Raw genomic sequence first — 60,948 nt, 5'->3', positions numbered from 1 at the left:
TTTTTCTGTCTTTATTGCTATAAGTTTCTTTAGGGTAGAAAAGAAAAACCCTGTATATTTCTGTATACTTAATAGCACCTCAGACATAGTTTTCAAACTATAATTGAATTAAATTGAAAAATTCTGGGTTTTATTTGAATTCTAGTCTTTAAACAATGCATAGTTTTAAATAATGGTGTGACGGAAATCTAAAAAAGTATGTTCCTGGGTAAATTAGCAAGATGAGGAAACAATCAAACACTAAGTTACAAATCAAGGTAGAATCACAAAACGATGTATTTACTATACAGATAGAAAGCTTATTTCTAATAGCATGTTAGTGTACCAGTTACATCCACATTGGCTATGCAATACGGGCTGATCAAAGTATAGAACAGATTGCCTTGGAATGGAATGTAGAACTGTGGAGAACAAGGGATTAAAAAAGCAATAGAACTTAAAATATACAGAAGCAGCGCTTTAAGATCTCACTGATGTATAATCTGAACCACTGCCACATTCTTATTCATGTGCTGATGAAGTGTTTATAACTACAAGGCTTTCTACAAATTTAAGTAAACACTTCTCTGTAGGAATTCACAAGCTAACGTAATAAAAAATACCTAGAATTGGAATCACAATTTATATGTAAGAGTATTTATAAGACAGGAGGCTTATAAACAGTTTTTTACCTAAAGTAGTATGCCAGTCATATCTTGCCATTTATACTTCTATGGGTTCTGAAATTAGGTTTCCTGTTGCAAGTTATTGTAATTCTTACAATTTTTTTTTCAACCAGGGAACATAAAACTTATCAACTTTGAAACAATCATCAAGAGGATTGAAGTTTTTGAGTACTGCTCTTAATAAACATATAATAATAAATATAATAATAATAATAAACATTTTGTAAGTCATTTTCTTCTTTAGAATTATGATGTCCACAAAAATCAGAACTGACTGAAAAATCAATTATTCGCAAAGCAGAGGAAAAAGAATAACATTTACAAAATTTATCATGTGTGAGTCAGAACTGTATGATTACTTTTACTTACAATAAATAGAATAGTTAAAATGTATAATTTTTAAGTAATTGTATTCGCAATATTGGGGGAAAAAACCCCACAGGGCACCTGAAAACTTTTTTTTTTTCCTGCATTCTTAAAGTGAAGATTAATAATCACCTGGATAATAATTTCTACACACTTTTTCCTGAAATATTCAGATTATTAAGTACCAATGCCGCCTTCTCCCCAAACGCACTTCATGAGAGAAGAGGAAATTTTAAACGTCACTGGGAATGATTAATAACATTTAAAAAAGTTTTTCCAGACACAAGAGAGATTTGGTCTGGTGTTTACAGAACTATATGAGACGCTCGAGAGGAACTGTGGAGAAGTCGCTTCTGAGGAAAACATAGAATTTTAGAATTCAAAAAATAAAGTTGTTCCCGTTCACAAATTTTAAAAAGATTCTGACTTTTCTCTTAGAATTCTACCAGAGGGTAGAAAAAGTATAGACAAACTACAATCGTAGGCAACTGTAAAGGGCGCTAAAAATAGACAACGTAACGGCCCCAGACTCTCAGTGCTCTGAGGTAGACGACCCGGGTGTACCACAGCGGGTAGGATGGGGCGTGGCCTATGCCTGAGCAGTAGGGGCGTGACTGGGGCGTGGCCGCTGCCGGCTGACCCTGAGGTTGGGGCTGAGGCCAGATCTCAGGGGGCGTGTCAGGGGCGTGACCGAGGCAGGCTAGCGGTGTGGGTGGGGCGGAGCCGCCTCGCGCCGGTTTAAGAGACTGGAGCCAGCCGGATTCTCCGACAGATTCGCTCGGTTTGCAGTCATGTCGCTCGCGCGCTGCGCTCGGTGGCTTGCCGAGCTCAGTGAGCTTTCCTCCGCTTCACCTCCTCCTAACGACCCTGATTCTCCACCTCCCAGTAAGCGGCTCCGTCTTGAGGAGCCCGGCGGTGTCCCTGAGGCGGGGTGGAGGCTGCCTTTGGTGCCTCACTTGTCTGAGGTGGAGAAAGTCTGGGAGTTGTCGCCCAGACCCTTCAAGGCGCTCCTTGTTCCGTATGAGGAGATTTTTGAAAACTCCACAGACTCGTGTGTGGAGAAATCAGTCAGTGGGAAGAAAACATGTAATCTGGGATGCCAAAATAAGAAGTTTGAGACGAATAGTTATTTGTGGTCTCTCCCCTCACAAAATTTTGATTCTGGTTTGAGGGCTTCCAGAAGGTCTTGTGAACCAGCACTGTGTGACAGAGAGGTTTTCGGTGTGCATTGCAGCGGTAGACCTGAAGCAGAGGCTGGTCAGCTGCCCAACGCCTTCTTACACGATGTACGTGGAGTTAAAAACGAGGACGGAAAAGAATATTTAGTCCAGGGGAGAGACAATGGTCAGAAAGACAATGATCACATAAAACAGACAAAAAATCAATTTTTAGATGTTACCTGTTACAAGGAAACCAAACCAACATTTCATGATATTAAGAACAGAGGTAAAGCTGACAGTGCTGTGCCATCAGATGAAAAAGAAAATAGCATTTCAGCATCTACACCAAAAATATCAAAATCTCAAAACCAGCCCAGCATGGAAATTGCTAAACCCAGCTATTTCAGAGATAGCTGCACAATGAGTATCCCTGAGTTTCCAGCTGGTTTAAACAGCAAAATGTCCCCTGTCTATTTAAAGGAAATAGCAAAGAACAAGAACGACAAAAATGAGGCATATGTTAGGGATTTCACAAACATTTACTGGTCCCAAAACAGACCTGATGTAAAGAAGCAAAAGTTACAGGATGATAAAATTGTGGATGCAGAAAATATTTTTTCTGAATGTTGTGAAAACCACCAGTCACTCAGCAACCGAAGTATTTGTGTGAGAAAAAAAGACTTGATCAGTTTACACGACTATAACCACTGTAGTGTCAAGTCTGATGTAAGAGTCACTGCAAAGAATTTCACTATTAAACTAGAGCATGCAAATTGGGAAGAAGCAGAAACATGCTTGGACAGTTACATATGTACCAGATTGGAAAAACCGCAGAGCAGGGACTGTAATATTAGACATATTTTGAGAAAAAGTGGGGAAAATTGTTGGATTATGGGTAATTCTGAAACTGAATGTGAAAATATGAAAAAATCTGAAGAAAAATTGAATTTGCAACAATTATTAGAAATAGGTCTTTTAAGCAAGGAAGATCGCAATATGAAAGCCATGAATGCACATGAAGGGCAATCAAAGCCTCTCATGGTGGGAACACTGGGTAGTCAAAAAGCTTCAATAAAATTTTTTTGGTTAAAAAGTAAAGGAGAAAATGGTAATATGCTAGAGTTGAGCTATTATACTACACAAAACGACTTTCATTTTAGCAATACTTTTGAAAGTTTCATCACAGAAATTTTTTATTTCTATAGAAGTATTTCAGGAAATCAAAAAGATAATAGAATTTTAACCTGGTATGAAATTTTGAAGTGTAAAAAGCAAATTGATACTCAAAATCTAATAACTGAGAATATGACTGTCAATAGAAAAAATGATATTTTAAGCATAAATTTACAAACCAGTGCTTCAGACCCTCAAAATGTTATATTGAAAACCAGCATAGCTTTACTTCTTAATCACTTTGACTGTTTAACCCGAATTGAAAATGATTCTAAATTAGAAGAGGAATGCATTTCCAAGTGGATAATATATATGAATTATCCAAAAAATGTTACAGTGGAAGGTCATACTGTATATCCAGTCAGGATTTTAACTTTTTCAAGACTATTAGAAGATAATATGGAACCTATGTCAGAGAAAAGAAGACTATTTAAAACTGAAAAAGTTTTTGAAGAGTCTGAGGAAAAACTTATCAATTCCTTTAGTATGACAACTAAAAATACACATTTTCCAATTTTTGAAACATATGAAGAAATTCCTCTTTTAATGGACTTTGATGACATGGATGAAATTTTTTTGACAAAAGAAATTAGTTACAAGAATATGAGTTGTCCTGAACAACTCATGAATGTGGAAAATTGGGTTCACTGTAGTCCTAAAACTGTTAAAACACATGTTAAGTCTGGTTCTCAACTCATACAGAACAACCAGAAACATATTAATAAAAACATTTATGGAATGAATGCACAGAATCAAGATTTAGACACTGCAGGAAAACAAAAGCATAGTAAGATCAGTAGATACGATTTTAAATGCGTACTTGAAGATTTTTTCAATATTAGGCAACAGGCTACACTGGCAAGCCAAGACACAAAATACAGTGAACAAACCAATCCCACAACTATAACTCAGGTGCTAAGTTTTGGGAACTTGCTAAGTGAAACTGAAGGAAAAAAACATGACTTAATTTTGAAGGAGGAAGTAAAAGTCACAGCACAAAGTTTAACAGACAGTTGCCAAGTGCATGAAGATATTAAGATAGAAAAGGAAGAGAAGAATAGTTTTTATTCAATGGATGGCATGTTTGCTGTGCTACCAGTTTCAGTGATGAGTAAGAAAGTTGATGTGGAAGAAACTAAATATGTTAATCAAAATAATGTAGCTGACAGAAATGAATATGAGAGTATTTTGCAAAAAAGTGAGTTAGCTAATTCAAAGCATTTTTATCCAAAGAATGATGCTACAGAATGTGTTAATCATCTATTTGAAACTCATTTGAGTGTAGGGAACAATGAAAGTTTTCAGGACTTAACTGCCAAGTGTTTGTCAACAGAAACTCTGACAATAGCAAACAATTTTGAGATGAAGAGTAAATTTGATTTAGTACTTAAAGAACTTCATATGTTCCATGAAATTAGTAAGGAAAATGAAATTCTAAGCCCTGTGGAAACCAACAGTGGCCAAGAAAATTACTTTGGAAAAAATAATGATGTTGAGAAGGTAAAAATGGAGATTAAAAAAGGTTTGAAAATGGGTACAGAAAACAAAATAAGTTCATCTCCTTTGCTCTGTGATACTATAGCAGGACCTAATATGCATAAAAAACACCAAAATTTATTTAAATGGAAACCGGTACCCAAAAATGGAGAACAGGAAGTTCCTAATAAATTTTGCTGTCAAAGAGCATCAGAAGAATTACTCTATTCTACTTCCAAGGAAGGTATGAAATTAGTTTTAATATTTTTTTTATGAAATTAAAAAAAAAAATACTGCTTTTTTTCCTCTGTAGGCCAAATATATAATTTTGGGAAAAAAGAAGATAAAATGTTAAGACAATGCTTACTGATGCATAGTATTTTTCTATAAAAGGCTGTTCAAACATTAAATAATATATTGCAGTTGAAGGTAACAAGTGATGAAATTTTTAAAAAGAGCTTTGAAAAGTCCTGCTTTATTTATCTATATATTAGGAGTCAATGGGAGGAAATATTTCTGAAAAAGCAAATTGTTTAGAGTATTAACATTTTATATAAAAGTTACTTTTTGCTATAACATATTGATCTTTATTTTCAGATTGTGAAAAATGTTCATCTAAAAGACCGGCTTTTTTCTCTGATGAATTTAAGGAGGGAGAATTTAATTACTTACTGAAGCGAGGTAAGATTTTTTTTTTTGGTTATTTTCTGTAATACTTTCTAAGGTTGTTATTGCATTCTTATATTTTTAACATAAGGAAAATATACTCAGCTTGTTAAAAATAAATAGAGAAATTGAATACTTTTGAAAACATTAATAATTTACTGATGCAAATTATAATAGTTAAAAATTGGCTAAAAATTAAAATGCCATTTAGAATGTTACTGGGAAATGTATTCTATAAAACTGTTGAAATATTTGTGGAGATGCATTGCAATAACTATGTGATAAGATAGCTGTTATGTATGTCCTATATACATCTACTGTATATAACATTAATTGACAAAACCAGAAAAAGCACTTATTTAAGTTGGATTTACATTGATGAGATGTTACTCCCAATTATAAATTTTCTTACCAGTGTTCTCTATCCTTTAAATGCTATGGGGCTCTTTATATGGACATTTTATGTAGTAATTTTGAAAAAAATTAGCATCATTTAGGTATAACATGGTTTAAGACTATGGCATTTAAACTTTTCATTACTATAAAAAATCAAACTAAAGAAAAGTTAAACAACTAACCTTATATTTTGCCTAAGGGGTCTATGATATCAGAATAAAACACTAAGTCTAACACCTAGTGTAACTTGTGGTACCAATGAGGGTCAGATGGGGGTGGGATTGAATTTAGGGAACTATTTTCTAAATGACTACTTTTTTGTTTGGTCAGAAATTGCTGGTATTACACAATAAGACTGAATCTAGAAAGAATAATGATGTAGGTGAAATATATTTACCAAAATACCTTCAGTCATGCATCCTTTCTCAAAGCCTTTCTCCTGGCTCCTTATCAGTAGAATGCTGTCCCTGGTACTTTTATTCAGTCACTTCAGAACTGCATAATTTCCTCTTTCCTTAGCTTACAATGAAATACTTGAACAATTAATCCAAGTCCTTGGAAGATCAAAAGCGCATGGGTAATTTCTTCTCCCCTGAATAAAGGGAATAATTGAAGGAACAATACTCTATGAGACAATAAGCAGGGTGGTAGAATGAGCTGAAAAAGAATAAGGGTTGTTTCTTCTAGGACAGGAAGAAAGGAAGAAACTGGGTTTAGGAACATATTTTGTGATAGAATAGAGGAAGGTTAAGGAGCACAAACCCATATTGTTATCATGATGATAATTGTGATAATGAAATGGATATTTGAGGCAGATTAAAGTGTGTGCCCAAACTGGAAAAGAAATGTTACATTTGTTGGAAATATCTGAACCCATAAAACTCTATTGTGCCTTCACAAGGAAAAGTGCCTCCTCCGCATGAACTATGAAAAATAGTATGTTAGGTCAGCCAGAATTGTTTAATACTATGTTAGGAGAGTCGTCTTGAATTCAATTTCAAAGTACATAAAAATGGAATGATCTTCCTGAGGCTTGTTAAAATCCATGTAAAGGAAAAGTTGGGAGATGCTGGAAAGTGGGGATAAGAATGGACTAACTCTGCCTAGACAGAGTGGGTGCCCGCTTATGCAGTGTGATTTTTTAAAGGTATTGGAAAACTCCTGATTGTGTTGAAATGTTTATGATACCTACCCACTTGTCATCATGATGCCTCCAATTAGTGTCTCCTACAAATATCTCCAGTGCATCCTATCTCCCTCTATTTCTCTCTCCCTTCTCTGATGTGGAAAAGGCAAGAACATAGTTTGAAATTATTTTGAGTGTGCTGTATGCCAGCCAGCTAGTGTGCCAGGAGCGTTATATATCACTGAGCACAAATACTTGTCTAACTTTAATGTATATATGTGCCAGCCAAAGAATGTCGCTAGTAATCTGACTCTACAAGGACTGAGTTGCTAGCCACTGACTTTCTGACATTTAACATACCCTGAAAAGCATTCAGTGCAGAGATCAGCATTCTGTGCTCTGGGAAAACTGGCAGAACAGGCCTTCAGATGGTTAGATATTTTCAGGAGAAAAATTGTGTGAACCCAATTTCTTGCATCTCCCCACATTTTGAAAACACTAAAATAATTAACTAAGATACCTGTTCTTCCTGACTAGCGGTAACCTTCTATTGAGGTGTGTGTTTGATTGCATGTTCTCCTCCAAAATCACATATATGCTGACCTTCTTCCTTACCTCTTCAGAGCAGTTCCTCAGAGCTATCTGAGAGGCTGTATCTTGGGCTGTGGTTCTCAGTAAGTCCTCAAATAAAACTTACAGCCTTCACACTGTGCATTTTTATTTCAGTTGACATACAGATCATCTGGGTGTCTTGTTAAATGATTCTGATTTCGTTGTGCAGTAGGCTCTAAGATTCTGCATTCATAACAAGTTTCTAGCAAATGGAGATGCTGCTTGTCCTTTGAATTGAGCTGCAACTTTGAGCTGCAAGGATTTAGAAAATATTTGAATTAGTATTATTTCTAAAAGACCACTGATAAGCTTTACGACTTTTTTTCTTTACATTGATTTCTAAAATGAACAATTTCTGGTATTATGATTGAATGTTTAGAATTATTAACCAATACAAAGCAGTAAATTAATATAGCAATAATAAAAGGGATCATAATTTATTTAATGAAAAGATGGAAAATCCAAGGAGACAAAGAAGCATATCCTTAAAACCACAATTTAATGACTGTTTAAGGTCAAGTGCCTTGCAAAAGGCCTGCTGTTAATATAAAGTGGTTCAGTGATTTCCCACCCTTTGCAAAATTATCAGAAGTATCTGTCATATTAGAATATGAAAGAGGAAAGCTATACTTTGAAAAAGTAATCAAATAGACTAATCATGGCTTTGTTCTGAAATAATAACTTCATGGTGAAGAAGTATACTTAGCATAAACTGCTGAAATTATCTAATTTATAGCCAATTCTCTAATTATCAAATTTATTAGTATATGATTCAACAATTTTAGTTTAGACAATCCCTTTTTATGTAAAAAAATTAAAAAATCTAGCAAGATATTTTTCCTCTTATTTTTATAATTTAATTTATAATTTTAATGTTGAATAAAGTATCATAAACTGACTTGTAGCTATTTTTATGTTTTTCCCCTATTTACATGTAGCTAAATTTTGTATTTTATTGCATTATTTTTTATAAAGATATACAGACTCAGTTTGATTCAAGTTAGTAGAAATCATGCTGTTTACCTTTTATCGTATTTAATGTTATGTTGATTACACTGATTTTAGTATAATATGCTATTGTATTAAGGTCTTACTAATTTATTAAAGCTTGATACATTTTTAGCTTTACATATATACCCTACCTACTGTTTTTTTTTTAAAGTACTTAGTTAGAGGTATTGTTGTATGTCATCAAGAGTAGTTGATCCTAGCTGTTTGATTAGTTAACAGATACACCTCCAGGAAATGTTTTGAACTTTTTAGAAAATGTTGATGTGATGTGAGATAGAAACTTCAAACTCAAAGCCCTCCATTGATAGATAACAGATCAAATACATTTATGCTCTATTAGTGGTAATAATCTATTAGAAGCCAATGCAGTCATTAACAATACAGCTTAGTAACATCTAATAGAAACAAAAACATAATCTTTATAGTCACTACATCAAGTTAACTTTAAAACCTGTGTAGTTTTTGTTATTGTTGTTGTTGTTGTTATTAAGTCAGACTGCCTGACTGGAATGCTGATTTTATTTAGCTGCTATTTTATGTTGAGCAAGTTGCTGAGTTTTCCACATTTCAAAAATAGAGATAGGATTAAGTAAACTAATGCATTCAAAGCACTTAGCTCAATGACTCAGTAAATGTTGCTAGGATCATGATTAGGAGTTAGTAAAAAATTTTAAGCATAGAAACTATGAGTGATTTTTACTTCCTTATATACTTTTATCATCTTATATTTTTAGGTAGTAATTTTTCATATGGAATTTCAAGAGTACTACCTCTTAAGACATGCAGTCGACCAATCAGAATTGGTTTGTCAAGAAAAGCTAAGCTTAAACAACTTCATCCCTATCTGAAATAAATATGTTACGAGAACTTAAAAGAAGATACTGGACTTTAATATTTCAAAACATTTCAATCTGTAAATTGTTTGTTTCTTTCTTTGGATAAATGCTTTCTTCCAGCTTGAGAGTTTTGGGCTTTCTTTATTATAAAATATGGGGAGGGTTTTGTGTGTGTGTGTGTGTGTATATGTATGTGTAAATTACTTAATTACCTTTAAATGTTATGAAATATTTCATTAGTATTTTCATATCATATTAACAATGTACACATTAAAGGCTTTTCATAATCTTATAAAACATGTCACGTTATTATTTTTCATGATATATGTATATAAAGCTTTTGTGGAGAATATTGATAGTGTTTATAGTTTTCTCTAAAGGATCTGTGACTCATAAGAAGGTGATGAACCACTGTTCTCATACACTCTCCCTATTTTTCAAGTGAAAAAAATAGGATAGGTAAATTTTTCAAGATCATTTAGTATCAGGATTAGGATAGAGGCACTGTCCTCTGTAGCAGTTTTTTTTTTTTTTTTTTCATTTTTCTTTACATTCACTTTCTAATTTTTGTTTCCCTCTCTAGAGTCTATCTTTGGCCCCAGAGCAGAATTGTGATCATGTAGTTAATACCTACTATTAATTTATTCACTCTTAAAAATATTTTGACATTTCTGTTACTGTGTTAGGCTCAATAATAGAATACATAAGAAGACATGTATGAGGCCTTGCTGTGTGGAGCTTACTTTCCATGCTTGAGGTTGGTAGAGAAATATAAGATACACATAATTTAAAGGTAACCATCACTAGAGAAATACATTTCAAAACACTTGTCAGAGAAATAACAATAAAGTGGGCTACTTAGCAAAAAAGTAAGAAAAGAAGGAAGCATTAAGAAAACATGAATGTGAGATGTGAGAAAGCATCATACAATGACAGAAGGAAGACTAACATATCAATTCACAAAATAAGTGTGACTTGATTAAATTATCCCATTACAAGCCAGGGTTCTCAGACACGCTAAAAACCATTTCAGATTCAACTCTATTAATTTCCTTCCCCTATCGTGTACTTTCCAACTTCCATATCCTGCTCCAATTTCTTGTTTTCCCCTACAGAACTCATCACCTTTTCACACACTATTTAATTTTTACCTTGTTAGAATGCAAGACTCTTGAAGGCAGGTTTCTTTCTCCTCCCCCGACTAATATATCCCCAGTGCCTAGAATAGTACCTACCCCTTGTAAGTACCCATACAATTTTATTTGAGTGTATGAGTGAATAAATTTCTATACCTGCTCATAATAGCTATTTCTTTTTGAATTCTTTATAGCTTTATGACCTTGGGCAAATTCTCATTTCTAAAAAGAGGATAATATTATCTGCAGCATCATTATGATGATTAAATGAGCTAATACATGTGATGTATTTATAATAGCTCTGATAGAAACTAATCAATAATGAATAACAGTTTACTGATACATAGTAACTATTCAATAATTAATAAGTATTTAGAATGTTTGACTTTTCCTGGAGTTTTTTTCTGTATCCCGAATTAGATTATCTTCAAGAGTATGTCTATTCCTTTGAGTCTCATGAAGATACTCCTTCAGCTTTTTTCTGCAAGGGTCCTCATCTTCCTCTTCCTTCTTTTTATTATTATTGTAAGTCTCATGTTGTATTTTTTTTATCTTCATACAAAGTAGACCTCATCACAATCAAGGTTTGCCTTCACAAACCTTGATCCTTTTCCCTATTTTTCTGTTGCTATGTATCAATATTAAATTCTGTTCTCATATCATTTTCTCTAGAGCAAATTCTTGTGCTTCCAATCTTATTCCTAATTTTAGGAGGCTTTCCAGTCTTATTCCTAATTTTAGGAGGCTTTTATATATGCCTTTAATCTTTCTCTAATAAATGGTATATAAACTTAAAACCACTACTGGTTCTTTCACACTCTTAACTGACTATGGGATAAGTTTAAACTCCTGGCACATACTATACTGCTATAGTGGTTTTCCATACTATTGCCCCATTACTACTTTGATCTGTAGAGCTTTTCTCATAAAAAATATTTGATGAGGATTACAGATCCCCAAATGGGAAACTTGCTTGTACTAGTGTCATTATTCAAGCACCCTTCCCCTCCAGTACCTCCTACTAAAACACACATATGCACACAAAAACAGACATCACCTTCCCCTTTCTGCCTAGTTCTATGAGTTCTTATCTCTGGAACTAGAAGGTTGGAGAATAGGAGGAATGTTACATTTTGGCTCTTTTGTTTTTGTCTTCATAGCCGGATTCGGGAGTGATGGTAGAAGACATTTTAAATTGAAATCCACCCTCCCTCCACCTTGTTTTTGTTTTTTTTAAATCTTTGTTCATAAAATGGAAAAGATTAGAAGAAAAATGTTCAAAGGATGAAAAGCCACGTCAAAAATACTTGCTTTTATTCAACCTTAGAATACATCTGTGTTATTTTAAAGTAACAAGCTTTTAGATGCATTAACAGTGAGCATGAGAAGAGAAGCAGAGCCTTCCATTTAATCAACTTGAAAAACTTATGTTAATAGTCAGTACCTTAAGTATACAAACTTCTGAGTTAATATTATCCTTTTAACTTTATTTAGTTAAGCGAAACAAAAAACAAAATATGTAATAAAGTTGATCTTTAGTTCCATCTAAATGGCTACATAGAAGTATTTATAGAGTCAGCCACCAGTTTGGGAAATTTTTCTAATTACACACACATTACATATATTTGCATAGACATACAATAGTTTGTGAAGGAATTTATACTACTAAAAATTATCTTTTGGGCTAAGGGGACTAGGATATAAAGGTATCAGAATAATTTCAAATTATATTTTTTCCACTTAGTTGTAAAATATATCATTTGAAACTATCCTTCAGACATTCCTATTTCATGTTTTTGTTGTTGTTTTTGTTTTTTTAAGCACAGGCTCGTGCTATAACAGCAAATTCAGAGGAAGTAGCCATTGAACTATTTAACCTATCCAGGCTATGGGAAAAAGAATAAATTTATGATCTAAAAGTCTCTGTAATTATAATGGTTTCTGTAATTTAATAAATTTTGTAGTTTGGAGTACATATAATTAAAAAAAGAAAAAAAGAAGTCTTGAGATCTCTTCCCTGAACTTGATTCATAGCACATCACAACTCTGCTCAAAACTTTCTAAAGACTTTCAGTTTCACTCAGATAAAAAGCTGAAATTCTTACTTCAATGTATAAAGGTATATGATGATTTGACCCTCTCAATTCCCTAAACTCTTCTCTACTACTTGCTCCTTGTTCATTCTATTGAAATCCCACTGGCCTTGTTTGTTGGATACATTAGGAACATTCCTTGCTCAGGGCTTTTTCATTTGCTTTCCTTTCCTGCAATGCTTATTCCCAAAATATCTGCCCTGCACACCTTTCCATAGAACTGTATACTCAGATGTCACTTTCTCAGTGTGGCTTTTTCTCTCTGTTAGTGTTCTGATGCCCCTTCCAAGCTTTTATCTTTTCTTCCTTAATACTTTGCTATCAACATACTATGCATTTTACTTATTTATCTTGTTTATTGTCTGCCTTTCCCACTAGATTTCAAACTCTCAGAGAAGGAGCGGCAAAAGTTTTTTCTGTTTTATTTATTACTCTCTTCCAAGTGCATAGGAATGGTGCTTGACATAATAAGTATTCAATAAATGTTAGCTGAATGCAAGAATCAACAGTATGAACAAGAGTAGATATGTCTTAAATGTATCATGTTGATTAAACTTTTCTCTTGAGCAGATAGTTCTGTGCCTCCTGGAATTTAAAGGTCTCTTCCCTTTTCTTTGCTATTCTTTGTTGCATTTTCTCCTTGTGCCAAAGATGTCAAAACAAAGCTTGAATCTTGATCACTTATTATGGATCTTTCTTCAGAAATTCAGTTGCTTAACTTGTCAGGATTTTAAATGACTTTCTCTCTTTTTATGAAAAGAAAAATAAGGTAAAACAAAGTAAAAGCATGTATGATTTTTAAATAATTTCAAAAACTAAATAATAAAAATAATTCTCAAAATTTAATGTCCTATCTCTTATCCTATTTAAAAATCCTTATAAAGTCAGTAAATAAATTAAAATTTTTGATTACTTATTTCCTTTTTGTTAGTCAAAAAACAGCTATTAGAGTAAATTTTTATTTATTTTTGCCTTTTTACTTTTATGTTTATCTTTAAATAATCTTTAAAATTTTATTTAGTTATTTAGTTTTGAAAAGTTAATATCCAGGCATGGCACAGGATGCAAAGGATAAAGAAAAAAAAAGAAAGAGTGAATATAAGTCTCTCACTTCCTTTTTAACATTCAGCAATCCAATTTTCCTTGATGGAGGAAACAACTGTTAACAGTTCTTTGCCCGTATATATTTCTATAAAACAATAATATTTTATTATTAATAAGCATATAAAGTATTCTCAGTTGTTGCCTATTTTATAGCTATTCTTTTTAATAGAATGTTTAATAAAGTCAATAATTTATGTATTTCAACATGTTAAAAATTTGAGATTAAAGGGAGAAAAAATATTAATACTAAAGAAACTGAAACTTGAAAAGTTAGATTGGTTTAGTGAATCTGAAATTTTGACTACAACTACATTAACTTTTAAAGCAACTTTAGAAATTCTGATTTTATCTTTCAAAAATATTCTTAATACCACTTTAACATAATATTCATTATTTTAATAAATATGATTTTATTGACATACTTAATTACATAATCCATGTCTCCTTCTTCTTAAAAGATCTTTGTGATTGATTCTGCTGCCTGACAAATTGTCACTTCAATTTCTTTCCTTTATTTCACTGCCCTACATACAGTAGCTCTAATTCCTACTCATTTATTTTGTAATCTTCCATCTATATATACACATATTCCTTCTCTTCTCTCCTCAGAGTCTTTATTATCTCTTTTTGTCCTGCCCTACCTCCTTTTACTAGAAAGAACACTGTTAAGAGTCACTGAAGGCTTTGGCCATTTTTCAGTTTGCATGTTTTTTATTTCTTTGCATTGCTTAGCTGCCTTGCATCTTGGAAACCATCACTTTGTGATAATACAGGACCTCTTATTTTTCTGACCATACTGTTTCTTTTGCTTTCTGATCTTAGATATAAGCAAACTCCAAAGTTTAGTCCATGGACTTCTGCTCTTTACTTCTGTATTGATTCCTTAGAAATCTCACCAATTTGATGGGGTCATCTATCATACTAAATCTGTGGTTTTGGCATCAAATTATATGTTTCTCAAATTCTAATGTCAATTGTTTAACAGTAATAAAAAATTAATATTCATTAAATGCATACTATGAGCTATTCTAAGTTCTTTACATATATTAAATAATTTAATCTTTAAATAACCTCATAGTCAGATGCTATTTCTATCTCTATTTTACATTGTGAGTTTAAATAACTTCTCTAAGGTCACAAAGTATTAATTGGGAGAATTAGAATTCAAACCCAGGCAGTCTGCCTCAGGGCCCAAACTCCTACCTGCTATCTTATACTGCTCTAATTTCCACATTGCTACAGGTCAATAACTTCAATTCATTATACCTAAAATCCTGCCAGTCATCATTCACTCTTCTACCTGACATTTATTCCATACTATCAGATCTGTTGCTTCCTTCTTCTAAGGAGTTTGCTGACCTATTCATCATTTTCCATTCTTTTTATAATGTGACTTGACCTAATATAACTTTCCAGGTGATCACCCAACAATTTCCCTACAGTTAAAAGATTCTGTTAGTGCTTCACTTTCTTCAACTAATATTTTTCCATTTTACTCATAATCTTTCCTCTCACAAGGTCTTCTCCTTTCTTGCCTGTTTAAATCATATCTATCCTTATGCCATAAACTCTATAATGCTTTTGCCAACTACTTGAACATTTTATGATTACTATGTCCCATGAATAACAATAGTGCTTTCTTAAACAACAATTTACTGTATAGCACAGGGAACTATATTCAATATCTTATAATAACTTATAATGGAAAATAATTTTAAAAAGAATGTATACATGTATATAAAATCAAATCACTTTGCTGTACACCTGAAACTAACACAATATTGTAAATCAACTATACTTCAATAAAAAATAGTGCTTTCTTTTAAAATTCCCTATAGAACATTTATTACACCTGTCCATACTATTTGTCTCTTCACCTATCTAAGCTTGTGCATTTGCATAATTTTCAAAACATTTTTAGTCTCTAAAGCCCTTTATCAGTACTCAAAAATATTTATTGATTATATGCTGAATACTAATATAACATTTATTTCATGATTTCTTATGCTTGGCTTTATATTTTTTATTGATAAATCTACTATGTTTATTGCTTTTTTCAGTTTGCAGAAGAGAATATAGCTGAATTCAGTGGGAGTTTTTGGCATTTATGTCTTTGGCTCTTTCTTGCTTACCCTGTCTCCTTCAGTATTTAGTGCAGCTTCAACACAGAGTCCAATTTTTTCCTTATAAGGCTTGTATAAATGCTTTTTAAGATGACTAACATCTACTTAAATTGATTTACACACTTATTTTTTTATTCTTAATAACATTGATTTTCAACAAAACTTTACAAAATCTTCTATGTACTTTTATCTATAGGCAAAAATGAATGTCTTATAAAATTTTTTTTTCTGTGTCTTTTCAAGTTTGCTTCACAATACCTTACTAATCTACTACTATACTAAATCTGCACTTAGAAAGATTATCCTCATCATTACTGTCATCGTCATTATCAGCCATCAAGTGCCTTTGTGAGCAGGACAACTTGCTATAGGACATACAGACTTAGTGTCAATAACTAAAGTTATTTGATTATTATTACAGGCCACTTATTTGCAATGGGCAAAAACAAAGGGTTCTTTTATAGCCTGCTGAGTGGATCAGAGTCTTCCAGCTGGCACTTCATTTTCTAATTGCTTTAGTAGCATGTTGCTCAAAAATTTTATGTATTTTCACAAAATTTGTTTACACATCTCAAATCTCTTCCTTTTTTTGAGTATGACAAACTACAAATTTATTGATAGAAAATTTTAATTTGCACATTGCAGAGTAGTACAGAAATTAGCCCAATGTGTAATTTTGTGTATATACAAATTTATATCTCTAAAATAGAAAATTCATATTTATTTTTTAACCTTTTATTTAATAATTAAAACTTTTTTGACAGGAAATAAATTTCTTGAAGTATTTAGAATGTCACAAAGTTGAAGTTGATCTAGAAATATTTTTGAAGGTGCTGTATACAAAGAAAGAGCAGTTTGGAGGTGATTACAGAGAAATAAAGTATAATAGCACCCAAAATTTATAAATATACAATGTCATAAAGTTCTGTAGAGCTGAAAATGTGTTTATCTGAAGAGATACAAACTCTTGTGCTAGATTAAAACTCCTGTTAAGAAATGAGAGAGCAAAGTTTTACAAACCATTAACATTTTTATAATACTAACTTCAAAAATTAATAGACCTTATTTCTTAAAATAGTCTTAGATTTACAGAAAAATTCAATTGAAAGTGCTGAGTTTCCATATACTACTATCCACTCTTCCTCCCCAGTTCCCCTATAATTAATATCTCGTATTGCTGTGGTACAAATGTTACAATTGTTGAACCAAAACGGATACGCTATTATTAACTGAAGTTTATAGTTTATTTTACAGTTCACTCTTTGTGATATACAGTCCTATGAGTTTTGTCAAATGCATAATGCCTTGTATCCACCATTACAATACCATACTGAATAGTTTCACTGCCCCCCAAACCTTCTCTGCTTCACCTATTCATCCCTCGTCACTCCCTGCTACCCCCACAGCTTCTGACACACAATCATCTTTTTACTGTATTTATAGTTTTGTCTTTTCCATAATATCATATAGTGGAGTCATATATTATGTATTTGCAGATTGGCTTCTTTCACTTAGCAATATGCATTTAAGGCTCTTGTAATCTTAACTTTTCTAAGCAAAGAATCTTCTAGGAGACAGCTTAAGTCTCAAATGTTTTAGGCTTTCACCTTCTATTTTCTTTTAGGGAAAAGGGCAGTAATTATAGTTCATTTTAAACTGTGGCTGTGTCCACCTATCAACTTCTGAAAGTTTTTCTCATAGATTTTCTTTATGGGGAGTCTTTAAAGGAACTACTCTGTCAACACTGGCAAAAGCTTCTCTTTGAACAGAGACATTTCAAAGCATTTTTAAGCCATGATAAAATAACTCCAAAGGAGGTTTTATCTTCTATTTTGTTAGCAAGAGCTGCTCTTCGGAGCCAAAATTCACCAGAGACTAAATGGTCAACATTAAGATGGGGCTATAAAAGTCTATGCTAGGCTTGGAAAGTTTCTACTAAGTGGAAATCAAAAACACTAATCAATATAAGGGAATATTTTAATGTGTTACTCTTGTGCTGTCTTGTATAATGAATGACCTGTGATGTGCTGCATGAACAATGGAATACTGTTAGTAATCCCAATTCTGTGACTATATGACTATTAACAACCATCAAGTATGTATTTAGACCCAGTAAATGTCTAGCTGTTTGCCAGTTACTGTGTGGAATATTGATGTATATATCATGGTTCCAGATTTAAAGAATATACAGATTTAGCTGACAAAATCGAAGAGGCAAAACCCATTAAATAACTAAATGAATAGTTAGATTTGAGATTTCATTCTGACTCTCTCTGCATGAACTTGAATATGTCATGTAGCCTCCTTTGGCTTTCAGATGTTTCTTCATTTGGCGTATTGTAATTACTAAAATAACTCCTGATATTCCGAGTTGTTCTGCAAATGAAACCCCCTGTGGGAAATAAAAGGAGAAATATCAAGAGGGAAAGACATTAAATGTAAATAACAAAGAATGTGTAGTATTTTTAGGTAGTTTAGCAACTTTTATTTGCTATTAAAGGATGATGGAAAGGAAAAAATAAAGATTAGGGTAGTGATTATCAATATCTTTCATGTATCTCAAATAAGAAGTATATGATCTGTTTCCTAACACATTCATTTGTTTATGCTCTCAACAAACATTTATTGAGGGCGTATCATGAGTCTAGAACTGAATAAATGACTTCATTTCTATAAATCCTCTCGTTTATAAAATTCAGATCATATTACTCATCATTCTTTCTATAAAGCAGCCATCCTTTTAAGGGAAACTACCCGTGGAACGGTTTGAGCCTGTTTAACTTGTAAGGTACTCTTTCTTAAATTCATTTCAATTCTGTATCATAAGAATAATTGCTTAGATTTTTTGAAGTCTGTTATGAAGACAATACTATGGAAGTAACCTGTCTTCCACACCTGGAAAAAAAAAGAGGTTTTAGCAGCTCTAATGTTTGTGATTATGGGGCTAGGGGAGGGGAGGGGGGGTTATTTGATTGATTTTCATGGATTAACAGATATAATAAACATGAAATGTTTAGCATAGCTCCTGATACATAGTAAGTATGTAATTACTAATTGCTATTATTACTGATATTTTAGAAAGGAGTTTTCTCATTCCTTATGTTATAAATAAAAAAGATTACTAATAGGGTCTCCTGCCCTAAGGATCCCACTTTTGAAGCATAGGCTGAGGAATATTTACCTTTATGCTTTGAAGTCTGTTACATGTTTTGAATATTTACTTTTCAATACACTTTCTTTATTAAGATACAATTCAACCACTATACATGTTTGGCCAATTTACTTTAACATGTAAAATGTTCTGTGCCAGGTTCTAATGAAGTCCTTTTACTATAAAACAAATTATTTCAAAGGATATGGCAGTTTTTTTATTGCAGTAAAATATAATAATACAAATTTACCATTTTAATTATTTTGGGGTATACATTTCAGTGGCATTAAATACATTCATATTGCTGTATATAGCACTTTCGAACTTCACTTTATTTAAAAATGTATTTTGCTTGGTTTTCCTTTTTTATCACAAGAGTGATAGCATAATTTCATAACAAAAGAAGGGGAAAAACACTCACTTTTGCAACTCTTTCTTGTTTTTGACTCAGACTGATTTTATGGTAGAATTCTTAGCTATGGCTAACATATTCCTATGTGTCTTTTAACTGCTTAGGAATTTGCTGGAACTTGGATATAAAGTTCCTTTGTGTAACAGCTTTTTCTTATAAAGACAGTATATTAAGGGAAAAAGTTTTAAATTGAGATAAAATTGTGAAAGTAACTGAGATTATACTTGAAATTTACAAAATACTTAATAATCTTTAGGCATAGAAAAATACTACATACTGGTAAATTTGAAAGACAGCATGAAATATTGTTAGATTAAAATAGATAAAACACATTATCCAGTTGAGTAAACATTCCTTGAGGATCTGATATATACAAAGCACTCGGCAAGTACTGTGGGATTTACAAAGATATGAAGTTTTAATCTAATTGAAGGGAAAAACATATTGATAACACAGAACAGAGTGAATAATCATGGTGTAGAGGTGCAGAAATTTGAAAGATTGATTCTAGTTGGAGAGTGAGAATTTATATGAGACATAGAATTTAAGCTAAGCCTTAAGACTTTTAATAACTATAGATTAGGGTAGGGCAGGGGAAGATTCTATTTAGAATAGCATGAAGATGAGCAATTTAGTTTAGCTGGAGATTTGTAAATTTGCCACTGATAAGGTTTTCATTTTATTATTTTTATATAAAATCATTGGGATTATGGATTAAAAAGAAAATATATAGAAGGACTTAATTCTCTTCTTATAGTGAAAAATTATTTCTTATTTTATATTTTGAAGTTTCTTTCAATTTTAAGAATTTGCCTTGTGTTCAATAAATTGGAAGATTAAAAGAGGTTTTCTGGGATAGGAAACATGATATTCTGGGATTTAGAGCAAATTAATTTTTAGTACTTTACACATTATAGCTCCAACTGAATATAATGAATGCTCTCATTTTCTAGTGATGCATATAGCTTTGGAGAAATTCTTTTTCTAAACAGAATTGCAGAATTGTAGCTAGTGAGTTTATTGTTACTATCCTTATATGTATTTGTATAGTTTTTTAGAGGCCTATAGTGCTTTCTATATTTTGCATCATTAAATCCTCTTATCAATATATTATCATCCCCATTCCAGATAATGAAACTAATATTTAGTTTAAGTGGCTTTTTCAAGTAAAGAGATTGTAAAACTGTATCCTAACACAGTACCTGATGCATGCATAGTAAATGCTGTCAAACTGAAATGAAGGCTAATGCTATTTCTATGAACTTCATAACTGCTGTCTGCTTTTATATTGCTTTTCTTCTTTCCCTCCTTTCCTTTTTCACTGAGTGCTATTGTATTCAAGACATCAGGCTAACTCCTTAATATGCAATGAATATCAAAATTGATTGCTCTTATGAGACTGACAACCTGGTTGGGGAGCTATAGAAGTCATACATTAAAAAGTTAAATACAAATAAAGTTAATTCTCCTATTTCTTATATCTTACAGACAAGAAGTAGAAAGGAAGAAATAAAAAAATAGTTATGTATCTAATCATAGTGCATAGTATCTTAACCTTTTAAATGTTAAAAAACATTTCTTCATATTCACAATCTATTTATGAAACTGTATTTTGAATTTTCATAACTTAGAGCGTTGGCTTAAAAAATATTTTAATGGAAAAGTTAAATTTAATTTCCTCAATTAAAAATATTTATTTTTTTATTAAACATTAGAGGCATGGCATGACACTGAGTTATATTAAGATTTATGGGCTCTTTATGAACAAAACAAACAACAAAAAAGAAGGAAAAAAAGTTCAGATCTTAAGATAGCACAAGTAATTCTAGCCACAGGAGGACCTTATGGATGAACTTTAACGGTTGTGGTACAATTGGTTAGGTCATTTTTCCTATGTAGCTTCTCTCTTCTGAGCATTTCCTATTTTTCAGTGCCATGTAAGATTTCTCAGGGCACATAATGGACTCACTATAGTAGTTTATTGCCCCTTGCTTAATTTCTTATGACCTTTAAAGTTAATCTTTCTCCCACTTATCAGCTTTCCTCTTGAACCCTAGAACTGTAACATTGACCTTTATATCTTATGCTGCAGTTTTTGTGATTTAAATTTGATCAAGTCACTTCCCAACCCCCAACCCCACCCCTTCTTCTCATCTTCAGTTTAAACTGCTTTGGTGCTATCTCATTTTTCCCAGGGACTGAAGTCTTAAACATGGTCTTAAATGTGTATTCTCATCTTTATTTACTTCTCTGGTCTTCATTTTGCTCTCCTACTGTTTTCTTCCTCTCAGCAGAGATTGCACAGGCTCCTCCTTTTGCTTGGAACTCTGTCCCCCCACCTTCCCTTCTTCACTTATTTAATTCCTACTCATCTCTTCCATTCTCATCATGTCTTGGGCAAATGTTCCCTGACTTCTGAACGAGTAAAATCTTCCTATTTTAATTCTTATGTTACCAAGTATAATTCCTTCCTAAAAGTATAATTTTATATTTATTTTTGTGATTATTTTACTGGTGTCCATCAGCCCACCTATCTCACCTATGAAATGGAGATAATATCTACTTACAGGGTTTTTGTGCAGCAAAAATTAAGTAACACTATAAACAGAGTGAAACTAAATAGGTGGTAGTTATACATATTACTATTAAATAATATTAGAACTGGAAGGTATTTGAGAGCATGTTGGCCACTGTTTCAAATGCACTTGGCTTTGCTTTTACTTTGGTCACTGCGCGGGTGACCACTTCTGTGCAGGATTTGACAGCCTTGCCTTCAGTGTAACCTGAGAGCACTTCATTTCAGGCTTCTCTTCACACCTCTCTCTTCCTGACCAGGGCTTCTTCAACAGCTCTGCGCAGACACGTGGGACCCTGCTTCACACTCATGCAAGTGTAAACCCAAAATGTGAGGCCTTTAGCACCCTCAGGGCCACCCTTGATTGATGAGGCACTGAGCTGATGAATAAATGTTTCCTTCCCCTTTTTGTTCTCTTTGTGGTTGCTCTGGGACTCCTCATTTCATGAGGCTTCCCCAAGATTCTGAGCACCAGTCACCCAAAGCAGTGACCAATTAGACACCATCCAGATCCTTCCAGGCTTTTTCTCCTCTATTTCACCCCTTTTGCTCTCTGAGATCATTTCCCAAATAAACTGCTTTCATAGTGGCTTTTTTTCTAGACTCTATTTTCAGGAAACCGTATTGGTGACACTTCTCATCTAAGAGATAGGGAAATGGAGGCCCAGAAAGGTGAGGTAACTTGCCAAAATTTGTACAGTTAGTGCTAAAGTCAACATTAGAAACAATACATCTTGATACTTTTACAGTGTTCTTGCCACTGTGCCATAATGTCTCTCCACATTATAGTTTGGCTCAGCTTATCAATGCTATTTATATGCTAACTGTTTTGGTTATTATTAGGGACTGTTAAAATATGACGGGGAGGCATATGCTAATAAAATGCATGGGTTTCTAGAATGCCAGCAAAAAACTGTTTATACCATGGTTTGAAAAATTATTTAAAGATTTTTAGGTGTTCAACCATCTGGAATGTCTACAAAAATATAAAACTATATCTCAATTTTACATTATACTTAAATATACTTATACCTATAATTGTACTTCTATAAGGTTTGAATAACAAGAAGTATTATTAAAAACTTTCACCAAATTTCTATGTAATTATATATTTCACAAAAGCTGTGGATCATTTTAAGACATGAAAAAACCATTGACTTTGGCAAAAATGAAATCACACAACAGTGCTCAAAGCTGTTGATTAAATGTGTTATTTAAAAAAGGATTTAGAGATAGTTCTTGAAGAATCTATAATAAATCTGACAAGTTAAGAGAAGGCAAAAATATATTGTTACTTTATGTGGTATTTACCTTGGCCTGTCTGTAGCATTACATTTTCCAGAAGTTGGAAAGAGCATGGTGTTCTTCTTCGCAGACAGATCTTCTGTCATAACCTAATTCGCAGTTGCTCTTAACGAAGTGTAAACTTATGCCAAGTGAGAGTTGATGCATTGATCCATGTTAATATTTGTAAAAATGCATGTGAATGCAGTGAGTGAGTCATCCTCGAGTTTGGATTACCGTGCTTAAAAACAAAAGTATCAGCAGGGTTTCTGCCTTTGTGAGCTCAGAAAAGCATTAAGCTTCAGCTTCTCTACCTCAGGAAGCACTGGATTAATACCTGTCATGCTGGATCAGGACTTATTTTCTGTCAAAGTGGTGGTTCTGTTCTAAGGAGAGAAGAGAAATGGAGATGGTATTGGAGACAGACATTAGGATAACCAGTTCTGAGGCATAGAGACTGGACTGCTGTGTTAGAAAGCATTTACATTTTCCACCCAAATAACCCAAGTAGGAGCAATTAATTGTATAGTTTTTGTTTGTTTTACTTTTACAGACTCAGGACGTAGGAAGTTAAATGATGTTAGTTTGAAAACTTGCCTCAGAATGGAGATTTTCCTGGTGGTGCTGGCCCATCCATTATCTCCAGGCTATTTACCTTGTCCTGAAGGCCCACTTAATATGTGACAAGAGCTTGTCTGTCATCCTAAGTAACCGGGACTTTATCTTAAGAATACTGGCTAGACAGTGGCAGTTTTAAAGCAGGGGAATGACTTCAGATATTTATATTACCAGTGATCAGGAGTTTCCAGGTGCTGGAAAGACAGTTTTGATGCTATTGCTATAATATAACTAAGAAATGATGAAAAACTTTACTTAGAAAGTAAATTCTTTTCAGCATTGTTGGCTTTTCCTCAGACAGTTATTGTTCTTTTAACTTTTATTGGCATTTATTCATTCATTCACTCATTCATATATTTATGGAGCATCAAACATATGCTACATTCTTACATAGCAAGAGGAAAGAAAAATAAGGATCACACAAAGACTGACCTGAGTATAGCGACTTGATTCCTGCCTAAAGGAAGATATAATCTACTGGAGGCAGTCTAAACTTTCTTTTATATTTATAGTTTCATACTGAAAAATAAGCACTATAAATAAAGAGCTAAGAGATGTGAATTCTACTTTTGCCACTAAATTTCTGAATCACCTTAGATAAATCACTTCTCTGGTTGTCAGTCTCCTAATTTGTAAAAATAAAGCCCTTGCAACTTCAAAATGCTAGGAGCTGCTCAACATCATTAATTACTAGAGAAATGAATGCAAATCCAAACCACAAAGAAATGTTATTTTACACCCACTAGAATGGTTATAATAAATAAGACAAGCAATAACAAATGTTAGTGAAGATGTGGAAAATGTGAATCCTCCTACCTTGCTGGTAGCAATGTAAAATGGTGCAGTCACATGGAAAATAGTTTGGCAGCTTCTTGAAAAGTTAAATATAAAATTATCATATGATCCAGCAATCCCACTCTAGATACTCACCCAAGAGAAACAAAAACATATGTCCACACAAAGACTTGTGAGTGAATGTCCATCACGTGAATGGGTAGACAAAATGTGATAGGTCTATATAAGAGAATGCTATTCAGAAGTAAAAAGGAATGAATTACTGGCATGTGAATGAACCTCAAAAACATTATTCAAAGTGAAAGCATCCAGACATAAGATTCTACATATTGTATGTTTCCATTTATATGACATGTCCAGAAAAGGCACATTTATAGAGGCAGAAGGTGGATTAGCAGTTACTTGGGCCTATGGGTAGGATGTGAGTTTAAATGGGCATGAAGGATCTTACTGGAGGGTGAAAATAGTCTAAAACGGACTTAATGACCATTCAGTAAACTTATTAAGAATCATTGAATTGTAAACTCAAAATGGATGAATTTTACGATTTGTAAAATATCCCTCAGTAAGGTGGTGTGAAATATGTTAAGAGCAATAGGAAATGGCCTCTGATTTCTTTGATAGTCATGCAGACAAGAGACAAGGCATAGCCAGAGTCAGCATATTTTCTGAATGTGATTTCTATATTCTTGCATAGAACCATTGCTGGAATTTTTACAATAATTTCGGTACTTCTCATAATGTGATTTGATCTGCTTTGCCTCAGACTTTAATATTCCACATCCATCAAGTCTTTGCCCAGGGGCACCATGTCTTCTTTCATTTTCCCAGAAGGATGAAGGAGATTTGGGATATAAGAGTTGGCCTGGCTTATTTTATGGAGATGGCTCTTCCCTGAGCATGAGCATCACTCCATTTAACCAAAGCTGCCTGCTTGAATAGCTAAGCAAATGTATACATAGAGATCTAGTACCTGCAAAGCCACCCAGGAATTGGTGCAAATTGTTTTTATATGTTATTCTCTTTAAACTGATTAATAAGTTTTATAGATATGCTTTCATTTTGATTCTGCTTCCCAGCCATTTTTTTTTCTCTTATACTGCCTTTCAGAGTAGATGAGATTCTGCACATGGCGCATACATAGTAAGTGTACAGTAGATACTTAAAGAAAAAAAAATAAAACACCACCATACCAAATAATAAAGAGTGGGCCTACAGGAAGTACACTATTACAAACTGGAAAGAGAAAGACAGGGAGCAATGCCTTCAAGAACCTGATGGGAAATAATGTACTACTTAGAATCCTATAATAAGCCAAGCTTTTAATCAAATATAAATTTACAATAAAAATAATTTCAGTATCAAATTTGCAGGAAATTTACCTTTCATGCATTTTTATTAGAAAGCTACTGGAGTATAGATACTAAATTTTTAAAAGGATCATAGGATAGAGAAAATCACGGGTCTATCATGGAATTTTCAAGAAGAGATCAGGATAATGGGAAAAGAAAGACCAAAGAGGATGAGTCTGTCACAGGCCTGGAGAGCAACCAGTCCAGAGCAGAGCAGGGGGGCTCTGGAGAGAGACTGTCAGGAAGAAAAGGAACTGATATGTTTTGAAATCCTTGAACATTTGAAAATTGTACAGTAAGTACATGACACATCTAAAGGGACGTTTGGATATAATGAATGAAAATATTCAGAAAATTAATCAAGAGAAGAACTGGCAATTATTAAATCCGTGTGGAAAGGGAACCATACACAAATAAAGGGATAAAATATTGGTACACTATTTAGCTTGATAACTAATAAGTATAAAGTAATAGTAATTTAAGGACTGACTACTAAATTAGCCAGAATTAAGTTACAATTTTACCAGAAAGAGGGAGGGAGGGAAACAGATGTAGGAGTAGCAGTTCTAAGTATGTTAAATATTGATCTACCATAATTGAAAATGAATAGTTAATTTCTAAATTGATAAATCAAGGAAGAGCAGTATAAGCACTTTATTCAGAAATATGGATGAAAACCTAACAAAAACAGTTGAAATAACTGGAAGTGTTTACTGCTGGAACCAGGGAGTGTTGAGGAGGAGGGAAAGGAACTTAGTCTGTCCTCACTGCTGTAACAGAATTCCGTAGACGGGGTGGTTATTGTTATTACTTGTGTCTTTCAAGGCTTTTTTCCCTTCAGTAGTCCTCATTTGACTAATCATCCCACTTCTTCCTGTGAGAAGAAGTGAAATGTGGAAACGTACATGTAGTTGCATGCTTTGGCATGAGGATTTACATTCATCCATGTGATAAATAACAATAACTGCCTTTGAGATTTTATTGTTATTCTTTATTATTCCATAAAAATTTTAGCTTTGAGGTAAAAATATTTCATGGTTTGAGAATTTGTTTTTTTTTCTTTTTCCAGAATCATCTTAACTGAGCATGTAATCTTTTAAAATTGTTTGCTAAAGCAGGCTCAAGGGGGGGTAGGCACAGTTATTCAAAAATGTATATATAAAAGGCCAGACTAGTGTTTAATCTTGTAAGATCTACAAATTGAAAACTTTGCTTGAGCAAAGCCAAGGGGGGATTATCTAGATGGTGTATCCGATAGTTAATGTAAGCACCTGTGCATTTATTTCTCAAATATTCAGACCATTTGATCATCTTTTGGAATGCTTTCAATTCCAGCTTAAAAAACATTTTAATACCTGTTCTTTAATATCTATTTCTGAGTATGCATGGAAAACATCTTTTCCAAAAAGTGCCTTTTGTGGAACTTTGTGGGAAAGTCAGTTTGATAGAAGTATTTGGTATGGTCATGTGCACAGGTTAGATAATTCAACTATTTTGGTCTGAGAATCTGGATGGGCAGTGGGGCAGGAGTGGGCATTAGTGAGGAGACAACTTTGGTTAGATAGGTTGAGATCGTGAAACCTAATGTTCAGTGTAGGCTCCCTATACCTTTGCTGGCTGTGCAAAAATGCTGAGGAAGATCACCTAGCACATTGGAGCTGACTTCTTTAATACTCAAAATTAAAAATTTAGAAAGTGTTGCTTAAAATGTGCTAAACTGAGCATTTGTGTGAATTGATAGAAGAGTCCAATATTCATGCATTCATTTTATTTTCATAAAGAATTTGTTTTAAAGGAACCAGAGATACTAATTTCTTATTTTGGTTTCCCGTGAATGGTCAGGAGAGTAAACCAAATATGTTGTGAGTACCCTGTGTATTTAGTACTCTTCTATGCTCAGCAGCAGATAAATTTAAGGTCCTTTCCTCTTTTCCTCATTTGGAAAGATAAAACATAAATATGGAAATACAGTAATAATACAAGGCAGCAAATGATGTGCCAATTGACTGCTAGAGATAAAAACATATTCAAGAGAGGGTTCAGAAACCATAGACCTGCAGAACTGCAAAGATTATAGATAAGAAGACTGAACATTCTAGTACTCTGCTTGGACAGACACACATGTATGCTCAAATCAGTAATACGAAATAGATTGTGAAAAGATTTCTATAAGGTGAGATGTGAGAAAGGCTCCTGGGTAGAGAGAAAGCAGTAAATGAAACTTCAGATTGGGAAAACCTGGAGTGTGTTTAGAGAATTATGGTGGTCTAATATTAGTCATTTGCAATTGCCTTTGATGGAGAGATGGAAGGCAAAGTTGGAAAGATAGATTAGGAGCATGGGGAACATAAGTGACAAATTGTGATAAGAACTATATGTTCCCGACTCACAGTAGTTATCTTGTAAATACTTTTTGAATAAATACATTCTCTATTAGGTGGTATAAAATGGACTTAGTGCCTACATCGATCTGAGTTTTTCTTTTGAGCGAAGAGAGTTGTCAGGTATTTCTCAGCTCACCACTGATGCATAAGCAAGCCTGCAGGAAAGAGAATGGATGGAATTTATAATTCATCAGTGGCTGTTTATGCCAAGGACAGTAAAAACTGGGGAGCTTTCAAAGTGGTACATGTTAACTCCTTTGGTAAATTTTTTTCTTAAATTTTGAAATGTTTATATTATATTACATTATAAATCAGGAAATGAGGTAATTTGGAAATGGAGGAAAAAAATCAGTGAATATTGAAATTAAAAACATCTGGGGAAATAGAAGAAGAGAGAGAGGTTTTGGTCAAAAGTTAGCTGGAATAAATTGAAAGTGAAGAATTAAGAGTGAAATGGGAATTAGTGAGTTATTGGTTGGGCAAGAAAGTGCATATCACCTGTATAGAAAAAGAAAATACTTTTGAGTAAGACAGACTTTGGATTTTGAGTCTTGGTCATCCAATGATTTAGGCAAGACACTTAACCTTACTGCACTTCAGTTATATTTAGGTCATAAGGACGTTGGGTATAATGAGACATTGAATATATCTGGCACTGTGCCTATTACGTTGTAGCTCTCAATAAATAATGGTAACCTTTCAGCATTTTTCCGCTTTCTCTGCCCCTTCCCCATAACAGCATAACTGCTTAGCTTCTGCATTAATATTCAGTTAGTAAAATGCAGAAAATTTCTATTCACAAAGTCAGAGAGAATTTACTTGCTAGATATCTATCCTGGTGCCTGGATGTCTTTTCATATTTGATCTGAGTAAAGACCAAATTCCATCTGGAATTTATAAAACATCTTTCACTTATAATTTTCAAACAGATTTTTCTGCATGTGTCTGCTGGACGGGTTTTAAAGCTGTAAGGAGGAATAAAATGGTGTAAAAGAATTCTGGGGTGGTATGTAGATTTCCCCATTGCAACAAATAGCTTTTTTCTAATTATTGAAATCACCAAAGTTTATAATCAAAGTTACCAAATGGACTTTCCCTAAAGAAGGAACAGTATGATTTTTATTAATATACTCAGTTTTCCTACTGTTACTAGCAGAATAAACCCCAAAGTCTTAGTGCAACAATTATGCCCCTCCCACTGATTGGGACTTCTGTTCCATCTTTATCATATATATTTTTCCAACTTTATTATTTATAAACTGTTTTTCATATTTTCATCTTAATCTCACAAATGGGCATTACCCAACTATTAAGTAATGTGAGGAGTGATTCAAACTTTGTTTCTGTAATTCAAAATTCTTGTTCTCTTTCCACAACAGAATGCTCTTTACTAGATGTACTTTTTCTAATATATACTATGTATCTCCCTGTATCTATGCTTTTATTCACAATATTTCCTTTGCCTCAAGCACCTTTTATTTGCCTGTTATTCTTTTTATATTTAATGACTCAAATGATACCTTTTACATGAAGCCTTCCCTGATGCTTACAGTTGGAATTTTAGCTCCTTTCCCTATCCTTCCAAAGTATTATGGACCTTTATTATAGCACAGTATCTCTGTTCCATTGGAGTTAATTATATGGTAGAGATAGTAATTCATTCCTCTAAATACCTATTTTCTTTCATTCATTTCTCTAAATATCCATTTTCTTTAATAATATATAGAACTCCCAATTTTTAGCTGGGTACATGACTGCCTAAAATAAAGTAATATTCTCAGCCTCTCTTATCGATAGAGATGCTCACATGACTAAATTGTGGTTATTGGGATACCGATGGGAGTGTCATGTCAGGTGCACTAGAGGGGTCTTTGAAGGGATGTGCTTGTCCTTTTTCATCTCTTCCTTCTGGCTGCAAATGCACTTGTTCCCTGTGGAACTTAGATAGCCCTAGTGGGCCATGAATTAGGAGCTGTATGCTGAGAAATAAAGAGGAACAAGAGAGAATCTCAGGTGCATAATGACTTTGAATCTTACCAGTTCTAGACTACTACTAGATTTCTTTTATGTATGAGAGAAACTTTACTTATTTAATCCCCTGTGATTTTAGGGTTTCTATTATTTAAAGCTGAATATGATTCTCCTTGCTGTAATTGTTATTGTTCCTACACGGCCTCCCTTCTGTACCCTAATCTGCCTTCTCTTCCTCTTATCATGATCAAGAACTGCTTGAGGTTAGAAACTATATTTCACTCATTTTTCACATTTGAATAAACATATGTCAGAGGGTTAGACATTCATTCATTCAACAAATACATTATTATATGTCAGGTACTGTGTTTGGTAGGAACAATTCAAACATAGCTCTTGTCCTGATAGAGCTCAAAATCTAACAGGGAAGACAGGATCTGAATAGCAATGTTAACAGTGAATCTCAACATTTGACTTACATTATATTTACCTGAGAGATTTTAAAAACTGCTGAGATTCATATCTTCCCTATCCCCTAACTATTAAACCAGAATCTCAGGGGGTGGGATCTAGGCATGCATGTTTTAGGAGCTTCCCAGATGATTTAAATGTGCATTGAAGATTGAGAGTCATTGAATTAAACCAACAGGAAGGCATAGCAATGACTTTAACCTAGTTATTAATAACTACCATGTGAGAACTATAATAGTTTCCCACCACTACTCTGACAAATTACCACAACAGGGTGGCTTGAAACAGAAAAAAAATTCACTTACAGTTCTAGAAGCCAAGCTTCTGATATAAATGTGTAGGGAGGGCTACACCCCCTCTGGAGGTTCTAGGGTAAAACCCTTTTTTTGCTTCTTCTAGCTCTAGTGGCCAAAGGAATTCCTTGGTATCCTTGGTTTGTGGCAACCCCAATTTCTGCCTCCATCTTCACATCTGTTTATCAATGTCCTCTTTCTCTTATAAGAACACTTGCCATTGGACTTAGAAAGCCACTTTGATACGTAGTTTTAAAATCCAATTGAATTGATCTCTTCATCTCAGGATTCTTAACATAAATCTGCAAAGACCTTTTTTCCAAATAAGGTAACCTTCACAGATTACAGAAATCAGGGCATGGGCATGTCTTTTTTGGGGACCGCCATTCAACCCACTGCAGGAACTTACTGTGTATCAGGCACCAAAATAGCTTTCTTGTATTTATTCTTCCTAATGCTAGATCCATGAGGTAACATCCAAATGTTACAGATGTCAAAATACAGACTATGTAACTATGTCCTTTTGATAGAAGACAACTATTTTGATATTGCTCTTGGGTCTAACTTTTGGCTTTAAGAATTATATCTCCTATTAAAAAATCAGTAGTGTTATTCATGGAAGTGTAATGTAGCCTGCTGAGCAAAGATAAGCCTAAAAAAACTTTTTGTTGGCATAGAGATACTACCACACAAAGTGGAAAGTCTTGATGCATTTTTCTTTGGTGGGGGGTCATTGGCAATGTTGCAGATGGTTATGCAATTAATTTGCTTTTACTTACTGACATATCCTAGGTATTCCTCTTTTGATTAAACATAGAGAAATGTGTTTCTTTTCAACTCATGACTATTTTTACTGCTGAAAAAGCAAATGAAAAGATGATCACTGCTTAGTGTTTCCCATTATTGAGAGAATAAAAGAATGTTCCTGTAGTTTCACAGTGCCTGGTCCCTTCAATATTTAAAACAGGCCGAAAAACATCTGTTTTTATGGTTCAATTAGTCTCATTATGATTTCTTTCCAGCAACAAAAACTGTTTACTTCACATTATATGCACCCAAATGTGTGCATACTTGTAGATGTGGTATGTTCTCATTTTACATTCTAAATTTTAATTTCTAATGATAATAGTTGATATTTCAGAAAGGACATGAGTTTTTGAATCAGGCAGGTCTTATGTATAGTTTAATCCCAGTCCAAGTAGTGTCTAAAGTGGGGAAGGTAATATCTACCTTGTAGGAATGGCATGAGAAGCAAGTGGGACAATATGCTCTCAAGAAACTCCACTGGGTATTATTAAAAAAAAAAAACCAAAAAAACACTAGTTCCTAAGCATTCATAATAATGACAAAGATCTATGAAACTTTAACCCAAGCATCACAGGTAAAACACCTAGAAAAGTGCTATTTTATTAAGTTCACAAATTCAATTCCTTTGAAAATCTTTATCTCTTAGAAAATTGCACATATTTATCTGTACACAGTAGATGATGGGGCTTATTATTTCAGAGAAAGATCAGAATGGGTGGAAACTAATTAAGAAAGAGTCAGGTCTTTAACATAAACAGCTGCACATACTCAACAGCATACAAAAGAATGAAAATAAAAGCTCAGTACCTAATTAGAACTCATGGTATCTAATTATGCTTTGAACAGAGCATAATTAAAACACGCATACATATAGTAAGCTTTTTTCTTAAAGTGAAATGTTTTTCAAATAGAAAGTAAATAAAAACTTCTTGGGCTGTTTTATAAAAGAGACTGTACCAAGTCTAAAACTTCGAAGTAATTAAGGTACAATTCAATTGGATTTTAAAACTACATATTAAAAGATATACAAGATATGTCTTTTTTATTTAAAAAGACCATGTGAAGCTAAGACCTTCCTCTGGATCCGTTTATAAGAACAGACACTTTGGCTGTATGTTTTACAGTGAATCCTCCACTGATTTGGTGACAATGCCGCCTAGAGACTGGAGGCCTCTTTCTGTCTATAGTTGGGTTGTATTTGCTTCAGTGAAAATTTACCTAGGTGACCCATAATGTCCTAGGAGAGGACTGGTTTTAATGAGAATGTGAAATACTTTTTAAGTTCTTATTTCGCCATCTCTTTTTTTTATGCCCTCTGAGCACGCTTTTCTTTTCCTCAAGTACTTGGTACTCTGCTGCCATTCCAGCCCTTCTGGTCACTATGAGATGGTTTACTAAGCCAGAGGGTTTTAACTCAGTTCCTCTGATTGCTTCAGGTGTCCCTTCGAGGGACAAGGAAGTTGCTGACAGGGATGCACTCCTAGTTCATCAACCTGCTCCAGTGAGAACAGCTCAGTCATTGTCTGCTTTACTTCCTGTGCCTCCCTGTAAGATTTTCTCTGAAAAGATTTTAGTTTTTAGTTGTTAAAGAGAAAGTTTGTAAGGTATATTAATAAGACTTTGACTTCCATTGTAAAAATTTTTCGACACAGAAAAGTTGAAAGAATAATACAGTGAACACCTACATGCCTTCCTTCAAGTTTCGACAGTTAACATTTTAGCCTCTTTGCAGAATCATTTCAGAGAAAGTTGCTAAACAGTTTAGCATATGTCTTATAAAAAAAGGGACATCCTCTCACACAGGCAAAATAATATTATTGCACGTAGAAAATTCACAATTCTCATATATTATCTAATGCTTAGTACATATTTAAAATCTTTCCAGCTATTCACGAATGGCTATAATAACTGGCCTTTTTGAACCTGGAATCTATCAAATGTCATGTCAAGTTTTGAATTATGACCCCTTAGTATGAAATACCAGCACCCTCCCAATTTTATTTTTTGTGACATCAAATTATTGAAGAGACCAGATCAGTTGCCTAGTTGAATGACTTTATTTTGGGTTTGTCTGTTTTCATGATGTCCTTTAATTTTTTGGTCCATCACCTGAATTTTCTTTAACAGTAGATCAGGTCTAAAAGCTTAATTAGATTCAATTGATTATTTTTGGCAAAGAGTTCTTCACAGTATATTGTATCACATCAGGACCTATCAAATGACACTATGTATCATGCTAAATTTGATTACTTGGTAGAGGCAGTAATCATAAGATCTTTCTATTTTAAAAGGACATTTTCCATTTTGCAATTAGCAGATAATCTGAAGGGAGAAACTTCAGTACGATGGTGAATATCTTGCTCCCCCTCTACCTTCCATCTATATGGTTTTAGTATCCATTGGTAATCCTTGACTGAACTATTTCTTTTAATGGTATTTTAAAACTATCATTCCTTCTACATTTATTATACATTATTCTTCTGTAAAAAAGAGTTTTCATTCGTCATCTCGCAGTGAACTGTAGTTCATCTTTAAAAAGCAGGGTGAATACTTCCCCTCCAGTCACCAGTTTTGAGAGTAAGGAGTTGGAATAATAGTTACCTCCAGTGGAAGCAAGTGAGTTTCTTTCTATCCACTTTGCCTCCCTGCCTACCTGTGTTCTTCCCTTCTTTCCTCTCCTTTCTTTCTTATTTTCTTTTTGAGTATCATACCGCTCTCATGAATTTTTATTTATTCAATGTATTGTAACAACTACAGTTACTGATTTTGATGCCCAAGTTATCCTAAATGTGGGGAATGGGAGCATGTTGACACCGGCTCTTATGCCAAATTGTTACATTTCTTTTAGTCTTTGAGTACTTTCTTGCTTTCTGGCACTAGGTGGCCCATGTTCAACTTGTACTTTCCCTGGCCCAGGCCTGGAGTCAGCCATTTCTCCAGGAAGAACTGAGCCCCTCCTAGCTTTTAGAAACTATCTATAGATGGTGTTATACAGTTGTATTTTTATGTATCTGGAGCAGGACAGGCTTCATGGGTATGTGGTCAATGTAGTACATAAGAGCCATGTTCAGAAGAGCCCTGTGCTTCTGTGGTTGCTATCTTGAAATTCTTAATAATTCTGTCTTTGAATTTGTGTTTTGTAAGCGAAGTCTGATGGGACAACTGAGTATGCACTGAGGTTTGGAGCCTTGATTCATGCTGGGTCTCACTTTCTGCTGCCTCTCAAATAAGTGCTTAAGTGCCCACTCCAGTGCCCCTGTTGTTTTGGCCATAGAGCCTCCCTCTCAGTGCCCTTTTATTAGACCTGTGGTGCCCTCTGAACGCAGCAGGTGCCTTGGTGTGCTTGTCCTGCAGCCTCTTGGGACAGGGCATAGTGAGTGTTCTCCCTGCCCTGGCTGGGAGCACCATGATACATCTGTTAAGCTGCCAGCTTGAAGCCTTATCTTCGTAGGGACAAGCCTATCATTCACCCCTAATCCAGACATCTAGCTTGTCCTGGTGTAAATGATGAAAGACCCTCAGGGGTTTACTGGAAGCCAAAGGCTTGAGCTGGATCGATTGCACCCCTCCCTCTTCCCATATATTCCTGATAGCACTTATTCTGGGTAACTTCTATAATCTTTGGCTTCTGACATATAATTTACATACTTATTAAGTTTATGCTTTAATGTCTGTCTTCCGCTGACCCCACGAGAATATAAACTCCATGAGAGCAGGAATTTTCATCTGTCATTTCACCGATGTATCCCCAGTGCCTAAAGCTGTGACTGATACGTAGCGAGGGCTTAATGAACATTTATTGAATGAATAAACCAATGAATGAGTAAGTGGGGAAAATAGTTTCCTAGATTAAAAAATTTATTTATGTTTGAAAGTAGTGAGAGACAAGCGAAGTAGAAGAGATAAAATCTCAAATTAGGAGAGCCTTAAATGCTAAAGAAAAGAATTTGAAGCTTGTGGGTGCCATGAAGACAAAATTTTGTTATCAGCTCCATGAACACAATGGGTTTACATTTATCAAATTATTGTCTGCTTATTTTATTAAAGTGAATACTTTTCTGAGACTCCAGGTGATGTGAATTTTTGTTTTAATCATAAGATACACTGAAAATACTATTTTGCTATACTGGACTGTTGGAATAGTAGAAAACTCTCTAGAAAAGAAGTTTTGTTTTGATTCTGTAGATGTTTGTACACCCATTTATAAATGGGTATTATGCATTTTGAAGTAACAAATACTTAAAGCCAAAATACTAAGTCCTGTCATCATTTAGAATGTATTCTGCTTTCAGCAAATGTTTTCATGTCCCAGTAGGCCTCTTTCAATTCTGATTTGGCAAGTAGAAATTGCCAAAATGTTTCAATAAAACTTTACCACATGTAGCAATTTATATTTTTATACATTTTCTCAGTGAAGATTGTTTTCTATTGTATTTGCTTGCAGAAGGCTGTTAGTTTTATTGTGTGATAAAAACCAGTCAACAAGCAAATGCAAATACATGGGAACATTTGGAGAATTATAATTATTTGTCTTTAACCCCACAAAACTCTTTTTTTCCATCTGGGAAACTGTTAATATCCTTCTTTTAATTTAGCCATATCTAGACGATCATCCACATTAGTAAATTACAAAGATTTTTTTGGCTGATTTTACATAGAACACAGATGTCAGAGTCATACATGTTTTAAAATAACCAATTCTGATATTTTATGAGATTTCTAAAGCGATTATAACCAGAATGAATAGAGAAGAAAGACCCATTTAAAATACCAGCGGTTGATTCATATTTCAAGTTCAAGATGGCAGACTGAGCACACATGTTTTTTTCCTCTAAGGCCCTGTTTTGCAAAATCTCACAAAAAGCATAAAACCAACATAATATGAACAGAACACTGGCTCCTTGACTTAGTCACGATGCTGGTCCTATTCAGATCTCTCCTAAGACCTACCACCCTTCTAAGATTCTTTAGTCCTCTTGAAATTGTGTGTATGTGTTTGAGGGCATGTGTGTTCTACAATACTACTGAAAATCAAGAAAGCATTCCATATCCATATGGATATCTGCATCTCATATTCCAGATATTTTGCATAATTTTTGATTTATAGAAAGCAGGCGGGATCAGACTGACAAAGGCAATTATATAACCTAAAACAGACATAGACTAGGATAGAAGAAACCAGTTGCAAAGGTGAGAATGGTTTTTAACCAGAGGAATCCTGAAGAAACACTTAACTTAGAATCAAGTATAAATCAAGAAGGCCCTTAAGGCAATACCAGGGCCATTGATTGAATGATTCCTTATAGAGGAGAATCTTCTTTATTCAAAGCAGCCAGGGGCTAGAGTTTACTCCAAGTAAAAATCTTGAGAACTTCTCTTTTAATAATGAGCAGGATAGAGGACTCTTAGTATGTTAGGGCCAAGAATAAAACAGTGGAATCTAACAATAGATCCAGTCCTATATAATTGTGTTTGTTTAGTTTATATACTATGAAATCAGAATCATCTTTGAAATTGATTTTTTCAATTCTATAACTTTAGGAATAAAGTTCAGCCTACTAGTTTTATTTCTCAACATTGATTTTGTGTAGGAAATAGTACAAGATTATCCTTGATAAGTGTTTTCCAAAGACCTAGTTGTGCTTGAAATAAGTAACTTGAAAAATACATTTGGGAAACTTCTTTTGGACACCCTGGAATAGAAAACTTGTATTAATACTGATAGCCAAACAATAATGTTATGAAGACAGTTTTAGTTTTAATCCCATTAAGCTGCATGACTTCAGGTGGTTTTCCTTCTTACACTGCATTAAATGAGGCAAATAAGCATATTTTATATCAATAAATTTCATGATCTATCAATAAGATATAACAGACACAAACTTTTATTCATCAGGCAACATAAAATTGAAATATAAAACATTATTAAATGTACAATGAAAAGGAGACCCAGATAGGTCTAATATATATGGTTATAGAGCATCTGAACAAAAATTATTAAACTTGTTTAAATAAATATACACAGATGATATATATTCTTTCAGATACCTATGGAGCAGGTACAAAGTTGAACATATGTTAAGTTTCGAAAATATCTTAATATATTTCAAAAAGTAGAAATTGTTTAGGCCAAATTATTTAGTCCCAATGTAGTAAAACTGAAAAGGGCAACCAAAGAATTAGAAAGTCAAATAGGTAAAAGAAAGCAAAAACAACAATATTTTTTATAACTCTCAGTTAAAAGAAGAGACCTAATTGAATTGACAAACTATTTAGGAATAAATTACATTTTAGAGCAAGCTATAGAAAATGAAGCCAAAGGTGGTACAAAAGGGAAAGCTTATGTTAGAATACTATATTAAAATAATAAAGAATGACATTAATAATATTGATCAATATGATAAACCAAGTCTAATAAAGATAAGAAGAGCCTTCAAAAACAAAACAAACAAAAACTATTACTATGAAGAGACCCACTCACTTTTCTCCCCATAATAAAAAAAAAAATTTACAAACTTCCGGCAAGTCCCACTCCCTTTTCCCTCTCTGTATTCACATGTACACATCCAAGGAAGAAACCACTTGACCTGATTTCTATCACCATAGGTTAGTTTTGGTTATTCTAGAATTTTATATAAATGTAATAATACAGCGTATACTTTTTGTGTCTAGGTTTTCACTCAGCATAATACTTCGGAGAGTCATCTGTTGTGTATATCAATTATCTATTCTTTTCTGTTGCTGAGTGGCATTGCATTGTATGCATATACCAAAGTTTGTTTATCTGTGAACTAGATGATGTCTTTAATTAATAAAGATACTATGAACATTTTTGTACAGGGGGGCATATATTTCATTTTCCTTAAATAAATACCTAGAAGTCATAGAGTAGATTTATGTTAAACTTTTTGAGAAGCTGCAAAACAGTTTCCCAAAGAAGTTGTACTATCTTACGTTCCTACTAGCAATGTTTGCCAATTCCAGTTGTTCCACATCCTTTCCAACAGTTGTTTTCCCTTTAGCCATTCTTGAAGATATAGTGATAGCTCACTGTAGTTTTAATTTGCATTATCTGGTGACTGATGATTTTCAAGCCCTTTGTCATGTGCTTGTTGGTACTTTGTAGACCTTTTTTTTGTGAAGTGCCTAAAAACGTTTTGCATTTGTAATGATGGCAGATTTGGAAGAGAAAGCAGAATGTAAATTAATTTTAAAAAGCTCACCTTAAAGAACTCTCATTAATACTGACCTTACTGTCTGTCAGGCAGTTAGGTGCTTTGTCCATATTCATTCTTTTAAATTCCCTATGAAGTAAATATTATCATTTCCATGACTAAGTAAATTGATTATAGTTATATACCTAGAAACTTTAAAACAAACAAACAAAAATTAACATCAGCTTACCTTAATAAACTTGTGTCCTACTTAAGCAAATCAAATATAAGAAATATTCACTAGCACTATATGTTTATATATATCTAAAAGAATTTAAGCTATTTAGAGTATTTTTATTTTCTGATTTAATTTATCTAGATTATTATTAGTTATAATGTTTTCTATAATTAATACAAATCACAAGATTGTATTGTGTATAATAAATTTTTTTTGAAGTATTTGTTACCTATTCTGCTGCTGTAGAAACAATATTTCTGATTGAAAGTTCTATTTGAAACTTTATTACCAATTTATTACCAATAAAGTTTTAAATATTTTAATATCACCAATAATATGAAAACAATTCTCTTATTATAAAAACATATACAATTTATTGTAAAAAACATAAAAACGATGAAGCAGAAGGAAATAAAACATTATTATTTAGGAAAAATGGATTTTAAATGTATCAAAAGTCAGGGGCAACATTAAATACAAAGTGAACAAGAATAAATAAAAAGGAAAAACATGGCTCTGAGTTCTTTAGAAACCTTTTAAAACCATATACCCCACACTTTCCACAAAAAAATTCTTCCATGACTAAGTCTATCTTTACTCTTTCCAAAACTCTACCAAACCCTCAATGTTAGTCATCCTTTCTAGTTGAAATATCTCATCCTGCGCAGGTTATGGGATTGAGGATGTATTTGGGAAGCAATTCATGAACCAACATTGACATGATTATCACCCCAAGTCCATAGTTTACATTAGGGTTTCTTCCTAGCGTTGTATGTTCTGTGGGTTCAACTGATGTACAATGATATGAACCCACCATTACTGAAACATACAGAGGGGTTTCACTGCCCTAAAAATCCCTTGTGCTCTACCTGTTTATCCTTTCCTCCTCTCCAAGTTCTGGCAACCACCGATCTTTTTGCTGTTTCCATAGTTTTTCAATGTATACTTTTTGCATAGTATTCCAATTATCAATCGTTGTAATACAAACCATTACAAATTTAATGACTTTTAACAAAAGAGTTATTATCTCTAACTTTACTATGGTTTGACAGCTCAGGTGAGCCATTCTTGCTTGGAGTCTCACAGGGCCACAGTGAGGTAGCAGCTGGTAATGCAGCTGTCTAAAGATACAGCGAGGCTAGTAGTTCAAGATATATTCTTCACTCACACGTCTAGTGCCTCAGCTGGGATGCTGGGAACAGCTAGGGGCTGGCCAGTCATCTCACTCTGTAAATGTGGCCTCTCCACATGGATAGCTCAGGCTTCCTCACTGCATAGTAGGGGAGTTGGACTTCTTACTTGGCAGCTGGCTTCCCCCTGACGGAGCACACAGTGAGGGAGGATGAAGAAGCTGCCATTTCTGTTAAAGGCGGGGTCCAAAACTCGTGCAGTATTGTATCTACTGTATTCTATTGGTCAAAATAGCCACAGGCTCAGTCCAGATTTAAGGGATAAGTAGACCCTCGCTCTTGGTAGGGGAGCGGCAAGGAACTTATGGCGTTTAATCCACCACAGATGAATAGAAAAGTGGACAACATAGCATTTGAGTTATATAGAATGAGAGATCAGTAATTATGACAGACAAAAATAGGATTAGGAAGGGACATTTAAAACAGAAGAAATGGTGAAATTATACACAGAGAAGGAAAGTCCAGAATATTCTCCTGGGGTGTAGTAAGTAGAAAGTGACTTGGTGAAACATAAAATTAGACGTACAGGTTACAGCTAGATAATGGAGGTTTCCCCCTGAGTCAGCAGGCAGTAACTATAACAGAATGCACCGCTTAACCATTCAGCTTTGTTACATCTTGGTGAGAGAAGAGCTTACCACTTGTGCCACAATACATAGTGTTATAAGTAATTTTTCTATTAACCTATCTACCACAGCACGGGATAATTTGGACAGGGTAGTAGAAAACACTGACACCTTGAAGTTTTTTCTTATCCTTGCCTCGTTACCCCCAAACAAAAATAACGCCTCCCTCCTCTATGTTCCTACAGTACTTTCTTCAATTACAGCACTACCTCCAGTCACAGCACATTGTATCATTTCTGTCTGTGTCTGTTTTTTCAGCTTCCAGACACACTCCACAAGGGCCTTTCCTAATTTGTGTCTTGTCCTATTGAATGGATGATTTGACTCAATAAGGTCAAATTAACATCTGAAAACACAATTGCATTTCTTATCAGTTGGCTGGAAAATTGAGTCATTCTTCTCCCTGATTACTTGAAATATGGATTTGGTTTAGCTAATCATCTTTTTCTTTCTCATTGTAGTTAACAGAAAGAAGAAATTAAAATAACAATTAATCACTTTTTTATTTTTCTAAAATTTTTCTTCTAATTGAAGATTGAAGTTGCTTTCCAATTCTGCCTCATGATACACCTATATTTGCTCCTTCAAAATGTCATTTTATGAAAGCATCAATAATGCTGCATGGATAGCAGAATTTATTTTAAGGTAATATGCTTATAGAAATGTTATGCTTAGTTAAAACTGAGGGCAGGAGAACTAATATTAATTTTGAGTATAGTGCAATGTAAAATTAGATAATAGGAAGAAAAGATATATATGAAAAAAACTATTAAAACATTTGTCCTTTATACTATTTGAAATAAGAAAAGCAAAGTAAAATGATAGCTATTATGAGTGATCTAGAAAAAAGCTCATTATGAGTAACACAGCAAAGGATTCCTCTTCCATTTGACTGTGTCTATTTCTGTAACATTTTAGAGTTTTTCCCTCTACCCCTAGAACTGAGTCATTAATAACTAGATAAAATCTCAAATGGAATTAATTGTATTCCTTCAGAAGCAGCTGCTGGGTCACACACCCAGAAATTAGTACTTGGCAGCTTAATATCTTACTCTTTTTCTCCTATACGGGTGATTCTGACATTCTTACTTAACCCCATTGCTCTCTAATTTGCTCATCTGTAAACCAGGAGATTCCCATGAGGGACTGGTTTTGCAAATAGGTACGGGGAATTCAAGTTAAAGTGAAAGAGAAGTTCAAGGTATACTCTGTTTTTCAGTCAACCTCCAGGTTTCACGATGCTAAGTATGTTTTCCCTAAATATATTATTTGCTAAACATTATTACTTCCCTTCGGCATTTTAAAAATTATATGGTCTCAGGACTTTTCCCTTTGTTACTGTAATTCAGAATGCCCCAGGATACACTAGATTTTATTGAAATGAGACAAGAAGTCTTGAACTTTTTGAATAAAGAATTCAGCATTTTCATTGTATTATTGTGATGTTTATTGGTAAGGGGAGAATAAAGGGAATTCCTGAAAGTGCTCCTCTGGCTTAAAAAGGAATCCTCACAACTATTTATACTTTCAGGAAACAAGGATGTCAATTTGAATATTATTACCAGGGCAAATGATAATCGAAACACTGACAATCAGAATCACAAACTTGGAGGGCTAACAGGTTATATTTCTCAGGGCAGAGCAATAACTTCTAAAGTCCAGGTGTCCCCAAGGACTCACAACTAACACTTCCAAGAACAGTTTTAATAACCTAACACAGAATGGATTACACTTTTTCACATATATTTGATGGGAGTACCAGATCGATACTTTTATAGATCTTCTCCATGGACCGTTTTATCAGAACTAGCTGAATGTGGCAGAATAATATTATTTCTGCACCTGTAGGGAGAGAGAAACATTTTATCTCTCATATACTTTTGAGATTTCTTTCACCAGCATTTAGGAGCACATGCAATTTCAGATGTTAGCACTGTAGTATCACTGTGATATCATTACTTAGCACCAAGAAGGGAAAGAAAGAGCTGGCTTAAGAAAAGTACAACTGAAAATACAGAAAAGGAAAAGGCACAGAAAGTTTTTACAAAGGGAACCCGGGGATAATGTATTGCATTTACAGTTTTCCTCTTTGTTGACTGTAATCAACACTTCATCTTAAATTTGCATCTGTGTCGGCTCCCTTAAACATTGCAGTTCAGTACTTAGCACACCAGTGGGAACATTTTGATGCATCCTTTTAAGTCTACATTGCTTAACATTCCATAAGCATTACTTCTACATGTAAATTAACACATATATATTTTGTATTTCTTAACTCCCTGCAAGGCTACCAGCTGATATAAATAGGTTCTAATCCTCAATGTTGTATGACTCGCCAACTTCCTTTGGTATGGGGCTTGATAAATCATGGATGTACTTTAAACGGACAGGAATGTAGTTAGGGGGTTCTCTTACAAGGAGTGAAAATAACCCCCCTTTGATGCCTAAGGTGAAACTCCAAGTCACTCTCTCAGTGGAGACCAGGTTTAGAGAAGTAGTCCTGGCATTACTGCTTGGTTTTAAAATGTTGATTGGGCTCTTGATCTCTCCAACAGAGCAGGTAACTCCACATAGTATGCATGAGATCCTGGATTCAATTCCCAGTACCTCCATTTAAAAAAAAAAAAAAGATAAAAGTTCCTGAAAATAAAAAAGGCCACAGCTCTAGCCGTATAATTAGTCAGAGGAGATAACGTTTTCTAACAATCAATCAGAAGCAGATTCCTCTCCGAAGCTAATGAAGCCTAAGCGTTAGGATCTCTTAACTTCACCCTGTGTGAAACAGAAATATCTTAAAATATTTCAGCTCCTCCAGAGGTAAGCAGTCCTTGTTGTTTCTACAATAGCTCATAGTTGTGAGATACGACCGATGCACAATAAGGGCCAGTGTGAATGTTAATAGAGCTTTGAGAGGTAAGGGACACACTCTGGTGAAGGTAAATTATTCTGCCAGCTGGGACACCTGCATGAAAGGCAGAGGAACTTTTACAAATTCATTTACTGTATCATTTACTAACTCATAGCCAGAGACCAATTTTATTTTCTCAAACTACTTGTTTTCCTTCCTTATTACACAAAATATATAAAATTAATTTTAATATAACTTGAATTATACACATATATGCAATATAGTCATATTAAATATTGTATTTAAAGAATATCGTTTAATGTTTAACAAAATTACTCCATCAAGTACCTTATAAGAAAACAGTTATCATGCCTTGATTTTGCCAACTTAACTTGAATATTATGAAGAGTTGACTTGCCTGTACGTTGAAAAGAATACACATAGGGATTGGGTGGTGGATCTTTGTTCTTTTGCTCATGTTTACTTTTTAGTTCCTTTGCCCTTGTATTCTTTTAGCTTATTTCCACTTTTTAAATTTTCTTTCTGATACCCATTTTTCTTTTAAATTATTGCACACAGATACAGAAATTACATTATGGGACTAACTGCAAAATTATTGTTAAGTAATCAAATAAAACATTGCATGGTTAGTGTTGAAAATATGAATTGCTTTACATTATCTTTTAACTGCCAATTCTGTCAACATGTTTGTTTATCTTTATCCATGTGTTGGCAATGTAGCTGTTTTTCTGTCATAATAAATGTCAGGATTGTTATTTTTCATATTTGTTATATTTAATATCTGCTTATATCCATTTTAAATGCTAGATTTTTAGAATCCTCATAAAAGAAAAATATGATTATTAAAACCTCATGCCCTAAATTATTAATCTTAAAATTAATTTAAATTCACCTAATGGTTAATAATAAATTAGTAGAGGTGGAAACATTTTCCCCTCTTTCTTTCTAGGCTTTTTGCCTGGTCTAATAATTAAATTGGCATAAGACAGATTAAAGAGAAATTCAATTTCATTTGTATGAAAGTTCTGAAGATACAAAACTGACGTATAAGTTGAGAAATTTAAGCTTATATACCATCTTGAGCTAAAGATAGTGGCCTGGGGCTTCAAAGGGGAGAAGGGTAATCACAGGAAAATAAGAAGTGCAAATATTTGGTAATTAGAAGTTTGCCCTGCCATGCAGATTGGTTTTTCAGGTAAAAAAGTTATCCCTGGTAATAGTTCTATTTCTGGTACAGGTCCCCTATCTAAATTCTTTTAGGTAGTTAAGGGAGAGGTAAAAGTATTTCCTCCGTTGGCTTGGTCTTGATTGTCTTCAGCTCAAAATAATCAACATTCCAAAGTGGCGTATTTTGGGATGGCACATTCTACTCCCCTTCAAAATCATTAAAATACATTTTAGAAAATCAGAGGAAAAAATCCTAGGAGATGTATCATTGAGAGTATATCCCCCAAACACAATATGCATGTATCTTTGTTTCATTATTAATTTAAACATTATGGCAAATATTTCATTTTCCAGGTGTTAGTATTTATTGATGCACCATTAGGATATGGCGTTTATTCCTTATGAATAATTACATTTTCAGTCAATTAGGGTAATAGGATTAGTAGATGAATAGAAGATCATGGATTCTCATATCTGAAAGATATCTCAAATATTATCTAGGGTTCAGTTCTCTAATTTCAAGATTAAGAGATTGAAGTCCACATTAATTTATGTAAAGCCATCATTAGGACAAATTAATGACAGAGCCAAGATTGGAAAGTTCAAATCTTGGGACATCTGATCAATGTCATGCTGGGGGTTAGAAATCAGAAAGCTCTCCAAATGGAAGATGGGATGCAGCCCGTGTATTTCAACTCAGGGCTCAGGATGTTGGGGTCCAAGAGTACAGCCCACTCTGCCTACTACCATACACTGGAGAAAGATTTAAGAAATTTCCAAGAAGGCACTTTAAGGAAGGAGGGTCTGCTTGCCTGGATTTAAAGACAGTATTGTCCCAGGACACTTGGAGAGTTAGCTATGTAAGCAAATAATTACACTGTTAATCAAAGCTTGTACCAAATGAGACAGGGGCTTAAAGAAGGGAGCGGCTTGCTTTGTCAGGTAAGGGAGTAGGAAGGCTTCGTGGGAGTTGTGTAATTTGAGGAGGGTCTTCAGAGGTAAACAGGGCTTTTTTAGGCTTTTCAATGAAAAGGACCAAATGTGCAAAATTCTGCTTATAGAAATGAAATTTGTCTTAGTCCTTTCAGACTGTTATAACCAAATACCATAGACTGAGTGGTTTATAAACAACAGCCATTTATTTCCTGACATTTCTGCAGGCTGGGAAGTCCAGGATCAAGGTGCCAGCAGGTTCAGTGTCTGGTGAAGTACCCTCTTTCTCATTCATAGATGGTCATCTTCTCACTGTGTTCTCATATGATGGAAGGGGCAAGAAAGCTCTCTGAGGTCTTTTTGTAAGGATACAAATTCCACTCGTGAGGGCTCTGCCCTCAAGACATAATAACCTCCCAAAGTCCCCATCTCCAAACACCATTCCACTGGGGACTAGATTTCAACATATACATTTTGGGCGACACAAATATTCAGTCTATAGCAGACTTAGATTGTGAGAAACAGTGCAAGCTAAATGTGTCAGGAACGTGGATTGAGTCAGGGGTTGATAAATAAAGGCAGAAGGATGGATGGTGAAGAGCTTCATATGCCAAGTTGGAAGTGATGGATGACTTTGGGCCTAGAGATGTGAGAGTCTATAATAGAAATCATAAACATTAAGGGTGCATATGGTGCAGTGAGCTTAGAGCAGTGATAAGAGTCCAGAACAAGAAGGATCTTGTTTCTTATTCTAAAGCAATGATTATAAAACTAAATGTATTTAAAGATCACCTCAAATGTGGAGAAAACAGAACTTTGTATTTTGGTTGAGTTAGAAATACCAGAGTCAACTCTATTTGACAATTAGTCCACTGGATTATGTCTTTTTTTTTCTGTCTGGAAAAGGAGAGAAAAACTAGTGAGATAATTGACAAAGTAAGTAACCAGTGTACTTCATAAATTAACAGTACTTTCTATAGTAAATATGCCTTATGGTTTACGCAAGCCTCTAAAACATATTTACAAATTTTTGATGATGATACAAGCCTTGGAGTTAAAGGGTTACCTACCAGATGGGTAAATACAGGCTTTGTATAAACACAATTTGATATCAATGAAATCATCTTTTATTTTGACAATCAGTAAAATCCAACAGAAAATATCTATAACCTATGTTAAACGTGCTTGAATTTAATCTAACTCTAAATATTTGTCTCAACTAAAGCATCTTTTTATTTAGATCATTGGATCTTAAATATTCTGTGTCAGAGAGCTTTCTTATCAATAGAGAGTAAAGCAACTTTCAGCACAGTACCTGAATTAACAAAGCATTAATAGCTCCAAGGAGATGATTCTTTTCTGGGCAAATTTCTGATCTGTTACTCATTTTTAATCAAAACTGAGTAAGGAGAGAGATACATACTTTTAAATGCAATATAAATTCTAAAGCATAACAATAGCACAGCACCTTTGATATTATGTTTATAATAAAAATATATTTTTGGTTTTTGGCCCCATTTCTGGCACACAGCTCCTAAAACCCTTGGAATTTTCTAAATGATAAAGGAAATAAAGGTGTCTTATTGGGTTAATGAGATAAATTTTGTATGAAACCTAATGATGAGGACTGGTTGCCAGGAGAGTCAACCATGTGATTAGAAGGTTGGAATTTGTAGTCCTAACTCCAGACCTCCAAGGAGAGGAGAGAGGCTGCAGGGTGAATTGCTTTCCACTGGCCAATGATTTGATTCATCAAGCCTGTGTAATGAAGCCTCCATAAAAATCCAGAGGGTTGGGTTCAGAGAGCTTTTGGGTTGGTTAACTTGTGGAGATGCAGGGTGAATGAATTGCCTGAAAAGGTCAAGGAAGCTCTGGGCCATTTCCCCATATATTTCCATATGCATCTCTTAAATCTGGCTCTTCTTGAATTATATCATTTTTTTTTTTTTTGCTATATATTTCTGAGTTTGCTTTATTATTTTTTTCAAATTTCCCTTTTCCCTGAGACTTGGGTCTGACTTTATAAGACCTTTGTGATTGAGTTTTCTACTCTGTTTCACCTCTTTGGATCCATGTTTTTCCTTTTCTTTCCTAGATTTGATGGATTTCCTTTAATTTTTTACATATTAATATATTTCTTTGTCTAATACTTTTAGGAATTTTTTTCAGTCATGTTTTATAGGAGTTCTCATTCATAATATTGTGAGATACCAGAATCTTCCAAAACTTATATAATTTTTAATGCTTTGTCTTCTCTCCAGGAGACTTATTCTTTCTGAGTAAAAGGTTAAACTGTAGATTACTAAACTCAGACCCAAGGATTCTGATTATGTAGGCCTGGGCTGGGACTAAGGATGTGCATTTTTTTCCCCCATAAGGACCTTAGAAGATTCTGAAACAGTTGTTCTGAGGATCACACTTTGTGAGACATTGTACTAAGTTTTTTTTTTTTAAATATCATATAGGCAATATGGAACTAACAAATGTAATCAGAGAGGGATATAAACTAACTAGTTTTAAGATTACTCAGGTATTACTATAGAGAGAATGGACTAAAGTGATTGAAACAGATGATTAGAAGACGAGTAAAGAAGCTGTTGAAATAGTCCTAATAAAACAGAGCGAGAGAGTGTGTGTGTGGCCACTGGATATTTCTGAGGTAAAATCAAGATGATGCAGTGAGGGAGTGGATATTGAAAATGAGGGAAAAGAAAGAGGAGTCAGTGATGACTCTGAGGGTCAGTCTTTTTGTATTTTAAAAGATGTCTGATTTCAGGGAGATGAATTCCTTTTAGGGCTCAGCTTCTCTATATTTAGAATTTTATGTTTTCTTTGGAAAATTGTACTTGAATATGCAATGAAAATCACCCATGACATTTTACAGAAGAATATGAAACACACACACATATAATAGGAAGATACTCTATGCCCTATTGCCCTATGTATATGCTAAGCTTGATATTTAGAAGGTAAATGTTATGCAACATCATTATAAGTGTTTTTTCTCCTTTTGGCATTTGGGAGAACCACAACAGAGCTTTTTTTTAAGGGTCAAATTAGAAAAGCAACACAAAACCAAATGTCATAAGGGATCAAAAGCTTCTCAGAAAATCTGTGACTATGGTTCATAGGGTAAAATCAGGATGATTCTTTGACAGTTTCCAAAATAGCTTAATGAAAGTTCCAAATACACTTGAGAAATAAGTAGCGAAACACAGGACAGTGGCTGCTACACGTTTGATCTAAACTGTATTTGGAGGGGTGTTCAAAGGCAATGGTACTTACCTAGACTATCAACTGGCCACCCTGTTATAGATAAGTCTTCTGATGCAGTGGTAAATTATGGCAGGTAGAAACAATATAAGCTAGCCTTCGCGTCACACTCATGGTCTTCCTGGCTCTGAAAGCACATTGTAAGCATAACTTTAGAAGTCTTAATGGCACACACACTCAGTGCATTGCTCTCCTCTTCACCTTCTCTTCCCTGGAATGTAAGCTTTCACATAAGCTTTACAGATCATTAGCTCACAAGTCCTAGGAGAGATAAATCCTTTATGAGAGAGTTTTATATGCCACCACGTTATGGAGCATGTAACTCTGATTTTCATAGGAATTCATATTAAGTCAGATTCAGGAACTTTAATGAAAAAGTATGAAACACAAAATTTTCAGCCTACCTTTTAAAGGAAAAAGAGAATTTTAGCTGCTCAACAAATGAATGTCATTCTTAAATTTTCAAAATAGGTTCTTTTTTTGCAGAGTCAGCAATAAAAATACTTTTAAAATCTTCCTTAAATGTTTAGCAAGTTTATTTATAGATTTTTTTCATTCTGGGAAAGACCCATAATTCTCTCTGATATGCTTTCTTTTACTTTGCTAACTCAGAAGACTCCTCAAATACTGAAGATCTAATGAAGTTCTTTAACAATGGCAATGTCATAATAGATTAAGTTGCTGTAAGAAGAGAATCTCACTTAGCAATGATTTTATAGTGGGTGTGAATTTCTAACGGGGGGAGTTCAGGATTGCATGGTGTTGCATGGGGCTTTGGAGAGAGGCTTGGGTGTTACTACTTGTGGGGCTGCATAACCTTTCTATGTCTCAGTTTGCTCATCTTTAAAATGGAGGATAAAATACCTCATGAGGTTCTCTTGAAAATTAAAGGAGATGGTATAGGTAAAGTTCTTAGTGAACAGTACACTTTCAATAATATATAGCTGTTATACATTGAGTACTTTTCACAGTCCATTTGCTAAGCTTGTCAGAAAAATAAGTTTATTCTAGTCTCTATGGGTGATCCTGTTCAAAGTCAATGTTGCATGGTTTTTAAGATCAAGATGTTAGTCACTCCATTGCTGTTTACTGTTACCTGCCTTCCTCTACAGAACCAGTGGATTTAGAGTCAGAGGTCCCTTTCTAGCATCTCATGGTTACTGGTCATCAATAGATGCCTTGAATCTTAGAATCTCAGGGCAATGAGGCATTTAAGGATTATAGTTCCATTTACTACTTTTTTTGAATGTGTGATTTTTCACATAAGAATCCTGAAACATACATTAAGAGAAGAAAGCAACATATATTTGGGAATCATACCTGGATTTGATTCCCAAGGCTGACATTAAGCAGCTGTGTATCACTGGGTAAGTCACTTTATTTCCCTGAGATTATTTCCTCACCTGAGAAAAAAAAAAATAGGCAGATAGTTGTAAAGATTAAATCAGATATCATATATAAGAAGCCTAGCAGAGTGTCTGATGCTCTCGGGTTTAATATCAGTCTCAAGAAGCTTACTCGAGATCATGTTAGTGATGTTAGGAGACTTTTGCTATAACCTAGATACCCCAGTTCCAAGTCTAGCCTTGTTTTCATAGTGTTAAAGGAGAAACATTGTGAGCAAGGAGGTTAGCTCTGTAACAAAGGCATGGATAAAGAGTTATCAGATCCCAGAAGGGTGAATGCCTGCTTCTGCCATAAGTGAATGTAGAAGGCAAATAACAAAGACGATATTTTCAATCCATGTAATTAATAAAAGATTAATATCCCTTCAAAAAAAGTCTCCAATAATTCAATAAGAAAAGGACGACTTACTAGATAAATGGATCAAGACTGTGATTAGAACATTTACAAAGAAGGAAGCTTGGTAAAGTAAGGCTTTCCAGAAGGGCTTTTTGAGGTCAAAGTGTTACTGAATTTAGTGAGACAGCTCCTTTTTTTTCATCCTATTTGTTACAGCCTCAAACACTCCTGCCAGACAATGGAAGGATCTAACACAATGCTTGGCAAGCAGTACCTCCTCAATAAATATTTGTTGAATAAATGAATGAACGTTTTCCCAAGCTTTACCGCCTGGTGCCATTCTAGTGGGAGTTCTGCTTCTGGTACACCGTTGTCCAGGGAGAGGCAGTTCTGACACTGCCACCAGCGAGGCTGTTCCCTGCCAGTGTGCTGGTGCTGGCTCGTGACAACCCCACGGCTGCTCCTGCTCCTTCTGTGCACATTCCCCACTCCCTTTCCCCCTTTCCCACACTCTTTACAAAGCGAAGAGACTACTCCTCCCTTACATATTATTTATTTACTGCTTAGCGGTGGGTGGTAAAGTGGGTAGAATTCCCAGAGCGGGATTGTTTGGTTCCCAAATTCTTCAGCAATTATTGTGACAGCTTTCTCAGCGAACATCATCCAGGGAGCACACACACCTCCACTGTGTCTCTGAAAGGGCTGGGCTGGGTAGCAGCTGTCATGCTCTGCCTTGGTCTACCCCTTCCTTCTGATCTTAATGTGTTGTTTATGAGTCCGGTTTACTGTGACACATTCATCCTTTCCTTCTGGTGTATTTTCTTTCAGGGACTTTATAATCTCCTCTGCAAATTTGCTCTCTCAACACTGGCCTCTGTCTGTTGGACACACTTTGTGTGTGTCTACATTAGTCAGGGTTCAAGATTTACCCTAGAGGTCTCCTGATCTCCTATGTAAATGAGCATAGCCAAACGGGAACATAGGTAAAGCTACAGCCTCACTCCATTACTGAATATTTCTGAGTCTCAGCTCTAGATGAGGTAAAAAACCAACCAACCAAATAAACAAACAAAACTGGCAGAGTTGTGAGAATTAGTGAGATAACCTAACACGAGGCATATGGTAGATAGGCTTCTCAGTAAATGGAAACCATATCATCAGGGATTGCGAGCAGATTTTCTAGAGCTCAGGATTCAGCATTAGGAAAAATAGAATTATGGCAGACTATCAAGGTAAGAACCCAGGCAAAGAGAAAAAAATACTGAGTTTCAGAGAAAGAGCGGAATAGTATTGACAAGCAAAAATAAAACTGCTAGAATTTGGTTGCAAGGCCAGTATAGGAGCTCTTAGACCAATTCAGTACCGGGTCTACTAAATACTGAACTGAGTTCTTTACCATCTTGTGCCAGTGACGATCTGTGTCTTACCTGTCAACCAGGAAGCTGTCCTGTTTTCCCATTCAGTGGTAGGGGAGCCAGCCTCGAACTCCCATCATACCACTTATTTTCTTGGACTACCACTTTTGTTAGTCTGGGATATCTGAGAAGTGAACTTCAAAACAGGATTGGACATGCAAGTGATTTATTAGAGGAAATGTCTATGAGGAGAAATGGGAAGTTGGGGCAGACTGGGAAAGCATTAGATCATAAAGAAAAAACAGTTGGATGAAAAAATCTTAGGCTGTATGCAGTTCAAAAAAGGTCTGAAAAGGTTGATGCTGACTCCTTGAGCCAAATAGCAAAGTCTTTCTTTAAATAAGTCCTACATCACCATCACCTAGAAATAGACCTGTCTGCCTTGGTATCCTTACCACACTTGATCACAGACTCTGTGCACATGCAGTGATGGATTTTTGAGTGTGGAAACTGGGACCTTCAGTCCATTATGCTTCTCACAGCCAATAATCTGAGAGGTGTCTTTCTGTAGCCACCACAGCAGGTTTCAAACTTGATGTGCTCACATCCTTGTCTTATTTAGAGCAGGGTAAATATACTTATTAACATTCATCTTCATTAAGTGCACATGTTAAGGTGTTTTAGAATGACTACTAAAACAAAGAAGGGGAAACTTAAAAAAAAAACTCCTTCCCCTCTCCCCTCAAAAAGAAATGAGGAAATAAAAGAGGCAGAAAATTAGGGGAAATAGCACAAAATATGATAGAATTTTATCTCCAAGTGCAAATATATCCAAATATATCAGTAATTCAAACAAATGAAAAATAAATAGTCTAATTTCTCCATTTGAAAGGCAAATGTATTAGATTGGAAAAATAATACAAAATGAGGCTGTATGTTTTTATAGATGTCTCACCTAAAACATAAGGATACAAAAAAAAAAAAAAATAAACAATAAGAGAATGGAAAAGACTTAAAAGACAAAAACAAACCCAAAAGATACTGGGTTAGCTATATTAACACCAGAAGACTTCAAGGCAAAAATGTTGCTAGTAATAAATGCTTCAATTATATCAGGAAGATATAATTCTAAACTTGTTTCCTTTAAGAAGGCATACACAAAACTTGATAGAATTCAAGGGAGAAATGGATTTATCTGTCATGATAGATGGAGGTTATAACATGTTTCTCAGTATATGAGTTCAGACAAAAATATATCAGTAAGGATCCACAAAATTTGAATGTTACAAATAATAATCTTGATCTAATGAATATACATGGAATATTGTTTCTAATAATTCCTAATAATTGGAAACCTTTTCAAGTACATCTGGGATATTTAGGAAAACTGACCATATACTAGGCCATAAAGCGTGATCAATACATTTCAAATAAGTCATACTATGTTAGGAATCAATAACTAAAAACATACTAAGAAAAATGCATCCAGAAAAGGAAAAATAGACTTGAAGTGAGTCAGATATTAAAGAACTACACATTATAAGCTAAGCATTCAACTCCAACAGTTAGGAAAACAGAAAAAATCCAGAGAAAGTAGAATAAAGGAACTGGTAATAATGAAGTAAAATTAACAAAATTTAAAAATGAAGATGCAGTTGAAGGAATCAGTAAAGACAAAAGTTAGTTTTTGTATAAAAAATTGACAAACAACATTGGCAAGATTGATCAGTAAAAAGAATGAAGGTACAAAAAATATCATTAAGAGTAAAAAGAGGGCATAAATATGTTGTAGAAGTTAAACAAATAATATAAGGATTTTATGAATAATTTTATGCTCATAAATAAAGCTTAGATTAAATTTAAAAATTCTAGAGAAAATTAAATTACCTAGGAAGAAATTGAAAACTTAAATATTCCTATAACAATAGAAAAACACCAGGCCAAAATGGCTATGCCAAAGGGATCTACCAATCATTGAAAGAAGAAATAATCCCCAAATTTCACAAGCAATCTCCCAAAATAGTAAACACAAAATAAAACCAAAAAAGGAATAGTCTGAACTCCTTTTATGAAGTGACCAAGTTCTGATGATAGACATGAAAGCAAGAAGCAATTAAGACAATGAGCAGGACTCCCGTGAGGGACACATGTAGGACATGGGTAAGACCAAACAGCAAAGTAAGGGAGATGTATTTATATTTTTGTTATTGTTGTTGTTAAGGGGAATATCATGGCATTTTGTTTTGTTTTTAATGTAGACATGGTGCTCACAAAAAATAAATGGTCCCTCTGTGTCTCATTCTGAATCTCCCAAAGTTGACTGTAAGAGGTATGCAATTCTCCTCAAGGTCAAAATTTTGCCCTTCATGCAACATTCTGATTCTTAGGTTTCTTTGTGCATTTCTGTTTTTAAATTATGTGTCCTATGAACAAATTAATAATATAATTAATTTATAATATTTATGATAGTGAATGAATTAAATTTGAACCTAATTCCTTTGATGAAAATGTAGCTTCACTGTCCTTTGTAAATGATTAGCTTTCCCCAAAGTTCTCCTCCATTCACTTCGATTCTTCTCCTCTTTGAAAGCGCAGTTTATGACCCGAATCTTCCTGAGTGGCCTCTCCAACTATTCTTGTTCCTATGGATCGTGTTTTCCTTAAAAAAAATCATGGTTGCTCTTATTGTGTCTACCAAATCTGCAATCCAATTTACTGTAGTTAATTCACCAGGTGATCAGCTTGCTCAGCTTTGCTAGAATCTTTTCCCCACAGATTTCCAGTTGGCTGAATATCAATGTTTCATGGGATTCATATTGGAGAATGCAAAATCTCAAAATTCAAGGGGTGCTTTTCCTTAAATATCATTCTCAATTTTTGCAGGCTTAAACTCTGAACCTGTCTCTGCCTTTCAGAGTTAAATGGCTATGAGAAACCAGTTTAAGGTGCTTGGCAGTTTTTGATGAATTGGTCATTTAGCAAACTATTTGGAAGATCGATGTTTTGGCAAATTCACCTGGAGCTCCCATTTTTTTATGTTCCAGATGCAGCACTCATAAGGAGGCATAAAAATGAATAAGAAATGATCTGTCTTTTGAAAAAAGACTTCTTCAAATTTATCTCGCCAGCACTTAGCATACTATTTAGTAAGTTGTGTGCAGAAAATAAATGTTTGTTCAATAAATTAATAAATTAAAACCTCAGTGTCTGGTGAGGTATGCAGGCCATAAATAATTATAATGTAAGTTGATATTCACAACAATAGATGTATGTTTAAGGCAACTGCAGATACATAAAGGCTGATGGTGGGATCATGGGTAGAAGAAAGAACTGGAGAAACTGACCAGAGAAGATGTTTCAATAAGATCCTAAAGGATGCTGTATGTATTTGCAAAAATGTGTAAGAAGTAAATAAGGGAGAGAGGTCATTCCAAAGAGAAAGACCCCTTGGAACGTGGGATGGGGACCAGGAAGTATGCTCATGAATATATTATTTTCTATTGCTGCCTAACAGACAACCACAGCCTTAGCAGCTTAACACAACATGCTCTTATTATCTCACAGTTTTCGTGGATCAGCAGCGTGGGCATGGCAAACCAGAGTCCTCTGCTCAGGATCAAACAAAGCTGTAATCAAGGTGTCAGGTTACATTCCTTTCTGGAGCTCAGGATCCTCTTTCAAGTTCGCATGAATGTTAGCAAAATGTATCTTCTTATGGTCATAGAATCAAGGCTCTCAAAACCTAGAGGTCCTGCCATGCGGCCTTCTCCAATCACATCATAGCAACTTCCTTCTTGTAGGCCAGCAAGAAAGCCTCTCTAGTGCCTGCAAACAGGACACAGTCATATATCTCATAACCAAATCATGGGAATGACGAATCTCACCACCTTTGTAATACAATATAATCTCATTACAGTAATGATTTCCAATAATCTTTGCTACATTATATTGGTTCGAAGCAAGTCACAGGTCCTGCTTGAACATTAGGGGGCAGAAATCCTTTAGGGCCACCACCGCGAAGGAGCACGTGATAGGGAAAAAACAGAAAATGAAGCTGCTATTTCCAAGGATGGCAGGAATCGAATCTTGAAAATACCTGGGTGCCATGTATGGAATCTGAAAGAAATAGAATTAAAGACACACCAAGGCATAAACTTGAGTTAATACTTACATCCTTGGAAGGAAACTTTTTTTTGTTTTTAGAAAATTAGCAGTCTAAACAAGTTTGCAGAGAGAATATGTTAATATGTCGTGGAATACTAAAAATATTTGAAAATATGGAACTATTATTTTTAGAGAGAAAAAAGTAATATATCATTTTAACTTTCTGCTCAGGTCATTTAAATTGGTTCACTTCTAAAGCTTTGTTAAAAAATGCACAAACTTTGTACAACCTTTCCTGTCTTTGAGTTATACAACATCAGTTTATTCAGGGAAACGTTTTCTAGCTGATCTAGTTGGAGCATTAGAGAATCACAAAGATCTGACCTGCATGTTGACTTTTTCCTTTGATTTCTCTCTTAAAAAAATAGCTCTAAGGCAAGTGTGTCTGCCACCCACTTGTTCTGGAGAAACCTTTGCTTTGAGCTTCAAACAGTCAGGTTGAAAGGAATTGCAGTTATACTGGGCTCCTATGTGGACCATAAGAAAATGCAAGACAAGAATGGGTGTTGATAAATCTGTTGTTCCCTAAAGAGAGACTTTCAATGACCATCCAGTGATTAGAGTCTAAATATACTTTCCCCAATTTTTTTTAAATGATGGGAAAAGTCATACACATATACAAAAAGACAGAGAGTAGTTTAATGAACATTCATGTTCCCAGCACCCATCTTCCATAATTATCAACATAACAAAAAATTAGCAGTAATTCCTCATAATGATCAAATATTCAAACAGTTTTAACATTTTCTTAGTCTCATTTTCTTTTGACAGTTGGATTATTTGAATTAGAATCCTAATAAGATCCACACTTTGTGTTTCATCAATAAATTTCAATTCTCTTTTACTCTGTAAGTACTCTCCCGCCTCCTTTTAAAATTTCCATGTAAATTTTTTGTTGTTGAGGAAACTTAGTGATATGTACTGTCTAGATTTTGCCAATTGCTTCACAATTAAATTTAACTTAACATGCTTCTCTGCCCCCTCTATTGGGTTGAACCAAATGAAACTGTATTTTTGTAGTTCCAATGGTCATCAAGTATTGGCCATTTTATGTAGTTCAACTAAGTATTTAGATCTGGAGGTGTAATCAGATTTAGCTTTACATTTTTGTCTGGTATACTTCATTGAGGTGAGAATGTCATGTTTTATTACCACAAGTGGAATATAATGGTTGATTTCTTTCTCTTTATGTTGTTAAGATTAATCAGTGGGCTCAGGGATCATCAGCTTGACCCAGCCATTATAAAGTTCCCTATCAGCTTTTCACTTAATGGATTCAGAGCCATTGATGATCATTGCTTCCATCCATTGTTTCATTACAGATTGCAAAGTGGTATTATTCTTCAATAATTGTGATTCTTTAAAGAGGAACTTTCCATCATCAAATATTTGGCTACTATGAGGTATAGATTAATACAGGAAAGGCAGGACAAATGCTTGAGTCTCTGAATTTACTTAATATTTTCAGAATTATGTGTTGAATCTTCTAACATCTTCCAGTGGTAACCAATTAGCTGTTTTTTTAATTTTTAGAACTATTTAAAAATGATGATTTTAAATCTCATGAAGATATTAATTGATTATGCTACTCAAAGGATCTCAATTTAGTTAGTTCAGAGTTCCTTGAAGTTGGCTTTTGAGTTCTCTTGATATAAATCTCCTGCAGACTTTGATAACTTCCTTGATTTTTCAAAATGAAAAAATTGTATATTTATTGCCTCAGATTTAGAATCCTCAGTATTGCTTAATTCTGTTCCTAAGTGATTGTGCCATTTGGCATTCACATTAGCAGTGTATGAGACTATTTCTCCAAATCCTTACCAAGAAGAATATATTGCTGAACTGTTGAATTTTTGACACTCTGAGAGATGAGAATGGTATCTTTGTAGGTTTAATTTGATGAGAATGGTATATTTGTAGGTTTAATTTGCAGCTCTCTTATTCTGAATGATGTTAAGCATATTTTCATGTTAAATGGCCGTGTGCATTTTTTTTCTGTTAAATCTATATTCATATCTCTTGCTCATTTTTTAATAGGGTTATTGGAGTTTTCTTCTGTATTAGACTGTTATCTATTTACCATCTTTCTAGTTTAGGAATACCAATCCTTGTCTGTTATGTCTGTTGCAAATAGTTATCTGTTTGTCATTTGTCTTTTCCACTTTGCTTATGATTTATTTTTGTCATAATTTTAAAATGTTTATCAAATTAATTAATTTCTTTTATTGCTCCTTATTTAAATTTATCTTCTTCCAGACTATAGAAAATTTACCAAGTACTTATTCCCTAATATTTATATGTTTTCAATTTTTACATTTAAATGCCTTATCTATTGGTAATTGTCCTGGTCTGTAGTGTGAGAAACAATCCAGTTTAATCTTTTTTAATTTTTTTTTAAATGATATGACTATCCTGTTAATCCAACTCCACTGATTTGCTTATTAAATATACTAATACTTAATATCCATATCCACATCCATATGCAACTAGCCCTATTTCTAGGTATTTAATTCTGTTTTATTGATAGGTCTTTCAATCCATGTAGCAATATCACATTGTTTTACTCTTAGAGGGTTTATATTTACTGTAAGGTAGGGCTAGCCACCTCTTATCCCATCCCATTGCTCTTCCTTTTCAGAGACATCTTAGCTATTATTGCATTATTTTTTAATAATAAACTTTGTAATAAACTTGTCTAGCTTTAGGAAAAATGAAATTTTTTTTACTGGGATCATATTGCATTTATAACTCAGTGAGAATTAGAATCTTTTTTGCATTGTCTTTCTACTCAAGAACATGTCCTTCCATTTGTACAAGTCTACTTTTATGTCCTTGAAGAGTGTTTTATAGCTTCTTTGTTTTGTTCAGTGGATTTTGAACATTTATTGATAAGTATTTTGCCTGGGTTATTTATTTATTTATATCATAAATGGGAGTTTTTCCCTTCCATTATTTCTTCTCATTGAGTTTTGTTTGTGTATGTCAATAGAGCCTGAATCATAAACTGACATTCTAAGCCTTCCATTTATCTTTTCTGTTTTATTATTATACTTGTGTCAACAATCTTCATCTCCAGCAAACTGGTGTACAGTTGCCCCTAGGGAGCCCTATATTTTCTTAATACCTCAGGCATTGCTTAAGTATCCCTCCTACCTTGGTTTTTCCATTTTCCTTCTATTTCATCTTTAATTTCACAAGCCCTTCTATGCCTTCTATGTTCTCTCTTTCACATATATTTCCTATGACACTTGTATCTCTATTCACAAGCTATAAAGCATAGGTTGGTTTTCAATTACGTTTTAGGGATGTGCTTGTCTGTTTTCTAAGGCAAGCTTATGGAATATGGAAAGCAGGAACTGTGTTTCACACTTTTATTTTCCTTTCTGGTACCCACTGCTTTGTACATACTACATGCTAAATAAAATTCATCCACTGATCTTTATTAAATATTTTAAATTTTTTCTGGTGGCCATCATTTTCCTTGGAAGAATTTGATACATTTTTATCCTGGTGATCTAATATGCATAATAGTTCTTAGGAGAGAAGCTGGAATAGAACAAATTTTTTCTCTTTTTAAAAAATGTGTAATTTTTGTTGATCATTTTTTCATTTTTCAGTTTCATTTTGTTGCATTCAGTATTGATGCACAATTGGTTATCCTTCTCTACCAAAAATATATAGCACCAAAATTATCATGTCTCTCACTATATAAACATGATTCTTTTTTATTTTTTAATATTTATTCTTTTAAATTTAATTAAATATTTTTACTGAGGTATAGTTGGTTTATAATTTATATATGTTATAGGTGTACAACATAGTGATTCACAATATTTAAAGATTAAACTCCATTTATAGTTATTATAGAATGTTGGCTATATTCTCTGTACTGTACAATATATCCTTATAGCTTATTTATTTTACACATAGTAGTTTGTACCTCTTAATACTGTACTCTTATCTAGCGCCTTCCTACCTTTCCCACTCCCCACTGGTAACCACTAGTTTGTTCTATATCCATGAATGTGTTTCTTTTTTGTTATATTCACTAGTTAATTTTATTTTTCATATTCCACATATGAATGATATCATACAGGATTTGTCTTTCACTGTCTGACTTATTTTATTAAGCATAATACCCTCCAGGTCTATCCATGTTGTTGCAAATGGCAAAATTTAA

General features: G+C 34.0%; 1 protein-coding gene and 1 long non-coding RNA gene across 2 annotated transcripts; one reads left to right on the top strand and one right to left on the bottom strand.

Moving 5' to 3' along the window:
• The first annotated feature begins 1,822 nt into the window (after window positions 1-1,822).
• RAD51AP2 (RAD51 associated protein 2) lies at window positions 1,823-9,508 on the top strand. The gene is made up of 3 exons (XM_006191391.3): window positions 1,823-5,084; window positions 5,438-5,521; window positions 9,386-9,508. The coding sequence occupies exons 1-3, from the start codon at window positions 1,823-1,825 to the stop codon at window positions 9,502-9,504; spliced, it is 3,465 nt and encodes a 1,154-aa protein (XP_006191453.3). The 3' UTR covers window positions 9,505-9,508.
• On the bottom strand, window positions 7,373-25,143 carry LOC116668901. Its single transcript, XR_004326134.1, has 3 exons — window positions 25,131-25,143; window positions 23,393-23,398; window positions 7,373-7,506 (listed from the first exon to the last, which is right to left on the bottom strand). It is a non-coding gene; the product is annotated as an uncharacterized LOC116668901 (long non-coding RNA).
• Window positions 25,144-60,948: the final 35,805 nt, after the last annotated feature.

This window comes from Camelus ferus, chromosome 15 (assembly GCF_009834535.1).
Source record: "Camelus ferus isolate YT-003-E chromosome 15, BCGSAC_Cfer_1.0, whole genome shotgun sequence".
In the NCBI taxonomy this organism is placed as follows: Eukaryota; Metazoa; Chordata; class Mammalia; order Artiodactyla; family Camelidae; genus Camelus; species Camelus ferus.
The sequence above is the reverse complement of the archived record's forward strand: the minus strand, read 5'-3'. Positions and strand labels throughout refer to the sequence as shown.

Bases quoted from the DNA above. Each gene is read 5' to 3' on its own strand.
- RAD51AP2 (XM_006191391.3), top strand. From the start codon at position 1,823: ATGTCGCTCGCGCGCTGCGCTCGGTGGCTTGCCGAGCTCAGTGAGCTT. The intron at 5,085-5,437 runs GTATGAAATTAG...CTTTATTTTCAG, and splicing joins CTATTCTACTTCCAAGGAAG to ATTGTGAAAAATGTTCATCT. The intron at 5,522-9,385 runs GTAAGATTTTTT...TTATATTTTTAG, and splicing joins TAATTACTTACTGAAGCGAG to GTAGTAATTTTTCATATGGA.